The sequence below is a fragment of the Perca fluviatilis genome, chromosome 15 (assembly GCF_010015445.1).
Source record: "Perca fluviatilis chromosome 15, GENO_Pfluv_1.0, whole genome shotgun sequence".
NCBI classification, from domain to species: Eukaryota; Metazoa; Chordata; class Actinopteri; order Perciformes; family Percidae; genus Perca; species Perca fluviatilis.
In genome coordinates this window covers 1,389,790-1,445,547 of record NC_053126.1, presented here as the reverse complement: position 1 = coordinate 1,445,547, position 55,758 = coordinate 1,389,790, and the positions used below count along the sequence as shown (strand labels likewise).

The 55,758-nt window shown below is 40.2% G+C and overlaps 3 protein-coding genes across 3 annotated transcripts; 2 read left to right on the top strand and 1 right to left on the bottom strand.

Annotated features, from left to right (window-relative positions):
• Positions 1 to 224: 224 nt before the first annotated feature.
• LOC120575499 (tryptase-like) lies at positions 225 to 16,383 on the top strand. Its single transcript, XM_039826327.1, has 6 exons — positions 225 to 462; positions 9,322 to 9,348; positions 10,929 to 11,091; positions 11,964 to 12,235; positions 13,347 to 13,486; positions 15,550 to 16,383. The coding sequence occupies exons 1-6, from the start codon at positions 366 to 368 to the stop codon at positions 15,784 to 15,786; spliced, it is 936 nt and encodes a 311-aa protein (XP_039682261.1). The 5' UTR covers positions 225 to 365; the 3' UTR covers positions 15,787 to 16,383.
• A 9,266-nt stretch (positions 16,384 to 25,649) lies between these two features.
• Positions 25,650 to 42,566, bottom strand: LOC120573834 (trypsin-like). The gene is made up of 6 exons (XM_039823695.1): positions 42,461 to 42,566; positions 38,121 to 38,141; positions 37,369 to 37,531; positions 35,075 to 35,346; positions 34,277 to 34,416; positions 25,650 to 26,438 (listed from the first exon to the last, which is right to left on the bottom strand). Exons 1-6 carry the CDS (start codon positions 42,510 to 42,512, stop codon positions 26,181 to 26,183), a joined length of 906 nt encoding a protein of 301 aa, XP_039679629.1. The 5' UTR covers positions 42,513 to 42,566; the 3' UTR covers positions 25,650 to 26,180.
• Positions 42,567 to 49,079: 6,513 nt separating this feature from the next.
• On the top strand, positions 49,080 to 53,056 carry LOC120573831 (heat shock 70 kDa protein 1). The gene is made up of 2 exons (XM_039823690.1): positions 49,080 to 49,220; positions 50,948 to 53,056. The coding sequence occupies exon 2, from the start codon at positions 50,971 to 50,973 to the stop codon at positions 52,894 to 52,896; it is 1,926 nt and encodes a 641-aa protein (XP_039679624.1). The 5' UTR covers positions 49,080 to 49,220; positions 50,948 to 50,970; the 3' UTR covers positions 52,897 to 53,056.
• Positions 53,057 to 55,758: the final 2,702 nt, after the last annotated feature.

Here is a 55,758-nt window from a genome sequence, read left to right as displayed (position 1 = left end):
TGATTTATGAAAAAAAAGCAGAAACAAATATTGATATATGATGATTTAATAGCAGTTTTTGTGTGCGTGGACATTTTTGCCACGAAGGTGTCGAGTAAGTTTTTTTAAGGAGGGCATGAGGGTTAAACCTCCGTCCTGAAGGGCAGGTATTTCTAGTCCCACGAGCTAACGTCAGCCCAGAGGCGCTTCAGGCTGTTACAGGTTAGGAGTTTACGTTTCAGTCCCTTCAGCAGCATTAAGCTGTGACGGTCTGCAGGCTATTATTGTAAAGACGGGCGTGTGTGATATGTGAGGTGTCGAAACCGGGCCTGACAGCAGCGCACCTGACAAGAGTCTCTGAGAGTCACCCCCCCCCTCCAGCCTGCATGATAAACTCCTGCAATGATTACAGACCACAGTCAGAACAGTCACATCACATCATGGAGGGGAAGCTGCTGCTCGTGCTCCTGGTTCTAACTGCAGGTCAGTGTCTCCGTCCGGTTATTAATCTGGAGTTATAATGAGAAGAAAACCTAAACAGAATGTTTTAATTCCGTGTTTCTCAGGCAAAAACACAATCTTTCAATTTAGATTTGTTTTTTAAATACTTTTGGTAGACTACTTTAAGTTGCCTACATTTTGATGCTGCTTGTGTATTTAGTATTTTTACACTCTAGTATTACTTTTCTTTACTTAAGGCGAGACTACAAAAATCAGATAATGCCTCATATGTAAACAAAATTTCAGAAATAGATCCTCTCTCTAATTGTGTGTGTGTGTATGTGTGTGTGTTAAATGAACTCTAATGAGACGGTCATCAACATGTATCGTTGACGAAAAAGAAAACGCTAATATAGTTAAACAAAAACTGTCTATGTTCATTGCCACCTTTTCTACACTCTCTCTCTGTCTCTCTCTCCCCCCCTCTCTCTCACTCTCTGTCTCTCTCTCTCTGTCTCACTGTGTCTCTCTCTCTCTCTCTCTCTCAATTCAATTAAATATGCTTTATTGGCATAAATGTCAGAAATAACAATATTGCCAAAGCATCAAGGATAATAATGTGAGAATAAATACATACATACAATTCACTGAGTAAACTAATATTTATATATATATATACATTTAAAAAATAAAAACAGGAAAGCAACAACAGTATATCAATATACAGTAAAATTGCTAGTGTCAAATGTAAGAAAGAAAACTGTCTTTCTCTCTCTCTCGCTCTCCCTCCCTCTCTCCCTCCCTCTCTCCCTCTATTTTTTTATTGTGATATTTTGTGAAAAATTCTTAATCTGACATGTTCTCTCTCAGGTTACTGACTAGATCAGGACCTGTACAATCTACCTGCTCCTATAACAGGCCCAGTTAGATCAGGACCTGTACAATCTACCTGCTCCTATAACAGGCCCAGTTAGATCAGGACCTGTACAATCTACCAGTAGATTTACATCGCATTGTCTTAATGTCAGTAATTACAGGGTTAGTGACAGACAGACAGACAGACAGACAGACAGACAGACAGACAGACAGACAGACAGAAGATGCTACAATTAAAAGTTTTCTGAAGCTTTTTCTGTTTTTAAAGATTTCATTCACAGCCTGATTTAAACATTTCATTCACAAAAACTTGGAGGAAATGAATATTTGTTTTTTTGTTGACAGAATTTTCTGATTTATGGAGTGATAAAGAGAGGCCTTTGACTCTAATATGTTACCAAAATGAAACAAGATTTTCTTTACTTGACTCAGTGTCACATCGTGTTATCAGAGTTATCAGATCAATGGGCCTCATTCACCAACCTTTCTTACGAAGAAATGTGTTCTTAAACCCTTCTTACGAACTTTTTACGAAGATTCTGGCATTCACTACTGTTTTCTTAAGTTGGATTTATTCTTAGCTAAGAACAAATCTACGAACACTGAAAAGCACTCTTACACACATTTGAGTGATGACAATTTGCTCCAAATGATTGCTTACTGCATTTTATTTAATTCTACAGTCATTTACAATGATAATATTGTACTGTAATGTATTTCTGATCATTTGTTGAAAAAAATATAGTATGCAAAAAAAACACTAACACTGCAATTTACATCAGCAATTAAACTGATTAAATCTTGCGTTATTTGGTGATTGATCGCTATTTATAGAGCCAAAATGCAGTGGTAGAATGTAACAAAATACTAATTCGTCCTAACTGTACTTAAGTAAATTTTTCACGTATCTGTACTTTACTTAAGTAGACTCAATAGTGCATAGCTTACTTTTGACTTTTACTTTGTTACATTTTGCAGCAATTATCTATACTTTCTACTCCACTACATTTCTACAATGTTCCGTTACATTTTCTGATCAGTTTCCCCCTGCCAAAACGTCTTCCTGACCGTCACACGTTTGTCTCACCAGTGTAGATACTGTATATATGGGGCACCGCCGATCCAAGCTGGCTCCGGTGCTCCAGAGCCCGGGCGCAGCGCCGCTGACCCTCGGTAATACAGCCCCCGGTAAAAGTGAAAATGAAAACGTTTGTTTTTATTATTCCTGTTTTTAAATCAAAGTTCCTATATCTATTTCTCTCCACAGCGTCGTTTACTCCTCCGCCAGGCTGCGTAAGACGCATTCATATCTTATTTATTTGGCTGGACCTCTTCACATCTCCCCTATTTGCTTACTTGCATGGTTAAAGAAAATAAAATACATCCATGAATAAAACCAACCGCATTCCAATTCTAACAACACATTTCCGTTTTATGCTGGTTAGGATAGGAACTTTTTTTAAAAGCCAGGCCTTGTTTGTGGTAGTGGACACCTTCTACTTTTACTAAAGTAAATATGTCTATGGTTATTTGTACTTTTATTTAAGTACTGAGATTCAGTACTTCCTCCACCGCGGCTCCAACAATCTCCGAAAACCTGTCTCCCAGGAGGTGCACAGGAAGTGTCATGTCCTTATATGGGAATTTGCGGGGAGTTTTCTTATGCTAATTAGGAACAACTGGCACGCGCTTTCAGTTACGAAGACGTGGGATTCATCAATCCTAAGAACACAGGTGCGAACAATTCTGCTGTTTAAGAACACGTCATGAATCCGGCGTAGACTTCTCTTAGGAACCTTCTTAAGAACATATTTAAGAGAAAACTTAGGAAGATATTGGTGAATGAGGCCCATTGTTTCCACAGCTGATCTGATAGATACTAAATGGAAGAACAGCTGATCTGATAGATACTAAATCATGGCTCCACATTAAGGCTTGTCCGGTACAGTGGATATTTTGTAGGACAAGTGGAAGAGAAATTGACTTGCCCCACTGGACAAGTTAAAACTCAAACAAAATAAAATGCCATGTTACTTCACGTTATGTGCCTCTCAATTACGTCTGTTACCGATTTGAAACAAATAAATTTTTCTCCACACAGCGTGCTGGGTCAATCTAACGTTAGACCCAGCCCGCTGTTCAGCTCATTCTCTGTAAGCTATGCAGCATGAAAGCATGGCGAGCCAGCCAGTGTAAGTTAGCTAACGTTAGCTTGCTAACTCCGCCTTAACGTTACCCCGTCGCCACATCGTTGACAGAAAACGAGACGAATAAACCGGTCACTCGTGGAGATAGCAGTGTGCTTTGTGTGGATGAAGCATGAAGTTAATCTGACTCATTTAGCGGCTGGCTCTCTGCCTCGAACGTTACTACTCCACTGCTCGTTTGTTCGTCAGTTATTGTAAAACCTCAGCTCTGCAACTCACCAGATTAAAAATCAGCTAATAATCAACTGTAAAGTAGCTACACCTTTTTAAAGGATCCCTTGGTGAATCGGCCTCTGCTGAAAAAACAAAGTTAACACCATTTGGTGACAAAATCCATTGTTATGTCTACAAAATGATTTTTAGATATAGTATAAGTTCAAGTCACCCCTACCTCTGGTCAGAATATTGACTTAGTAACTCAGAATATTGACTAGGAATCTGAAAGCAATGACGAACTTTAAAATATTGACTTAGAATCTCAATATATTAACTTCTGCACACCGACGTGCAACGTATTACTTTGTATTATGGAGTCTGGAGATACTTTTTTCTTCTTGAAGGGGAAATCTATTGTTGGGACACGTTTGTTTCTACTGTTTTAACTGAATTTTATTAATGTTGATAGAGTTTCGATGCTTTAAACGGTTTGTTCGAATTCTGCATTAGCAAAACCCGGACAAGTGACTTTTGTGCATGGACAAGTGAAACGTAAATGTACTTGTCCAAAGGACAACTGCCTCAAAAAGTTAATGTCGAGCCCTTTAAACAAATACTGTCTCAGTCAACGTGTGAAACCAGACGAGCCAGTTTGACTCTCGGTGTTGACAGTTCAGGCTGACTCACTGATCTGATTGGAGCGTTTCAAGCTGACTCACTGATCTGATTGGAGCGTTTCAGGGTCATTTGATTAATAAATGAATCCATTTTGTTTAGTTAATGCAGTTTTTGTACAACAAAACGACTTTACCAAGCAGTACCCTGCTACGCCATGAACTACTACAACTACTATTTCTAGTCACTGATCCATTATCTTTATTGTGACTATAGACCTTTTTCACAGCAGACATGTTGACTTGTCATAGCAGGAAAAGCACAGCTGAAATTGATAACCTTAACGATGGCTCAGTTCCATCAGGTGTCCCAGTAAGATATTTCAGTGAGTCAGCATGCCCAATACCAGGACCTCTCCTAAGTGGAATGCAGCCATCATTAATGGTTTAATACCAGGGTCTCTTCTAAGTGGAATGCAGCCATCAGTAATGGTTTAATACCAGGGTCTCTCCTAAGTGGAATGCAGCCATCAGTAATGGTTTAATACCAGGACCTCTCCTAAGTGGAATGCAGCCATCAGTAATGGTTTAATACCAGGACCTCTCCTAAGTGGAATGCAGCCATCATTAATGGTTTAATACCAGGGTCTCTCCTAAGTGGAATGCAGCCATCATTAATGGTTTAATAGCAGGGCCTCTCCTAAGTGGAATGCAGCCATCAGTAATGGTTATGAATACACCTGTGCTGTTCCTACTATGACATGTCAACATGTCTGCCGTGAAAAAGGTCTATTGTTGCCACTGTTCATCACCCCCCCAACTGGCACCGTCAGACACCACCTACCAAGAGCCTGGGTCTGTCCCAGTGGCGACATACAGCAATAGCCGCGTGTGTTTGTATTTGTCTAGTGTCCTTCGTATCTCGTTTTTCATGTTTGAACTAGCTACAGGAATTCAAGAGTAATAGTTAAGAGTAACCCAATATCTTGGAATTAATATGGATCTGTTCAACACGGTGCTTATGAGCATGTTTACTCTTGGGATTGTTGTGAACCAACAAACCAACTCGCCTCACAAACTGCAGTTCAGTCGGGACTTTCTTATCCAATGTAACAATTCCGCCCCGTGGACCCTTCGCGATGAAATTCCACCAGAAATTCGCAGGTGCGGGTCTGCTTGTCTCGATCGACAAACAATGCTGGTGGTGACAATCCGTGGCCCAGGCAGTGGAGCATGCGGAAGGCGGCGTGGGCCTGCCGTTGGATTGCGGGAGACAGCAGCGGGTCGGATGAGGAAGCGTGGCCGGAGGGGAGGAGTGAGACGGAGGCTACGCAGAGCTGGATTGCGCCGCCTGCCACTTCCCTCTGTCATCCTTGGAAATGTGCAATCATTACGGAATAAAGTGGATGAACTGCAGGCAAACGTTAAATTCATACCGGAGTATAAGAATGCCTGTGTTATAGCTTTGACTGAGACTCTAGGGTTGACTGAGGTTAAAAGAATACGACTCGGGCCAGGATCTTGAAATCGATGGCTTTGGTCAGCCCATGCGGTTAGATAGAGACACACAGCTGACTGGAAAAACACAAGGAGGGGGCGTGTGTCTATACGTCAACTCACGCTGGTGCAAGACTATTGTAGTGAGGGAATCTATCTGCAGCCCACATGTCGAACTTTTATCTGTCTCACTGCGTCCATTTTATTTGCCACGAGAAATTCCCCAACTTTTCATTACACTCAGCAGATGCTACAGCTGAAATTACCAAACTTGTTCAACGTTTACAAAGCATTTCCCCTGATGCTCCACATTTTATACTTGGTGATTTTAATACGTGTAGTCTTAAGAAATACTTTGGGCATTTTTATCAATATGTAAACTGTCCTTCCAGACATGGCAAGATTTTAGGTCTGTGCTACGGTACTATTAAAGATGCCTACAAATCTTATGCAATGTCACCCCTGGGGTCTTCTGACCATAGCTCCATCTTTCTGGCCCCGGTTTATCAATCAGCCCTTAAGAGAGGCAAAGTTGAGCGTAAAGAGGTCTCTGTATGGACAGATGGTGCCATCAAAGAATTGAATGGCTGCTTTCATAGTACCGACTGGGATGGTTTTAAGGACACATGCACCGATATAGACAAACTAACATTCACTGTGTCAAGCTATATCACATTTTGTGAGCAAATGATTATTCCCAAAAAGATGATCACATTATACCCCAATAATAAACCTTGGGTGAGTGGATCACTTAGTGATGGTTCGGAGTAATTTAGCGTAACCCTCGGGAAAAAAAAAAAAAAATAAAATAAAAGAAGAGGAGTTATTATTTTTTGTTTTTTTTTTTTTTTTTTTTTTTTTTTTTTTTTTTAAGGGAAGGGAAGGAAATTTTTTTTTTTTTTTTTTTTTTTTTTTTTTTAAAAATAAGTTAAATAAAAAATATTTTTGTTGCATCTCTTTTCGGTTGTTGTCATTTGTAGATGTCCCTAAGCACTCGTCTCACAGCAGCAACAACAACAGCAGAGAGCAGAAGCCAGCAGGCAAGTGTTATTTACATAAACTTCTGGTGTACTTACAAACTTTCCAATCCATTGTTTTATGAGTGCATAACCTATATATACTAGTGTAGACCTTTGGTATCATTTCGGGCATTATTAGTGGGGTCATTTAAGAAACGTGGGTCCATTAGCCCCGCGCTAAGCTATTCAGCGGCTAACGCTACTCTACGCTAACTCGCCCAATGTTAGACCCAGGTGAAAAAAGCTTCTGGGGGGGTGTTTGGCTCGAGGTCATGGTGCAAAGGACCCTAGGGTGAATTACTCCGAACCATCACTTTAAGCACATTCTTAATAAGAAAAAAATTGTTTTCCAACAGAATGACATGCACCAAAAAAAAGAGATTCAAACGATGGTGAAGAAGGAAATAAAATTGGCCAAAATCTAGTTTAAGGACAAGGTGGAAGATCAGCTGAAAAATGGAAATGCCTACTGTGCTTGGAGGGGGATTAAGGCTATGGTGGGAATGAGTGATAAGAAAAAAGGGGTGGTCACATCTGACAAACCTGACCCTGTCTTGGTGGATGAATTGAATCAGTTTTATTCAAGATTTGACTCCCATGATTTTAATGATGATTTGGCTGAATTTAGAACTGGGTCTGAGGGAAGTCAAATTTTGATTGATGAGACTGACGTCTGGAAGACTCTTGAGCAGACGAGCATAAGGAAGAGCCAGGGGCCTGACCACATCAGTGGCCGATTGCTTAAAAATTGTGCTCTTTTCTTGAGCAGTATTTTTACATTTATTTTCCAACTTTCGCTATCACAAAGGAAAGTCCCACGGTTATGGAAAGAATCAGTTGTGGTTCCGTTAAGCTGTGTTTATTTCTCAGGGTTTGTCATTTCGTTCCATCTTCTTTATTTATTGCTTCCTTTGTTATATTTACTTTTGTCTTTATACTGCTTTCATTCATTTCTTTTCTTTTCCATTCCTCCTCTCCACTTGGTTATCCACTTTTTATTGTATTTATGTTTCCACCATTCCATTCATTCCTCATTCCACTACTATCTTTCCCTCCTTTTTTCCTGTCTCTGTTGTCCCTCTGTTCATTCTTTTTGTCTCATCTCCATCCTCCTTTCTCCTTTCCTTCCTTCTTTCTTTCCTATTCCTGTCCCTTCTTTCTTACTTCCATTCCTTCCACTATTTTTTATTCTACTCCATCTCCTTCACTCTCCTTTATTTCCTCTCCACTCTTTCCTTATATACCTTCCTCTGTCATTCCTTCCTTCCTCCACTACCATTTTACTTTCCTGTTCTTTTCCTACATACTCCTTTCTTGTCCATTTTCTTTTCCTTCTACTGTCTGTCCTTCTTTCCTCCTCTCTTCTTTCCTTCTTCTTCCTTCTGTTCTCCACTTCCTTCTTTCTATTTTATTATTTCCTACTTTCTCTCTCTCATTTATCTCTGTTGTCTCTCCATCCCTTTGTCTTTTCATATTCTACTATTTTCTTCCTTTCCTTGTCTGTCTCCTTGTCTCTTACTGCTGTCTCATACTGTTGTCTCATGCACTGTCTTCATGCTGTCTCCTACTATCTTCTCTTTTCACTTCTCACTGTTGTCTTCCTGTGCTTCTCACTGCTGTCTCTACTGCTGTCTCTGTGCTCTCTACTGCTGTCTCATACCTGTCTCTGTTGTCTCTGCTGTCTCTCTCATACTGTCTCTCTGTTTCTCTCTGTTGTCTCTCTGCCTCTCTCTGCTGTCTCTGTTCTCTCCTTCTCTTCTTTTCTCTTCTGTTGTCTCTTTGTTGTCTTGTCTCTACTGTTGTCTGTTCTGCTGTCTGTTCTCTTTTTGCTCTCTACATCTACTGTGTCTCTGTCTCTTCTGTTCTGTCTCTACATGCCTCTCTTTTCTCTCTACTCTACTGTCTCTGCTGTCTCTCTACATGCTATGCTGTTCTCTACATGTTGTCTCTACTGCTTGTCTCTCTACATGCTGTGCTGTCTTCTCTACTGTGTTCTCTATTCTCCCTGATCTCTGCTGTGATCTCTATAGTTGTCTCTTATATACTCTCTACTGTTGTCTCTACATACTACTCTCTACTGCTGTCTCTCTACATACTACTCTCTACTGTTGTCTCTCTACATACTAATCTTTACATACTACTCTCTACAGACATTTCAACCGTAAATTGTTGCATAATAAATTCACCAGAAAGTATTTGACGCCCAACTTTTATTTATTTTATAAAAGTTGAAAGAAAACCTACGCCCTTGGTGGGTAGTATACGTAGTACTTCTTCATGACATTGTTGCTTTATTTGTCTTTTCTGTCTATTGTCTTCAGTTGGTAACCTTGTTTGACTTTGACCTCAAACCACAAATACCAGCTTCACCCAACAAAAGAGGACACTATGCACACTGTGGTTTATCACGAACAATCCCAACCAGTTGGTTAGGTTTCTTAAAAGAACTTCTTGGAAATGTTGGACTATTGCTTCTGAGTATGGTATGTGTACTCAATGAATCAAACATTCTGTTCTTTGTCTATCCTACAGGAAGCAACGCACAGAACACGTCAAATGGTGAGTCATGTTTTCATTTCTCTTTTGCAGAGATTACACACAACACACACAATGGTAAAGGTTTCAAATAGGTTTCAAAAGAGCAACTCTCAACATGAATCCAGTCCAGGTTTGAAGAGTCATAATATACAGTATAATAAAATAATAATCTGATAGTCTACAGCATCTTTCAGCCACACTCCTGCTAATTTTTACATTCTTATTGGTGTACGGATTAAATCAAACAATGTTTGGCAGTTACATTTTCAACAATGAACAGAGTTTCCCCCTGCCTCTAGTCTTTTATGCTAAGCTAATCCAAGCTAATCCCTTTCTGTCTCTTGGCGCATTTTTTGAAGGATGGATTTTGTGAAGTGTATGAATTGGTTGTATGAGGTACTTATCAGTCAGTAGATGCCAGATGGAGGCAGCAGTAGAGCAGCAACTCCCTATGTACGGTGAGGTAAAATCACTGTTTATGTCAAAGGAGTCTGGTGGCTTTGAAGAGAGCAGAGATAACAGCCTCAGTTCCCCGTCGTAAAGGCCGCTCCTACAACACTAAGGGGCCATCCACACGGAAACGTTTTTTTGTGCAAAAGCACATGTTTTGCATCGTTTGGGCCAACCATCCAAACAAATCCTGTAAACGCACTGCCTGAAAACGCACTTTTTTGAAACCAGGTCCCAGGGTGAAAAAATTCGAAAACGGCTCTCGTTGGCTTCGTTTGGACGGTGAAATCGCATCGATGATGTCATCACCACACCCCTCGACCTCATAGCCTCCGAACTCCCCCCTCCTCATAACAACAATGGCGGACTACATGCTTGTGTTTCTGCTGGAGAAGATATTGACGCTATCAGAGTTACTAGGGCAAAATATTCTAGTCTGTGACTACAAGTTTAAATTCATGGACATTGTGATAAAGTGGCCTGGCAGTGTACATGATGCGTGAGTTTTTGCTAATTCAAAGCTCAACTCCTACTTTAAGACTGGCAAGATCCCTACTCTGGAAAAGCTGATTGTGGACAATGAGGAGGCCATACTCATTTTCCTTCAGTTCGACTTCACTATCGGTCCACACAAAGGATTCTGGTTTCCTTGAACTAGCCATTTTCGTCGTCTTTGTCTTGTGTTATGGTCTCCTGTTCTACTTGTTTGTTTTGTATACAGCGCTCCACTTCCTCTTCCTCTCTGTATACAGCGCGCCACTTCCTTTCTTCTCCGTTTTTGGGTGAATTTCTGTAGCAGAAACAGTGGGCCTGGAGTATGAAGTAGCACATTGAGTCATTTTTTATATATGGATTCGTTTGGACGCAACGATTCTTGAAACAAATCCAGGGAAAACGGGTAAAAAAAAGATTGTTTTGGTACGTGTGGACGTGACCTAACTTTAAAACATCCAAACTATCCTTTTAACATTGATATCCATCTGAACAGCTCAGTCACAGCAAGAAAGTGTGGGAAAATTTTTCGCCAAATGTCTAACTTTTGACATGATTTGTTGCCACCTCATTCAAGCTATTCTCTAAAACCTCTGATTAAGACATCATTATGGGCCTCCTGCACACTGATAACAGAGTTTCTGACTTTTTCCCTGCAGTTTGTGGCATTGCACCGCTCAACACCAGGATCGTAGGAGGCGTAAATGCTCCACCAGGGTCATGGCCCTGGCAGGTCAGTCTACACAACCGCAATGGACATTTCTGCGGAGGCTCCCTGATCAACAGCCAGTGGGTCCTGTGTGCTGCTCACTGCTTCTCCAGGTGAGCTCTGATCCTGATACATGACCAGAATGGAACTAAGTACTTTTACTTAAGTACTAAGTGGAGGAACTTTATTGTAAACCCTGACAGGGAACATTTTACTGCATTATACACACAGGTTTTAAATGCAAGACTTTTACTTGTAGTGGATCACCTTATAGTGCGTTCCATTTACCTCGAACTCGGAAGCCGGCGCTGGGAATGATGTCACACCTTTTTAGATATAAACAAGTTGGAGGGGGTGTGAAATGTGCTTTGGACGCGTCTCTGCTGCAGCCGCCATTTTGGGACAGACATCTGACCTGTTCTGATCATACAGCTCAACATTGGCCGCACGCTTTTATAATGGTACTGTGAACAGAAACTATCGTAGACTTCAATTGTAGCAGCTCGCTGTAGCTGTTCGCATGTGCCGTTAACATTTCCATGGTAACAGTAAGACTGGAAGGATTGTGGGTAGTGTAGTACATCACCATGACATAGCAAATAAAACATGTTTTTCTTAAAACCAGGTTGATATCATAAGGACTTATAGCTTTTAAAGGAGCAGAAGACTTTCATTTCACAATCTCACAATCTCTCTCATAGTCAGTCTACCTCGGATGGTTTAGACATTATGGGATGGTTTAGACATTATGGGATGGTTTAGACATTATGGGATGGTTTAGACATTATGGCTGATAATCAAAATCCTTATGGAGAAAATGAACATGATTCTTACTCTACCGAACCACACTGAGCTCTATAAAGACTCATAAAAGGTGTTTTACAATATTTTACCATTAGGAATATCTATCGAGATCTATAGATATATTTATGTTTCCTCCACCTCTGTATTAATCACGTTGTCCTGTTTCTGTTCTGTTTCTCAGCACCAGCACATCAGATTTAACTGTTTATCTCGGACGTCAAACCCAACAATCCGTAAATCTTAATGAGGTGTCCCGTTCACTGTCTCAGATCATCATAAATCCAAACTATAACCCTGACACACACGACAATGACGTCTCCTTGCTGCTTCTGTCCTCTCCTGTTAACTTCACCAACTTCATCAGTCCAGTGTGTCTGGCGCCGGATGGCAGCACCTACCCGGACAGGACAGTCTGCTGGGTCACCGGATGGGGAACCATCTCAAGTAGCGGCAGTGAGTTTATTTTTTTATGTATTACTAATAGTGAATGCTCGTATGGATTCATTCAGTTTGTAGATTGTTTGTTGAAGAAAACATGCAGAGGTTGAAAAAGTACTCAGCTTCTCCCCAGCATTGGACTCTTGTTGTTCTCTGCACCCAGTGTTGCCAATTCTTTGCCAATTAAAGTAACTAGCACTAGCTTAAAAAGTCGCTTAAAGTAGCTAGATGACGTCATACGCCCTCTTGCATATTTGCGACATCATTGCCAATAATTTGCATAAAGCTTAGTGGTTGTGTCAGCAAGGTAGATAGAAAGAAATAGACATCTTTAGCTAAATAATCACAAGCTCACTACAGGAAAAATACAGCCGCCATGACTGCATCTGATTGGACAAACTCCTCAGTCGTGGGCTGTCTGCTTCCGGATTTTTAAAACAGAGCCAACATGGCCGCTCATTTAGAAACCTTATTTTACAAAAATAGTTTACTGAAATGAGTAAGTGCTAAATAATCGGTCTTCATTTTTCCTCAACAACAGTCAATTTAAAAGATTTTCAGGAGTTTTCCAGAGGTGGTGAGTCGAACTGGACACTGCTGATTCTCCAACGTCCCTGCGACGATCCCAGAATGCATTGCCTGGCTGCTAGCATAGACAATGAATGGGACACGGGGAAATGGCGCTTGTCAATGGACATCTACCTTAGTGCTCGCGGCTCTGCCGCATGGCTTGCTAGCTAGCTAGCTAGCTGAATGATTAGGATATGCAGGCAGCGCTGCCTGGAAGGCAACATTGGGGGCTTAAAACACCAAAAGTAAAAGATGCAGTGGTGGAATGTAACTACAGTTGTTCAAGTACTTTACATAAGTATTTCCATATTGTGCTTCTTTATAGTTCTACTCCACTACATTTTGGTGGCTACATTTAGCTGTAAAGACCGCTAAAGTTGTTATGCGCAAGTTTTCGTACTATAACAAAAACCCATTCATGAGAATGCATTGCTGTGTTCATGGTGATGAAGGAACATGTCAGCCGATGCAACACTGTGGCTCACTGGTTTGTTTTTTTATGATAAATCGGGCTGTGACACAACTCAACATTAATATCTCTTTTCTTCTATTTCAGCTCCTCTTCCATTCCCTCAGAATCTGCAGGAGGTCAGCGTTCCCCTTGTGTCCAACACGCAGTGTAACGCTGCTTATGGAATAATCACAAGCAACATGATCTGTGCTGGTCTGACGGCGGGAGGGAAGGACTCCTGCCAGGTGAGTCTGTCTGCAGAACTCTGCTCCAACACCTGATGACAAACACATTTTAAAATGGCACGGCTCAAAAGAGCTGTTCCTGGATGTCATGGTGCATCATGGTGTCATGACTTTTTACTGCAATACATTTATCTGACAGCTTAAAGCTTTAGTGTGTAACTTTTTGATATTAATAAATGTCCGTTACATTCAAGCCATTACCAAATGAGTTGCTACAAAGCTGATTAAGACTATCAGCTCCATACAACTCTCTCTGGATGTCTCAGTATGACTATGTTCAGAAGATTGTCACGTCCGGCAAGTTTTGTGCCCAGAAACTCAAGTGAATATAATGACCTCTTCTGAAGAGTCCATCATGTTTTTTTAATCCTCCGTGTCCTCCTTGGCTACTAGCATTCATGGAGGGTTTGTATTATGTGGACGCGCCGACAGTTTTGTTGTCATTACTTAGAATTCCTCTTTTTTTTTACCTTTTCATTCATTCTGGGAAGTTTACCAAGAGGAAGCCTCTCTTTTGCAAGAACCCCCTGATCACATTCACACAATTACACATTCATACCTGGCCAGTACAACCACAGTCTGATCTGATCACATGCATACCTGGCCAGTACAACCACAGACTGATCTGATCACATTCACACCTGGAAGCTGCCCAGTCTCACCACAGTCTGATCTGATCACATTCATACATGAAAGCTGCCCAGTACTACCACAGTCTGACTTGATCACATTCATACTGGAAGCTGCCCAGTACAACCATAGTCTGATCTGCTGGGCCACTGAGCAGCTCCACTGGAGCGGTTCGGGTTAAGGGCCTTGCTCAAGGGCACCTCAGTGGTGGTAATGAGGGAGGGACAAGCGCTGCTCTTTCACTTTCCCCACCCAGATTTTATCCTGTCGGTCTGGGGATTGAACCATTGAACCTCCCGGTCTCAAGCTCTCTTCTCTAACCTTTAGGCCACCACAGCCGCTGGGGGAGACAGAAACTAGCACTATAGCTTTAAGTGACTTCACAGATTCAGATTTTTTTTTTTTATAGTCAAGAAGCAGAACCATAAATCAGGACTTAGGTCAAGTGGGTCAAAAAACAGCGCTTTCAAGCATTTGAGTTCTCTTCCCAGGAAAACAGGTGTTTGTTCCCCCGGAGTGATTAAATCCAAACCCTGATCTTTTTTTCTAACCTTAATTAGTCATTTTGGTGCCTAAACTTAACTATCGTCACCGCATGACTCACTCTTTGTCGGCTAAACTCAACTCTGAAAGGATTGCCATCTAGTGGTGCTAAATGTAACTGTACGGGATATGTGGGGGTGGGAATAGATAAGGAAGGAGTGCAAATGCAAGACAAGGCTATTATGGTTTTTTAATTTATTTTAGCTTTTTTTTTTTTTTTTTACTTTTTTGGTTTCATTTTAGTCTACATCTACATTACTACGTTTTGGTTTGAAAACCAATATCTTTAGCTACGTTTACGCTTCACATCTGAACAAACTACTCTGGAGTTTCCAAGCTCCTAAAAGTTTAACATTTGGAAACTCTGCTGCCCCTGTTTTAGTTTGTTTGCTTTGTAGTCTGGACGGACACAAACGGAGACATTTGATGCACGCCAGTCAATCTTATTGGTGGTCGTTTTTGGTGTCTTAATTTAACTGCCGTTGCCGAATGATGCTCACTTTTTTTGTCAGCTACACTCGACTTTAACAGCCACTAAACTTAACGGAGCTCTGTACCCGGCTCAGTCACCTTTTGTCGGCTAAATCTAACTGTAAAGAACGGTGAACTTATCGGTCATGTGACCGGCCAGCGGTCACCGTATTTTCTTATAATATCATAGAAATTGTTGTGCATAGGTCTTCGTACAATATCATACAATAAATCATAATAATGTGTTTCGGTAAGTGCAGTAAAAAGTACAATATTTTATCTAAGATGTAGTGGAGTACAAGTAGAAAGTAGCAGAACATTGAAATGTTTGAGTAAAGTACCTCCAAAATGTACAATACTTAAGTAAATGTATAGTTGCAGTGTGCTGGTGTAATAAGCGTTCTGTCTGACCTATTCAGGGGGACTCTGGCGGCCCGTTGGTGACTAAAGTCGGCTCTACGTGGGTCCAGATCGGGATAGTGAGTTTTGGAGATGGCTGTGCTCAGCCTGGCTTCCCAGGAGTCTACGCCCGAGTGTCCCAGTACACCTCCTGGATCAATGGGATAACATCTGGAACCGCTCATCTGGTTTCCCTCTCAGCTCCTCTGCTGCTGTCCTTCTTCCCTATTCTCTTCTCTCTCTTTGTGCTTTCATAGCAACGTCTAACTGTCCGGATCAATGGATCTGGATCAATCATTGATGTAAAAACTTGCTGTCTGATGTTTATTTTCTCTCTTAATTGATAAATTGTTTTGTCTTTAAATAACGAAGTAGAGAAAAAGTCTAATCTTTCGCATCCTTTTCTTTCTTCTGCTACATCTTGTTTCGGTTTTAAATGTGTATATAATGTTATAACTTCTGTATTACGGGAAGATGTCTTGTTATGTTTTCCGTTGGGGCTGCAACTGACGATTATTTTCATCAACAATCAACCTGCACATTATTTTCTTGATTAATCAATACATCATTTGTTTCTATAAAATGTTCTTAAAATATTTTACAAATATATAATTTCCCATCGCCCAAAGACATGTATTCAAATAGTTTATTGAAAACTCAAAGATAATTACTTTATGGTCACATCAATCTAAGAAAAGCATAAAATCTTCCCATTAGAGAAGCTGAGTAAGAGAATATTTGGATGTTTTGGATGTTTTGCTGCTAAAATGTGAAATTGTTTAATCTGCTGTGGAAACTTGATGTAGTTTTTTAATGAAGTTAAATTAAAGACGTTATTGTGAAGGTGAAACATTTCTACGTTTCGTCGAAATCATTTAAACTGAAAATGATTAAATATAAAGATAATATTTTGACTTGAAGAAACTCATTACATTTTTAATTGTTTATGATCACAAATATTAATGTTTTGCACGGACTGTGAATTGCAGTTAAGATGATGAACGTACTTATGGACTTTATGCCGGGGTGGAGCCAAACCCTGCAGGGGTCCCCATTTACGGCAGCTATGTGCTCTAGTTTTCAACTCATTTGATAACGGAATGCCTAAGAATCTGGGCCCTATTTCAGAAAGAAGGTTTAGTGAAAACTCTGAGTTTGTTAACCCGGTGATGAGGGGAAACTGGGTTTTCCGTTTCAGAAAGAGAGGTAACTTCACCTCAGAGTCAGTTACTATGGTAACTTCACCTCAGAGTCAATTACTATGGTAACTGAGCCTGTGAACCTAACTTGGTCGGGAGCAGGTTTTCTTCAAGAAACCTTGAGTTTCTCTCAGTCTCCTCCCTTTGACACAACGCGCTTTCATTTCCTCATTCATTCATTCATTCAGTCTGGATCAGGCGCATTTTAGACCAGTTTGTTACCGGCATGAATTAAAAAAAATTATGTTGGTTTATTAACCATGTTAGGCAGACTAACAAGCTAACAAGGGTTTCGCCCAAATGGCGGTTATGATGCTTTTGGCTGGGGATATAGAGCTGAATCCGTGCCCACATCCTCGGCTGTCCACTGGCATGGATCCTGTTGTTAGCTACGTAGCACAACATCTTCAGCTGGCTTCACCTGCCAGTGGGACTACCAGTGGACTGGCAAACTTAGCCTCCCAGCTGGTTGATCCAAGGCGGAGTTGTGAGTTTGCGGCCTCGTTGTTTGTTCGATGATGCATCGGATGAGGGGTCATGCCGGAGACACGGCGACATCCCTGCCGTCAGAGGGGACATGATGACGGCTCCTGGCAGTCCAGTGGCTTGCGGTTCAGGGTCCCACAGCGTCACAGTTTTTCTGTCTCCTATCTCCGGTGCCCATCACCTCAATGAAAGTGGGAATATTCCCCGGAATCTTGACGACCATGTCTACATGCACATGACAGCAGCCTTTAACAGCGAGACATCGGTTGGTCAGATGACGGAGGATAAGGCCATGGACTTTAAATCAGACTTTAAATCAACTTTTAGTAAGAAAGGTTTACATTTCCTACATCTTAATGTTAGAAGTCTGCCACCAAAAATTGAGGAAATTAGACAACTGGTGAAAAAATCAGAGGTCGGGGTTATCTGTTTAACGGAAAGTTGGTTAGATTAAACTATCAGTGATGAGGAAATTGCCATTAATAATTACTGTATAGTTAGGAAGGACCGAAATAGAAAAGGGGGTGGGGTTTGTGTATATGTGCGCTCTGATGTGGCCTTTAACTGTAGAGATGACATTGCTAGTGATTTAGAGATTGTTTGGTTGGACATATGTTTACCAAAAACAAATCCTATTTTATTGGGGGCTTGCTACAGACCGCCAGGCCATCCCGCCTTCTATGATAAGTTAGAACAGGTTCTCTTGAACTTATCAGACAAAGACAGCTCAGAGCTGATATTAATGGGGGATATGAACACAAATGTGTCGGGCTGTGCTCATCCTTCCGGCAAAATGCTGGAGGACCTGTGTCACTCTTTTGGTCTTGAAAAGTTGGTAAAAAAAAGTCCACGAGGATAAGCAAGACTTGTGAGAGTATTATTGATTTGATTTTAGTTTCAGACAAATCTAAAATATCTCAAAGTGGTACTATTACTTATGGCATAAGTGATCATAATATAATTTTTTGCACAAGAACATCTGGTAAAAAGAACTTTTGCTCTCACAAGACTGTACTATCCAGATCATTTAAACATTACTCCCAGGAAACTTTCAAGATGCTGGTTGATGATGTGGATTGCTCCCCTGTGGTAAATTGTTCATGTGTTAACATAGCATGGTCACAGTTTAAAGACGATTTCTTTTTAAATCATCAATAAGGTGACCCCTCTCAGACAGATTAGAGTTAAACAGCGTTCTAGTGCATGGTTTGACAAAGTTATACATGATGCTATTAAAACCAGGGAAAAAGCACTTAAAACTTTTCATAGAACAAAAAAATCATGATGATTTTATTTTATATAACCAAGCAAAAAATAATACTCAGGATCTTATTAGAGATGCAAAATCAACTCACTATAAGAATGATATATTAAATAATAAGGATAACCCAAAAAACTTGTGGAAGACCTTAAAAGAATTGGGGGCCGCTAAGACAAATGCCAAGAATCCAGGAAACACAGGACTAAAAATGAAGGGCTCCCTTAATTTTAATAAGAAAGAGGTTGCTAATCATTTTAATATTTATTTTACTGCTATAGCAGAAAAGCTGGTTTCAAATCTTCATCCTTCCTCTGGGTTATTTAACATGGATAGGGTGAAATCTTTCTATAATAAACTTATTATACTAATTAATAACTATCCTTACGTAGGGGAGATGGAAAAAAAGCTCTTACAGCTAGACTGCTCTAAGGGCCCTGGGCTAGATGGAATATACCCTCAGTTTTTACAAGATGCTGCTGCCCAAATAGCCCCTTGCATCTCCCATATTTTTATCCTGTCTGTTGAATCGGGTGTTTTTCCAAATGACCTCAAGAGGGCCAAGGTAGTTCCCCTTTTTAAAAAGGGAAAAAGCCATGATCCTTGTAACTACAGAGCAGTGTCTATTTTGTGCACAGTCTTAAAAATGTTTGAAAAGTTGGTTAATGAGCAATTTAATGAATACATGAATAAAAACAACTTCATGTTCAAATTCCAATCCGGATTTAGGAAGTCACGTTCCACTGAATCATGCCTATTGTATTTAACCGACACCATACGCAGGGAAGTAGATAATGGAAATCTCTGCGGAATGGTGTTATTGGATCTTCAAAAAGCATTTGATATGGTCAATCATGACAGACTGATTGCCAAACTGGAGGCCTTGGGGGCAGACAGCTCCACCTGTAGGTAGTTTAGGTCTTACCTATCAGAGAGGGAACAATTGGTGGTTTTAGGGGGAGTACTGTCTGACCCTAGTGTAGTTGAATGTGACATTCCACAAGGAAGTATCCTCGGGCCGTCCTTATTTTTAACATACATTAATGATATGGCAGACTCCTGTTCATGTGAATTATTTTTGTACGCTGATGACTCGGCACTTTTAATGTCTCTTAAACAACAATCCACACTAGAGAGTACCCTGAGCTCAGAGCTATCTTCTGTAAACAACTTGCTGATTGACAATATGCTGTCACTACATTATCGTAAGACAGAGGCCATCTTGTTCGGTTCAAAATACAGATTGAACAGATGCTCGGAATTTAGGGTCATTTTGAATAATGTTGTGGTCAGTGCAATCCTAGAAAACAACTTGGATGGCAGGAATATGGCCATTAAGGTTTTGAGTAAAGTCACGGGGCTCACAAAGTTTTTAGCCAGAAATTCTAAATTTTTAGAACAGTCAACAATGATCATCTTAGCTAATGCCTTAATTTTAAATCACTTTGAATTTGGATGTACCTCCTGGTTTGAAGGCCTAACAAATAGACTCAAAGGGAGGCTGCAAACAGCACAGAATAAATGAATAAGAGTAATTCTGAATTTGGGACATAGGTCTCACATAGGTAGGTCACAATTTGTTGAGCTCAACTGGCTCCATGTGGAGTCTCGTGTTACTGACCATGATTCAGAAAATATTGTTTGGTAGTGTCCCAATTTTTTTGTCGTGTCTTATAACTAAGGTAACAGACACACACAATATTAATACTCGTGGCAGCATATGACCTGTGTCCTTATAAATGTAAGACAGTGTTAGGGAAAGGAACCTTTGCCTATATGGGGGCAGTTCAGTGGAACAAGTTAGATGGTCATATTAAAGTCATTTCCAGCCTGAACTCTTTTAAAAAGAGCATCAAGGTCTGGTTACTAGAGAGGGTTGCGGAATAGATTAAAGGGCAAATAACTATTTTTATTTATTTAAGAAAAATGTTTTTATGTTATGTCATTGGGTATCTTGTCTTGTCCTGATTTGTGTTGAGGACCACAATGGAAATAAGTCTTGGACTTTATTGTGTTCGTTATCCTCGATTGTATTTGATGTCCTTTTATCATGTGTAAGGCACTCTCTTACAATTAAATAAATCAAATCAAATCAAACTATAAAACATTTTATTTCTCAAAACATGGCATTTCCTTTTGTTGACAATCCCGTTGATGAAGAAGCTGCTTTACTTCGCAGGGTGTTATATGTTGGGAGATGATATTTAACCCAGACATTTTAATTTTTAGATAACTTCCTATTTGAGGGTATCGTTTTTCTTCCTAGTATCCTACAAGTTACGTAGCCTACATAACCTTATCCGTCCTCATATCACTAACGTCACCCATCTATGCTCTTACATCCCAGCAGATTATTTGTGTCGCATTACGTTTTTTTGCAAACGGCATTTGTCTTTACAACATTGGTGATGCTGATCATTTTAGTTAAGCCACTGTAGCGCCAACAGAAGAGTGTGACTCGCTCTGAAATGTGTTTTAAATATTTTTAAAAGGAGTTCCACAGTATTGCAGGTGAATTATGTATTGAAATAAAAGATTATTGATTATAATTTTGTTAATGATGGTGCTGGGTACAGGCGTAGTACTTTTTCGTCTGCAGTGTTGCACATAAATGAAATAGATTATAGGTTCAATAACATTTCACCAGTAATATTAGGCTATACTTATGATTAAATATGATATACACTCTATTGGAATATACGCATTTACTCTAGCAGCAATTTTCTCCCACGCAAATTCTCTCTGTTTTGCAGCAGCCGCTGTGGTGTTTCTTTTAACTTGCTGTTTGTGCACATGAATATTTCCGCTGACCCATTTGTTTGTGGTTGTTGCCTTGGTGAATCGTAGAATCATGGCTCCATTCATGCTGCCTTTTTATTGTGGTGGTGAACTTACTCTGAGTTGATTGAACCAACTCATATCAGCTGTTCTGAAACCGAAAACTCAGAGTTTCCCATCTCAGGGTAAATCAACTCAGAGATCATAGTTAGACTCAGAGTTTGTTAAACCTCCTTCCTGAAATAGGGCCCTGTACATCATTTGGTAAAAACATGAAACATGCCAAGGAAAAGAATCCTCCTGTAGAGAGGACATCCTGTTTTATCAACACAGTCTCACTCCCTACTCGTCAAATATATGACGCATGGTCAAGAACCCTGGCGTCAAGTTTCAACGAAAGAGGTGTACCCTTGACGTTATTTTTCGACGAGGGGGTCCGTCAGATAGACATTCATGTTATTCTTTCACCGTCAAATACCGACGAAAGAAAAAACGAAATCTGTGACAGTTATTATTGGTATTTTTAGCCCAATAACCGCTGTTTTAATCAACATTATTCACGAGATATCATCATGGTTTATATGTATTTCTTTTAATGTTATTATTTCGGTCTATTTCGGCCAGGGAAGCTGGGTTGCTTTTTTGTTTATTTATATTTTTTAAACTGTAACGCTACATCTATCAACATTTATTTAGATGTTATCATGGTATTAATTTCTTTATTTTAATAATATTATTTCGGTCTTATTACCGGTGAAATATTACAGTATATGCTGTAATACAGAACATAAAGATATGACCCAAGCTGGACGCATTCAAAGCCGATATCCCCCAATGCAATGCGGCCATTCATTTCAAAGAATCGGGCAGCGATCAGCTGGTCTTTAACGTCAGGATGGCTTCAATATACATATATACAGTCAGTGGTTGTGTCACCAGCAACAACACGTTGCTCAGTTTTTTTCCAGTAAGTTATGAACCATAATAACGTTTAAACGAATCCGCGGAAAACTCCGGAAGTGACGTAGTACGTCCCGCTCAGCGGATAAGAAGATCAAAATATATAATATTCGTAATATTGATGTTTTTTTCTAACGTTGCATTTGAGGAGTTACACAATAAAGACAGCAATAATAATAAAATACAGTTTCATGTGTTTGTCTCATGTAACGTGTGCTCGGCCGGCCGGCGGACAGCTGCAATCTGAAATGGAATCAAGCCATTTCACGGCGGGCTGTCAGTACCCGATCCGTTCCACCTGCACAATCCGTTCTGCGCATGTGCAAGATGACACGTATGCCATGACGTAGGCGCAGATGATAATGCTGCGTTCATGCCACCTCGAAATAACAGGCACCGCCCCACTGGTTACGTTGTTTCTGCAGCTAGATTCAGTCTAAAATAACGTTAAGTTAAACTTAATGGGAGAAGCAGCTACAGCTAAATTAAGACATTACAGTAATAACAATAAAGACAAGTATTGAGTGATTGTATTTTAAATGAGCACAAGTAAAGTAGAACTGACGTAACAGCTGTTATATATGTTAACGTTTATTTTCAAGTTTTATTTTGAGGGTCTTTTAAAGTTGACATGCTGTCTCAGCTAGCGGTTAGCCGAATTAGCTGTTAGCTAAACTAACGTTAGCTTAACTGTGGAGGCTAACGGCAGACCGCTGCAATCAGCTAGCGGTTACCCAAATTAACCGTTAGCTAAACTAACGTTAGCTTCCCGGTGGAGGCTAACGGCAGACCGCTATAATCACCTAGCGGTCCGCCGAATTAAACGTTAGCTAACTAACGTTAGCTGGAGGCTAGCGTGTGAACATCTTGCGCATGCGCAGAACGGATCGTGCAGGTGGAAGCGGTGCCGTTATTCCAAGGTGGTGGTGGAATGAACGCAGCATTATCATCTGCGTCTACGTCATGGCATACGTGTCATTTTGCACATGCGCAGAACGGATTGTGCAGGTGGAACGGATCGGGTACTGACACGGGCAGCAGAAACAGGAGCCGAACGAGTCCCCTCACCCACCCCGGAAGAACTACAAGTTCTCAAGCTTTGTAACAGCTTCTGTGGCGTTTCTTATGGGAGTTGTAGTTTTAAAGTATATTGTTATATTTCTCATAATTAGAAGTTGGCAGTGTATAATTTTGGATACACCCTGGGGTTTTTTTGGGATGGAGAACACACTGGTGTAATCAGATTTTAAAAATCGAATCGTTAAATAGGTGAAAATAGCTTATTACCATATTTGACAGTGCTTACAAAATCCCGTCCGCCTAATATATCTCATCCCATCTGTGTTCTCTGAGATTTGGAGGAGTCGTGATATTTTGAGAAAAGTAAAGTTATAATAGGGTATTACAAGAATAAAGTCACTATATTACAGAAAATATTCTACCTGCACCATATTCTGCTGTGCATTAAGTAATGTCTCTGTTGATACGTTAGATCTCAGACCTCCTGACAGACTCTGAGCCCCGTTTGGGACTCTGGTCTCTGAATGAGACAAAGTTTAGGGAAGTGGCTGAACGCTGCTCTACATCGGAGGTGGAAACCCGAAACTAGCTGGCTATGGCAGAAATACACAGAGCACAAACAGGACACATCTGTCGCAGCATCTCCACAGCAGAGCGCATCCATAAACCTGAAGCTGTACAGCTTTTTACAGCGAGAGTGGACAAGCGACGTCCGGTTTCATATTTATCAGTCAACTTTTCAAAATACATTCGGGGCTACACTCAAAACATTCGGGAAACCCACTCACAAAAGCAGGTGCAGGTGAAGGGGATTAGGACTTTTCATAGCCTTAGTGGAGATCTGGGGGAAATCGCTCGCTCTCCACAGAAAACCAGAAATGCGTGATCGGCATTCCTCCCAGTCTCTTTAACACTGCAGCAGAGGTGCAGCCTGGGACCCCGGCCAGGTGAAACCTAACTTTAACTCAGGATCGTATTTTTTGCTGTGTCCTGTCTCCTCCCTTAATTCTGATTTCTGTTGTCTTGTGACAAGGAAACAACGCATTTTAAAGCTAATACACGCACGCACAATTCTGGGTTACACCAGCGGTTGTTGACATACATGATGAGTCCCCCACCTTTGCTTTTTCCACTCGCTTTTGTGTCTCTGTCGGCTCTCACGGCAGTTCCACGTTAGCATCCGGTACAAGGTGGTTTAGCCATGTCTCCGTAAAGATGAACAAGCTGCTCTCACGGTAGAGCCACTGGTTGTTCAGCCCCGACAACTCGTCGATCTTGTTAGGCAGCGAGTTCACATTCCCCATGATTACGGATGGAATCGATGGCTTGTAGTGCCTCCGATTCTCCGCTAGGTTGTCCTTCAGCTTAGCCCCAGCCTTGCAGCCACTGGGTCTCCTCCTCAGCTCCGCCGGGATAGGGTGCCGTATCCCTGCTCGTCCCTTTGTGCGCAGATCCAGCAATTCCACTCTTGAGTAAGTGAGAAAGCTGGCTCTTGGTTGCATTTTAAAGTTTGAAATATCCATAGGATATTTATGAAACACACAATCTCTTCGCAAGAAGTGTAAAATAAAAAGTAGAAAGAAAGAGGATAAAATAGGTTAAAAGAGCTAAAATCTGGAGAGCTACCGGAGAGGCAGCAGTCTCCTACAGCACCCTGATGGTCATCATCAAAGGGTTAAAATCCTAAAAATGTTTGAATGTTTGGTGGTTTTGATTAGGTTAGAAGTTGTTTAAGTGATTTCTGAAAAAACAGCAGAAAAAAATATTGATAGATGATTTAATAACAGTTTTTGTGTGCGTGGACATTTTTGCCTCGAAGGTGTCCAGTGTTTTTTTTTTTTTTTTTAAAGGAGGGCATGAGGGTTAAAGCAGTATCATGCTGTGATTGGATCATGAATTTTGTGGCCATTTCTGGTTGGTTTACTGAAAAGTAAAACCTCTTAACAGCTGAATAGTTTTAGGAAGAGATAGTTGTGATTGAAGTTATTTAGAAGTCTTCCTGAAAGAATTTGCGCTGAGCTCCATTAGTGTCATTTCCCCTCAGTCTCTCTGTCTGGACTGGAAAGTTGTGTTACTGCAGGAAATGTTGCCTTCGTTTTAAGATTAGGAAACCTGTTCCTACCCAACCGGTGATGTAACTTGTAACATCTCTTCAGGTGTCAGGAGTCCTCAACAGGTGTTCTGCTTTCAGAGCTGGAGAACAGTTACATATAACATAGGATGTCCTCTCTACAGGAGGGATAACGTCCATAAATACATTCATCATCGGAACTGCATTCAGTCAGTGCAAAATATTTCATAAACAATTCAAATTTAAGAGTCTATTCAGGTCAAAACATTTGAAAAAGGAATCAATCTGTATTTTTAATGATTTTCAGTTTAAATTATTTAAACCAAACGCAGAAATGTTTCACCTTCACAATAACGTCTTTAATTTAACTTCATTAAAAAACTACTTAAAGTTTCCACAGTAGATTAAAACAATTTCACATTATAGCAGCAAAACATCCAAACGTTCCCTTACTTTATTCTCAATAAATTTGATGCTTTTCTTACATTTATGTGACCATAAAGTAATTGAGTTGAATAAACTATTTGAATACATCTCTTTGGGCGATGGGAAATTATATATATTTGTCCAATTTCTTCTGATCATTTTATAGAAAAAAAACAATGTATTTATTAAGAAAATAATGTGCAGGTTGATTGGTGATGAAAATAATAGTCAGCTGCAGCCCCAACCGAAAACATAAGACATCTTCCCGTGATACAGAAGTTATAACATTATACAGTATACATTTAAAAAGATGTAGCAAAAGAAAGAAAAAGATGTGACAATTCAAAAGATTAGACTCTGTCTCTACTTTCTGTCATTTTCTTGTTTATAAAGACAAATGACTATCAGAGGCTCATAAGGCAGCAATCCAGTGATCCCGACCATTAGACGTTGCTATGAAAGCACAAAGAGAGAGAAGAGAATAGGCAAGAAGGACAGCAGCAGAGGAGCTGAGAGGGAAACCAGATGAGTGGATGTTGCAGATGTAGCAAATGTCCCGTTGGTCTGGCTGTTGATCCAGGAGGTGTACTGGGACACTCGGGTGTAGACTCCTGGGTAGCCGGGCTGAGCACAGCCATCTCCAAAACTCACTATTCCGATCTGGACCCACACAGAGCCGACTTTAGTCACCAACGGGCCGCCAGAGTCCCCCTGAACAGGTCAGACAGAACGCTTATAACACCAGCATACTGCAACTATAAATTTACTAGAGTATTGTACATTTTGGAGGTACTTTACTCAATTATTTCAATGTTCTGCTACTTTCTACTTGCACTCCACTACATCTTTGTTAAAATATTGTACTTTTTACTGCACTTACCGCAACACATTATTATGATTTATTGTATGATATCGTACGAAAAGCTATGCACAACAATTTCTATGATATAATAAGAAAATACGGCGACCGCCGGCCGGTCACATGACTGCTAATTTCAGCGTTCTTTATGGTTACATTTAGCCGACAAAAGGTGACTGAGCCGGGTACAGAGCTCCGTTAAGTTTAGTGGCCGTTAGAGTTTAGTGTAGCAGACAAAAAAAGTGAGCGTCATGTGGCAACGGCAGTTAATTAAGACACCACCAATAAGATTGACTGGCGTGCGTCAAATGTCCCGGTTTGTGTCCGTCCAGACTACAAAGCAAGCCCGGAGTTTTCAAACTAAAACGGGGGAAGCAGAGTTTCCAAATGTTAAAGTTTTAGGGGCTTGGAAACACCAGAGTAGTGTATTCATATGTGAAGCGTAAACGTAGCTAAAGATATTAGTTTTCAAACCAAAACGTAGTTGTATAGATGTAAACTAAAATGAAACCCCCCCCCAAAAAAAAAAATAAAAGTTAAAAATAAAAGCTCAAATAAATAAAAAAAAAACTATATTGGGGGCGTGGTTATGGTGCTGAACTAAGCACACATTTTTGTGAGCTCCTGGTGATATTTTAGTAAAATCCTATAAACTTTCCTTTAACGGCATGAACAGTGGTAAATATTGCTTGTGGCGACTTATTACTGTATACCCGTGACAATATGCCGGCGAAGAAAGCACAAAACAAACCTAAAGCAAACTCTTCTCCGAGTGGGGAAGACGAGAGCTCAGATGCTAACAGCCTAGCTAACTCGACAGGTGATACTAGCCCTGTGCTGCACGTGGACGTAGATACTGGAACGGCCCACAACATGGATGTTATTCAGATACTCGACGGGATCAGGAATGACTTTTCCACAAAGATTGATGTGGTCTTGAAAGCGATTCAGGACATTAAAAAAGGGACGTGTGGGACTTCTCGGCACGCATGGATGAGGCAGAAGTGCGCATTAGCAGTGTAGAGGACACCGTTAACGCTGAGAAAGGCAAGTCTGAGGAGCTAGTTAAACAAGTGACTCTCCTCACGAACAAACTCGACGAGCTCGAAAACCGTTCCCGTCGATCCAACCTGCGACTAATTAACATGCCGGAGAAGATGGAAATAAATGATGCAGTGGCTTTCCTGGAGAAGTGGCTCCCCGAAGCGCTGGGACCAGCAACATTCCCGAGACAACCTCTCATCGAAAGAGCGCACAGGTTGCCCGGTCGGACGCATCCTAATCTATCAACTACACCGAGAGTCCTCATAGTGAAGTTTTTAAACTTCCAGGATAAAGTCCGGACCAAGGGCCAAAGGTAAAGTTACAGTATCTGCGGTGGTCAAGAGATCATGTTTTTCCCGGATCTTTCGACGGATCTCCACTGTCGAAGGAGGGGTTTTGACCGGGTAAAACAACAACTGAGATCGATGAACATACGTTACGGATTAATTTACCCAGCTAAACTACGAGTGTCGTCCGATGGACAAACACGTGAGTTTGAAACCCCAGCAGATGCTGAAAAATTCATCGAAGGTTTACAGAACACAGAGGACTCACAGGGTAACTAAGAGAAACTGCCACGTGCCCTTTTTAAGTGGGCTGAATTTGTTTATTGGAGAAGAGGTTATTCACCATAGTTGGCTTTCCTAGATGAGAGTTAAGCTGCAAGAACATTTATGAGGACCATTGCATACTTGTTTGTGTAGATTATATACTTTTGCCAGGGGACACAATCATCCTGTTAGTTTTGTTGTGTTCTGTTACAATGACTGCTCGGTTTGGTCTAGCCGCTCCCTTGTTTACATTGGATCAGTTTGTGCACTTAGCTGCACCCCAAGATCAGGGGGAGGAGGAGGGTGGTGTAGGACGAGGGGCTGTCCTGTTCAGGTTGACAGTTAAGGGGTTTCGTTTATGGCAGATTTTAAGTTTTTTGTTTTTGTATTTTTCACGTCATGTTGCTGGTGTACTCCCAAATACAACACAGAGATACTCTAAAGGTTTCCCAACAACTAAAAGCTGATCACAATCTGTTGGAGTATTGCTTTAGATGACTTTGAATAAGAATCTTAAACTTACTTCTTGGAATGTGAGAGGAATGGTAAAATTGGCTAAACTAAAACAGTTTCTTACCAGGCTTAAACGACTTAAGTCATTAATAGTGTTTATTGGCCAGACAAAGTGCTAGCATCCTGTTTCCCTTCTCATTCGAGAGGAGTTATGATGTTAATTCATAATTCAGTACCTTTCCAAGTAAACAAAACTATTTATGATAAAGCTGGTAGATTTTTGGTGGTTCAAGGAACTCTCTTGAAAGAAAATATCAATTTGGTTAATGTATATGGCCCCAATGATGATAACCCATCATTTTTTGAGAATTTATTTTTGTTGATGGCCACCCTTCCTGGTAAGATAATATTGGCAGGGGACTTAAATTGTGCTTTAGACCCGAAGCTTGATCGCTCGTCAGGGATGGACACAACCCATTCTCAAACAAGAAAGAAAATACAACAATATATGAAAGACCTGAACCTCTGTGATCCGTGGAGGACTCTAAACCCTAACAAAAAGGAATTCTCATGCTACTCAGCAGTGTTTAAGACCCACTCCCGAATAGATTATTTTTTAATTTCCTCATCTCGGCTACCCAGTATAACTAATTGTATATATGATAGTATTGTTTTGTCAGATCATGCCCCAACCTCACTATTTTACAACGTGGAACAATTGAATAGAAGCTCTGCTAATTGGCTGCTAATTTAAATAAAGATTCTGACTTTATAAAATTTGTAGGTGAAAACATTGATCTCTACTTCTTAATAAATACGAATCAAACAACTGCAACCATTAGGTGGGAAGCTTTCAAAGTATATATATTAGAGGACAAACGATAAGCTTCACCAGCTCTAAATTTAACAAATTCAAACAGACTATGAATGAATTAGACACTAAAATTAGAGAAGTAGAGAGAGAAGTTATCATAGATGATTCAACACAACAAAAACTATTGACTCTTAAGGCTAAATACGAGCTTTCTGTGCTTAAGGCTGAAGATGGTCTAATAAGACTGAAACTAACTTTTTATGATCAGGGGGAAAAGCCGGGTAAACTTCTAGCTTGGCAGATAAAGAAACTTGAATCCAACAGAGCCATTAATACGATTAGGAACGAACAAGGATAATTATCTGATCCCACAGAAATTAATAGCACCTTTGTCTCATATTATAAAACTCTTTACAATTCTGACAGCCCACTAGACCTGGTAAACCAAAACAGTTTCCTGGAGGGATTGGTCTTTCCCTGTATTTCTGAGGGTACAAAAACTGAATTGGAGAGGGAATTAAATTTGAATGACATCTATAACGCCATTGCAAACATTAGAGGAGGTAAAGCTTCGGGTCCAGATGGGCTTCCGATAGATATTAAACTATTTAAAGCAAAATGAATGGCCCTGTTATTGGATGTTTATGTGGAATCCTTTAAATCAGGTTGCCTCCCTGTTTCATTACGTAGTGCTCTGATCACTGTTATTCTAAAACCAGGCAAAGCGTCTACATAAAGCAGGTCTTACAGACCCATATCACCATTAAATTCTGATTCAAAAATTATAGCTAAGGTTCTAGCTATGAGACTGGAGAGTGTTCTACCAGCCATTATACATGGAGACCAGAATGGTTTTGTCCAAAATCGTCAGGGGTTCCACAATGTGAGGAGAGTTCTTAATATAATCTATGAATGTGAAGAGTCCCCTGATACTGCAATATTATCACTCGACGTGGAAAAGGCGTTCGACCGAGTCGAATGGCCCCATCTACTCGAGGTGCTTAACCCTCATGCCCTCCTTAAGCGCTTTGGATTTGGGGAGTACTTTCGTAGATGGGTTGAAATTTTACTTGTTGATTCTTCTGCAATGGTATCTACTAATAACCTCATCTCTCAGCCTTTTAAGTTATTTCGAGGCACAAAGCAAGGGTCACCAATTTCTCCTCCACTATTTGTAATAGCCATGGAACCTTTAGCAATAGCGATTAGATCACAACCCTCAATTCATGGTATTAGGACCGGTGATATTGTACACAACACAGCAATGTACGCTGATGATACTATTGTGTTTTTATCGCATCTTGCTGAATGAATACCATCTCTCTTGGAGTTGTTCAATTTGGTAGTATCTCTGGGTTCAAAGTGAAGAAAGAAAAGTCGTCTATTATGTTCTTAAACATAAACGAGAGGCAGAAACCAGTAGTATCCCACCCATTTATGAATGCCACAGAGGGATTTAAATACTTGGGCATCAGAATAACTCCAAAAATAAGTATGCTTAGCACAGCCAATTATGAGCCCATGGTGAGAGGTGTTGGAAGAGATCACTAGGTGGACAACACTGCGGCTCTTTTTAATGGGCAGAATAAACATAATAAAGATGACTATATTACCTAAATTTTTATATATTTTTCAGTCGATTCCGCTGGCCCCTCCACCTTCTTTTTTTCCTAGGATCAGAAAGCTTCTTTCTAATTTCATCTAGAACAATAGGAAGCCAAGACTCAGACTCTCCCTCTTAAATTAACCTTATGACAGAGGAGGGCTACAATTGCCAAATCTAGAATGGTATTACTGGGCTGCTCAGTTGAGGACCACAATGTTTTGGTTTTCGAAAGAGGTTTTCTTGCCGTGGTTAGAAATTGAAAAACTGTCCTCAAAAGGTTTGTCATTGAATACCTACTTATACTCCGCATCTTTTAAAACATTAAAGAAAAGTACTACTAATCCGTTTGTTAAAAACACTATTCTTGTTTGGCATGGAGTACAAGAAATGCTGGATCACTCTCCAAGGTTGTCTTGTTTCTCCCCAATCTGGGGTAATGAACACTTTGCCCCGGCTAAGAATGACATGGGTTTTAAAACATGGTGGAACAAGGGCATAGTGAAATTACAGGATGTATATGAGGATTATACTCTATTGTCATTCAGTGAGTTAAAGGTAAAGTTTGATATACCACAGAAACACTTCTTTAAGTATTTACAACTTAGAAGTTTTATTCTGACACACTTAAATAATTCAGTGATACAACCCCCATTCTCTGTCTTAGAAACACATGTTACAAAAAACTGTTTTGGTAAGAGACTGGTCTCCCAGTTTTATAACTTGTTGGTTGAAAACCATAAGGAAAACTGATAGTAAAAGACAGGAGTGGGTACGTGACTTACAAGAAGATATTTGACTTGCTGAATGGAGTAAAATATGTTTAAAGACACATACTCAAACCATCAATACTCAATTGAGAATGATACAATTTAATTGGACAATGCGGACATACATCTCCCCTGTACAATTAAATAAATTTGATCCTAATATACTTGATCTATGTTATAAATGTAATACTCAACAGGGTACGTTATATCACCGTTTATGGATGTGTGAAGAGATTAAAAAAATGTTGAGATCAGTGTTAAAGTATATATCTCAGATCACAACTTCCCCTGTACCTTTTTGCCCTAAGTTATGTATTTTAGGCATTTATTCAGATGATTGTACTTTATCTTGTAAGGAAAGAAAAATGTTTTTTTATAATATTTGGAAGATGTTTCTGGAACTGTTAAGGAGTGGAGATATGGGGGAGGCAGTGGGAGAATAAGATGATGGAAAATGTCTGAATTGTGTTTGGGAATGTACGCTGTAATCTATATCAAGATTTATTTATTTAATTTTAATTCTTTAATTTTTATTTTATTATTATTATTATTATTATCCTTTAATTTTATTTTTATTTATTTATTTTACTTTTTGTTTTATTTATTTATTTCTATTATTGTTTTTATTTATTTGTTGTTGCCATCTTTATTTGTTCACATATTTTGGTCCTTTCAGTATTATTAATGTTTTAATTATTGTTTTCACTTCTGCCATATGTTCATGATGTTGTAAGTGTTAGATGGTGATGTACTAAAACAAAAAAGCAATAACAATGTTTAAAAAAAAAAAAAAAAAAAACTATAATAGTCTCGTCTTGCATTTGCACTCCTTCCTTATCTATTCCCACCCCCACATATCCCGTACAGTTACATTTAAACTTAGTTAATGGTGACCGTGAGCCAGGTACAGAGCACTGCTAGATGGCGACCCTTTCAGAGTGGACTTTAGCCAACAAAAAGTGAGTCACGCGGTGAAGACGTTCACGTTACGTTTAGGCACCAAAATTACTAGTTAAGATTAGAAAAAAAAAGGGTGTGGATTAAATCAGTCCAGGGGAAACCAACCAGTTTCCTGGTAGGAGAACTCTGCGCCCCAGCTTGAGCGCTATGTTTTGACCCACTCACTCAACCTAAGTCCTGATTTATGGTTCTGCTTCTTGACTACAATGTAGATTCAACACAGAACTATAACTCAGGACTTAAGTGCTGCTTTGGGCTCTCATACAGCAGCAGTCAATGTGGTGCTGTTATTACAGGGCTTTACTTTTTACTTCAAATGGCTCATAATCTAAAATAAAACATCAGAATTCATTAGCTGATTATATTTTGTTTATTTGAATCTGAATCTATGAAGTAATTTAAAGCTATAGCACGTAGTTTCTGTCTCCCCCATGGGGCCGTGGTGGCCCAAAGGTTAGAGAAGAGAGCTTGTGACCAGGAGGTTCAATCCCCAGACCGACAGGATAAAATCTGGGTGGGGAAAGTGAAAGAGCAGCGCTTGTCCCTCCCTCATTACCACCAGTGAGGTGCCCTTGAGCAAGGCACTTAACCCGAACCGCTCCAGTGGAGCTGCTCAGTGGCCCAGCAGATCAGGCTGTGGTGGTACTGGGCAGCTTCCAGTATGAATGTGATCAGATCAGACTGTGGTGGTACTGGGCAGCTTCCAGGTATGAATGTGATCAGATCAGACTGTGGTGGTACTGGGCAGCTTCCAGGTATGAATGTGATCAGACCAGACTGTGGTGGTACTGGGCAGCTTCCAGGTATGAATGTGATCAGATCAGACTGTGGTTGTACTGGGTAGCTTCCAGGTATGAATGTGGTCAGATCAGACTGTGGTTGTACTGGGTAGCTTCCAGTATGAATGTGATCAGATCAGACTGTGGTTGTACTGGGCAGCTTCCAGGTATGAATGTGATCAGATCAGACTGTGGTTGTACTGGGTAGCTTCCAGTATGAATGTGATCAGATCAGACTGTGGTTGTACTGGGCAGCTTCTAGGTATGAATGTGTGACTGTGATCAGGGTGATCCAGCAAAAGAGAGGCTTCCTCTCGGTGAACTTTCAAATCCTCTGTGAATGCTAGTAGCCAAGGAGGACACGGAGGATAAAAAAATAAAAATAACAAAAACATGATACTCTTCAGAAGAGGTCATTATCTTCACTCAATAATGACCTCGCCGGACGGCCCAATCTTCTGAACATACTGTAGTCATACTGAGAGAGTTGTGTGGAGCTGATAGTCTTAATTAGCTTTGTAGCAACTCATTTGGCTTGAATGAAACATTGAATGTTCATTAATATCAAAAAGTTACGCACTAAAGCTTTAAGCTGTCCGATAAATGGAGTGCAGTAAAAAGTCATGACATCATTTCAGGAACTGCTCTTTTGAGCCGTGCCGTTTTAAACGTGTTTGTCATCAGGTGTTGGGGCAGAGCTCTGCAGACAGACTCACCTGGCAGGAGTCCTTCCCTCCCGCCGTCAGACCAGCACAGATCATGTTGCTTGTGATTATTCCATAAGCAGCGTTACACTGCGTGTTGGACACAAGGGGAACGCTGACCTCCTGCAGCATCTGAGGGAATGGAAGAGGAGCTGAAATAGAAGAAAAGGAGATATTAATGTTGAGTTGGGTCACAGCCCGATTTTTCATAAAAAACCAAACCACAGTGAGCCACAGTGTTGCACTGGCTGACATGTTCCTTCATCACCATGAACACACCAACGCATTCTCATGAATGGGTTTGTTTTCTAGTACGAAAACTTACGCATACCAACTTTAGCTTACTCATTTCAGGAAACTATTTTTGTAAAAAAGGGAGGTTTCTAAACGATGTTGGTCCGTTTTAAAATTCTGGACACAGACCGCCCATGACTGAAGCGTTCATCTAATCAGGTGCTGTCATGGCGGCTGTATTTTTCCTGTAGTGAGCTCGTGATTATTTAGCTAGATTTATATTTATTTCCATCTTGCTGACAGAACCACTAAGCTTTATGCAAATTATTGTGCAATGATGTCACGAATATGCAAGAGGGCGTATGACGTCATCTAGCTACTTTAAGCGACTTTTTTAAGCTAGTGCTAGCTACTTTAATTGACAAAGAATTGGCAACACCGGGTGGAGAGAACAACAAGAGTCCAATGCTGGGGAGAAGCTGAGTACTTCTTCAACCTCTGCATGTTTTCTTCAACAAACAAACTGAATAAATCCATACGAGCATTCACTATTAGTAATACATTAAATAAACTCACTGCCGCTACTTGAGATGGTTCCCCATCCGGTGACCCAGCAGACTGTCCCGGCAGCGTAGGTGCTGCCACCCGGCGCCAGACACACCGGACTGATGAAGTCGGTGAAGGTAACAGGAGAGGACAGAAGCAACAAGGAGACGTCATTGTCGTGTGTGTTAGGGTTATAGTTTGGATTTATGATGATCTCTGCCAGCGTCCGGGACTGCTCGTTAGGATTTACGGATTGTTGGGTTTCACGTCCGAGATAAACAGTTAAATCTGTCATGCTGTTGCTGAGAAACAGAACAGAAACAGGACATCGTGATTAATACATACAATATAGTAAAACACCTTCTTTCATCTGTGAAATGTTGTTCCAACACACACACACACACACACCTTTTTGATATGAAGTGCCCTTTTCAAATTTCTTGTTTATTAGTGTGCCATGTCAACATTAAGTTTAATTATGACATCACATCAAAATGTAATATCCAGGGAATCCGTAATTTTATTCCATAGCAACATTTGAAAACATTTATTTCTCATAATCAGGACCTTGTAGTTATTATTATTGTATATTATTATGATTATGGAAACATGTTTTTAGTATAAAGCGTCCTGATTGGTGGAAAATGGGCTGACAAAAATATCACCGTCAAAGAGCCTGAAGAAAAGTTGAGGCCAGCTTTAATGATGAATGGACTGATAAGCAGGTCCTGTATGCCTCATTTTCAATGAAACGATACTGTGGCAAAATAACACAACCAGCATCATTATGAAGAATGAAGAACACGAACATAACGATTGCGTTATTAGTCATTCATGTCCATAATAAGTTGCCACATATCTTTGTTTTGGTCTTATAATGCATCCATATTTACCATTCCAGCGGAGAGGATGGTTTCTTCTGCCAGCTTAAGTTTATAAGAATTTGTCAAAAGTTCAAGATTCCCTGCAAACTAAGATAAACAGACTACAAGCCGACAGCTTCTGCTTTAGCTGGTTTTGTAAAAATTTGCTATTTGCAGAGTAGAGCTGTGTTTGCGTAAAACAGTGCAGCGGACAAGAGTGTACTGAGCTGACAGAGCAGATGGAAATATCGCTTTCTACATGTCTATGCCGGTCTACACAGGTGAGTGCATTAATAAGTATTGAATTTTAACTCACGAAGGTTTTAATGTAGCCTACTTACAGTAACAAGACTAGCGTTAGTTCATCTGCCCCAGCGGCCGTTAGTAAGCCTCTCTGTATTGTTCCCAGTCAGAGATATGAGTCAAAATACCGTAAATAACAGGTTGCGCAACTGTGAACGTTGTAATTTGGCATGCGGATGAGAGAGTGCTTCAGCATTTCAACCATGATTTCAACACATCACTAACTCTCTTGCACACATATTGCCAGCGTGCCATTGGTTAAGATCCAGGGGTCGGCAACCTTAGGCACGCGTGCCACCATGGGCACGCGTGCTTAAGGTTGCCGACCCCTGGTCTAAACCATCCCATAATGTCTAAATCATCCAAGGTAGACTTACTACGAGCTGTGAGATTGTGAAATGAAAGTCTTCTGCTCCTATAAAAGCTAGAAGTCTGTATGATATCAACCTAGTTTTAAGAAAAATGTTTTATTTGCCATGTCATGGAGATGTACTACACTACCCACAATCCTTCTAGTCTTATTGTTACCATGGAAATGTTAACGGCACACGCGAACAGCTCCAGAGAGCTGCTGCCATTGAAGTCTAGGATAGTTTCTGTTCACAGTCTTGTACCTCTTGACTTGTTTTTGTCATTTTCAAAATGTTTTTTGTACCAAATTAAATGTTCTATGGTCAGGATTAATCTGGTAGCTGGTTGGATCGGTTCCAGCCTTAAAACTCTTTAGATCAGCCTTTATGAACGCCAACAGAGATATTAAAAGGGGAAAATCACTTCCGGAACCAGAGCCATTAAACAAGCAGGCGGTCAATGTTGAGCTGTATGATCAGAACGGGTCAGATGTCAGTCACAAAATGGCAGCTGCAGCAGAGACGTGTCCCAAGATCCTTTATTCTAAAAGATATCACATTTCACACCCCCTCCAACTTGTTTATATCTAACACGATGTGACGTCATTCCCAGCGCCGGCTTCCGAGTTCGAGGTAAATGGAACGCACTATAAGGTGATCCGCTACAAGTAAAAGTCTTGCATTTAAAACCTGTGTATATAATGCAGTAAAATGTTCCCTGTCAAGATTTACAATAACGTTCCTCCACTTAGTACTTAAGTAAAAGTACTTAGTTCCATTCTGGTCATGTATCAGGATCAGAGCTCACCTGGAGAAGCAGTGAGCAGCACTCAGGACCCACTGGCTGTTGATCAGGGAGCCTCCGCAGAAATGTCCGTTGCTGTTGTGTAGACTGACCTGCCAGGGCCATGACCCTGGTGGAGCATTTACGCCTCCTACGATCCTGGTGTTGAGCGGTGCAATGCCACAAACTGCAGGGAAAAAGTCAGAAACTCTGTTATCAGTGTGCAGGAGGCCCATAATGATGTCTTAATCAGAGGTTTTAGAGAATAGTTTGAACGAGGTAGGCTTATGCCGAAAAATCATGTCACAGGTCAGTTTGACAGTTTAGGTAGGTAGTTTAGTTTAAGTATCAACATATCAATGTTAGAAGGATAACTGAAGCCTTTATCTCTGCTCTCTTCAAAGCCACCAGACTCCTTTGACAAAAAAAGTGATTTTACCTCACAGAGCATCGGGAGTTGCTGCTCTACTGCTGCCTCCATCAGTTAGTTAGTTTGTTATTGTGAGACTTTGGTGAATCTTGACTAACCCTTCAAATCACCAACGTCACATCAAATTATTTGTGATTTGTGGGCAAAATGGGACCCGTGCAAAGGCATTAATAAAAACTATTTAAAACTCGGGTTCTATTCAATGTTAGTCTCGTTTGCTGTTACAGGTCATTTATGATCATCAGATGGAACATTACACCGTTTCAGAAACATTACAAAGTTACATATAGTTACTGTTGTGTGTGAACAGTGTGTAATCTCTGCCGAGTTTAAGAACATGACTCACCATCTGACTGTGCGTTGCTTTCTGTAGGAGAGACAAAGAACATACAATACATTTAGTTGTTGTACACTGTTGTGTCATTTACTCAGAAGCAAATCTAAGCTGCATTTACAAGAAGTTGTTTTAAGAAACTGGAAACCACAGTGTGTGCATTGTGTCCTGGTATTTGTGGTATGAGGTCAAAAAAAAGTCAACAAGACAGAAAAGATGAATAGAGCAATGGTGTCATAAAGAAGTACTACACTACCCACAATCCTAGGCGTAACAGCAACATCTCTGATTGGCGGAGCTCACTGTTACCATGGAAATGTTTACCGAGCCCGCGAACGGCTAGCTAACTGCTCCCACTGAAGTTTATGACGGTTTCTGTACACAGTCTTGTTCCTTTGCCCTTTTTTTTTTATTTGGCGTTTTCAAAATGTTTTTTGCACCAAATCAAATGTTTAATGGTCACGATTCATCTCGGAGCTGCTCGGTTCCAGACTTCAGTCTCTTTGATAACAGCATTTAATGAAACGTCTACGGAGATGTTGAACGGGGAAAATAGGCTTATTCGAGATGAGCCAGGCGGGCGCAGGAATCGATTACTGGCAACCGCCGCCATACTAAAGATGGTATGAAACGGTCCTCACCTCCTGTCTCCTAAAGGGGCGTTGCCTCGTTTGAACGTGTTGTGAACATCGTGTGGATGAGTGAAAAGTTATATTTAAATAATTTATTCATATGTTCTTTTTCTAACATTAGATATTTACACAGCTTGAGTTGTGTGGAGCTGGTAGTCTTAATTAGCTTTGTAGCAACCCATTGGGCTTGAATGTAATGGACGTTCATTAATATTAAAAAGTTACGAACTAAAGCTTTAAGTAACTGAAATAGAAACACACCTACAAGTACCTCACATTTGTAGAAAATTAGAGTACTTTAGTAAACATAAATGTCCCCTTTTACTTAATTACTCTTAATAAATGATTGTGACAAATGTTTGTTTTATACTTTCTCTTTTTTTGAACGTATTTCTTATAGGTATAGCCACCTTGTTCTGTTATAGTTATTTAGGAAAAAGTCTATAAAATATAGGCTAATTCACAGAAACAAAAGTGACAGCCATTCATTTGTTGTGAGAATGAGACTGAAACTCATTTCCCAGTGAGTCAGCAGGACTTCAGTTTATTAGTTTTGATGACGCATTCGGCGGTGTGACACTGGTGGCTGGTGTTGCCAGATTGGGTGTTTTTTCCGCTACATATGAAGGCCTGTTTACGGTGTGTTTTAGCCCGGTTTTGGCCTGGAAGGCTCTATAGAAATCTGGCGCCCTATTGGACAAAGTTAAACTGAGAGAGCGCGCCTTTCACAGACACCAGAATGAAGGAGTTCACAGTAATGTTCATCAGGCAGTAATACAGTATGTTCAGTTCACGTTCCCCCAAAATATGAACGCATTCATTGAACTATCGTTCAATGAATGCGTTCAGGCACAACACTGCCACTATCAGTATTATCACATGCCACTTTCATTATTATAACATGTCACAGTCATTTTTATAACATGACACTGTCATTATTATAACATGTCAGTCATTATTATAACATGACACTGTTATTATTATAACATGTCACTGTTATTATTATAACATGTCACAGTCATTATTATAACATGTATAACATGTCACAGTCATTATTATAACATGTCACTGTCATTATTATAACATGTCACAGTTATTATTATAACATGTCACTGTTATTATTATAACATGTCAGTCATTATTATAACATGTCACTGTTATTATTATAACATGTCACTGTTATTATTATGACATGACACTGTCATTATTATAACATGACACTGTCATTATTATAACATGTCACAGTTATTATTATAACATGTCACTGTTATTATTATAACATGTCACTGTCATTATTATAACATGTCACTGTTATTATTATAACATGTCACTGTTATTATTATGACATGTCACTGTTATTATTATGACATGTCAGTCATTATTATAACATGACTGTTATTATTATAACATGACACTGTCATTATTATAACATGTCACTGTTATTATTATAACATGTCACTGTTATTATTATAACATGTCACTGTTATTATTATAACATGTCACTGTTATTATTATAACATGTCACTGTTATTATTATGACATGTCAGTCATTATTATAACATGACTGTTATTATTATAACATGTCACTGTTATTATTATAACATGTCACTGTTATTATTATGACATGTCACTGTTATTATTATAACATGTCACTGTTATTATTATAACATGTCACTGTTATTATTATGACATGTCACTGTTATTATTATAACATGTCACTGTTATTATTATGACATGTCAGTCATTATTATAACATGACTGTTATTATTATAACATGTCACTGTTATTATTATAACATGTCACTGTTATTATTATAACATGTCACTGTTATTATTATAACATGTCAGTCATTATTATAACATGTCAGTCATTATTATAACATGACTGTTATTATTATAACATGTCACTGTTATTATTATAACATGACACTGTCATTATTATAACATGTCACTGTTATTATTATAACATGTCACTGTTATTATTATAACATGTCACTGTTATTATTATGACATGTCACTGTTATCATTATAACATGTCACTGTTATTATTATGACATGTCAGTCATTATTATAACATGACTGTTATTATTATAACATGACACTGTCATTATTATAACATGTCACTGTTATTATTATAACATGTCACTGTCATTATTATAACATGTCACTGTTATTATTATAACATGTCACTGTTATTATTATAACATGTCACAGTCATTATTATAACGTCAGTCATTATTATAACATGACACTGTTATTATTATAACATGTTATTATTATAACATGACACTGTTATTATTATAACATGTTATTATTATAACATGACACTGTCATTATAACATGTCACTGTCATTATAACATGACAGTGTTATTATTATAACATGTCACTGTCATGAACATGAAGGAGTCATTTTGAGTGTTCATGACTGTAAATTATGACACTTTTAATGCAAAGTTAGCATTGTCCGAGATGTCTTTGTCATGACAACTTGACATTAACCTAGACAACATGACAGGCCCATTTATCAAACTTTAGTAAACTATTTAGCTTCATGCGTTTACATTACATTAAACTGTCATTAAGAGGTCTTCAAGTTGGTCTGATAACTTTTAAGACATTTTAATAACAAGACCAAATGGTTTCCCTGTCACTTGAGGTCAAGGATATTATTCATGACACAATTATAATGCTCTCATGACAGCCGATGTAAAAAAAAAAAAACTCTTAATGACAGTTTAATGTAATGTTAACACATAAAGCTAACTAGTTTATTGAAGTTTGATAATTGGGCTTGTCATGACATGTATGACAGGTTATGTTGTCTTGTTTAATTTCAAGTTGTCATAACACAGATTGTTGTCTTCATTAATGTCAAGTTGTCATGACAGACATCTCAGACAATGCTTAAAGGAACACGCCAACTTATTGGGAATATATCTTATTCACCGTAACCCCCAGAGTTAGACTAGTCCATACATACCCTTCTCATCTCAGTGTGTGCTGTAAAGCTGTCTGACGGCTCCAGCATTAGCTTAGCCTAGCACAGATCCTGCAGGTAACTGGTTTCATCTACTGCTCCATTCAAGAAGATAAAATAACATCAACATTTCCTATTTACATGTTAGAATGTTACAGCGTTAAACAGAAACATGACACACAGCCATCTTCTAACCGTAAACAAACCGGGAACTATATTCTCAGACAGGCTTGCTGCGAGCATATCACTCCACCCAAGTACTATATTCTTCCGCCTGAGAATATAGTTCCCGGTTTGTTTAAGGTTAGAAGATGGCTGTGTGTCATGTGACCTTGTTTTTTGTACACGCTGTGACTCTACAAATCACAACATGTAAATAGGAACATGTTGGTGTTATTTTGTCACTTATTCGGAGCAGTAGGATTACTGGAACCAGTCAAATGCAGGATCTGTGCTGGCCTGATGCTGCTGGAGCCGTCAGACAGCTTTACAGCACGCACGGAGATGAGAAGGGTGTGTATGGACTAGTCTAACTCTGGGGGTTACGATGAATAAGCTAAATTCCCAATAAGTCGGCGTGTTCCTTTAAAAGTGTCATAATTTACCGAAAGACACTTAATGACAACAGTCATGAACACTCAAATAAAGTGTCTGAATTTGCTATTATTGCACAAAAATACAACATTCTATTTAGATTTCCTTTCATTATAAATCCAGATTAATAACCGGACTGAGACACTGACCTGCAGTTAAAACCAGGAGCACTGCAGCACAAACCAGCAGCTTCCCCTCCATGATGTCAATCTTTGAATGATTGCAGGACACAGTAAACCTGTAATCATTGCAGGAGTTGACCATGCAGGCAGGAAGAAGAAGGCGTGACTCTAACTCAGGTGCTCTGTGCTGTTGTTGTGTCCTGTATCGGGCAACACCTCACATACTGTATCACACATGCCCTGTGTGTTCTGTACAAACATACCCTGCTGCCATCAGGGCCTGACTCAGACTTTTATTGGGCCCCTGAGCATTGCTTTGCTCCTTAAAGGAACACGACTTATTGGGACATTATCTTATTCCCCGTATTCCCCAGAGTTAGATAAGTCAGACAGTACCTAGGTAAAGACTACTAGCCAGTCAGAAGCAGAGTATGAGGGCGTGCCATGCTAGCAGCTAGGCGAGCATTATAACGTGTGTTCCAAAGTGACCACGTTTGTCTCTGAAGTAAAGGCTGGACTACAATAGAGCTGTTTGGAGCAGTTTGTGAACAGTGTTTTCTGTTGGAGATGGTAAGTCCCTTTGGGGGGGACTTTGGACTATTTCACTTTGTAAACCTATAACATTAACGAAAAGATATATAATACAATAAAGGAAAGGGGGAAAGCCAAAAAGCATAATATGAGCACTTTAATGTTGCAGAATCTGCTCTCAGAATAAGAAAGGTTTCAAGTCTATATGAATCAACAGCAGAAAGGTGTGGCTCAAAGATTACATTGACTGTTTTAACAAACTGCTGTGTGACTTAGAGTTAAGGGTTAGGATCATAAATTTGACTAACAAAACCAACCCTCATATTTCCATGTGAGGTGAGATAAGCATGTTAATTTAGAAAGCACTATCGGAGATCACCACATGCTTTACAAGGAAACATGTAATTATAAAATGCACAAAGTCATCAGCTCACTACAAATGTTGATATTGTTACAGTACATATGTTTTCTACCAATGTTGATATTGTTACAGTACATATGTTTTCTACCAATGTTGATATTGTTACAGTACATATGTTTTCCAAGCCTGCGCACACACAAATACACCAACCAGTCCTCCAATCTATAAGGTGATTCTGTTGTTTATGTAAGGGTTAATGCCCGACAAGGTGTCCATTGTCAGGTATTAATGGAGTCCGAAGTCCGCAAAAAAAGTCCGCCGAAGTCCGCAACAGCTCACCTCACAGCGGCGCAGCCTGAAGCAGCGAGCTGAAAAGTGAACGGGATGTGAGATAACGTTATTCGCTGTGAAACCATGGTATAATCCTCTATTATACCATGGTCTGGGTGAATACTCGATTCTGATTGGCTGCAGGGTGTCCATTAAAAAGTGATATAGGACACCTACTAAAGGAGTTCGGTGAAACTGACTGTTTACTGTTCTAAATGAATGCGCTACATTAAATCAAAAAGGAAATGTGGATTTATTATTTCCAAATCGTCCTCTGAACACCACAGGATGGCGCTAAAACACACAGGCTGCAAAAAGTAAGTTCTACCATAGACATAATATATTATATTATGTCTATGGTAGAACTTACTATGAGTCATACTGGCCCTCTGGACTGACTCAGTTTCACAGCGAATAACGTTATCTCACATCCCGTTCACTGTTTAGCTCGCTGCTTCAGGCTGCGCCGCTGCAGCCGACAGTAACGTTACACATCGCGGATCAAATTCTTCGTAAAAGTCGTTATATTGTTTTGGGGACAATGACATGGCTGATAGCTAGCTTGTCTTGTTCTTCAACATACTGTCAAATTATTTTTACTGATTGCCAACTGTACACAATGTTATTGACTTTGGATCTTGCTAGCATAGCGTTAGCTTTCTGGCTCATAGCTAAACTGAAGGGTTCTATCAGCTGTGCGGACTATATAAATATCTCCGGTTGCTAAGGGACGCAAGTCGCATCTAAGGTCCTTCCTAATTCCTGGTGGAGAGAACAACATTTGCATTGCATAAGAACCTGATGGATGGGAATGATTGTTCCAGGTATTCGTCAAACTGTCAGGTGTAACCAGGGGAAACGGAGTTATTGTTTGGATAAACTTTAGATTTCGATTGTAAAACTAATTAAAATGTGAACTAATGTTTTAAAAATATGTTATTTGGCAAGTGACCATGGTATAAGCGGGTTAATGCCCTTCGAGGTGTCCATTGTCAGGTAGTAATGGACTTCACGCCTCGCCGTCGTCCATTAATACCTGACAATGGACACCTCGTCGGGCATTAACCCTTACATACGACCCAGAGGAGCATTTAATAAGTTAGCACCTCGTTCTCACTCTGAACTCATAAAATACTGACACTTGGTCAGCGTCTCTCAGTAGTAGCTCGCTAGTAGCTAGCTAGAAGCTAGTAGCACGACATAATGATTACATCTCCTTGGTCAACCCGGTCTCACGCCAGGTTGTGAAATAGTCACGTTATTTTGATCTATTGATTCGTGTACAGGTCACAATTTTTGAACCTGCTCTGGGGGACGCAACAACGGGGAAATGAGGTGCCACTCGCCGGCCACAACAACAGGACGGGCCGCCACTCGCGGGACGCAATACCCGGGCGCAGGGGCACACAACAACGGGGAAACGAAACGCCACAACAACGGGACAGTTGTGGTTAGGAAGAGAATATCGGGGAAAGGAACCGCCACACGCGGGACACCATCCCCGGTCTCCGGGGTGAAAGTCCCGTGTTATTTGACCCATCCTCCCCCCCGACCAACCTCCCTACGCAGACTTTCGCCTTATCAATACTTCTCTCTACTGTCACCGTGCTGTGATCACTGAATATGCTTCCATTGAAATACATTGCTTTAAAATTCATAATCACCACACGAAAAAACCTTCATTATCGTGTCCTGTCCACGACTCAATAGATTCAATAACGTGACCATATCACGAACTGCCATGAGACCGGGCTGCCTTGGTTGTCTAAATACATCCATCGTTTATTTAGATAAGCGTGTAAACGATCAGGAACAACGAAAGCACAATGTTTAACGTTAGTGAATATTTCAGACAATGAAACGGCGAGTTATGAGTTTGCTACGTTAACCGTGGATGTAAGAGACACGAGAGAGAAGCTCATGGACGAGCATGTTGCTACAAAAAGACAAACAAACTGTTGCTGGTGGGCTTGTCCATCGTGACGTCATGGGCCAGTCAACGCGGAAGAGCCAAGCTCCATGATTGGTTTATGCGCTTTTCAGCAACTCTCATTGGACTGAACGGAGCTTCCCGCCAAACGCTGTATCCAGTTCTCTTCATACATCCATGGCGGGAACTGAAAAAGAAAAATAGAGCGGGCTTTTGTGTCTAAACAGTGGAAATGTAACATGCAACATATATAATATACAACCTTCTACTATCCGGCGTCCCGCAACAATAGAAGCTCTGCGTATCAGCTCCGGAGCTGGGACGCAGCCGTTCTGCTATTATTTGGAACAGAGCTCTTCATCTGTTGGCTACCTTAAACTGATGTCATTTACTCCTGAAACGGGCTGCAGCTAACATTATTTTAAAATGGTGAAAAATGTGGATCAGTGTTTCCTAAAAAGCCCAAGATGACGTCCTCAAATGTCTTGTTTTGTCCCAAACTCAAAGATATTCAGTTTCCTGTCCCAGAGGAGAGAAGACACTAGAACATATTCACATTTAACAAGCTGACATCACATTAGTTTACCTGTTTTTGATTCAAACGGATTAATGGATTACCCAAATAGTTGAGATGAATCTAAGAGTTGAATGTTTGCAGCTTTCCTCCTAAAGTAGAAAGCCCGGATGTTGTCATTGAACTGATGCACTTCTCCACGTGCTCTGGACATGGCTGCAGCTGCGTGGTTTGGCCACATGAGGACGCTGTTGTCCAGAGTTAGCTTAGTTACAGCAGCAGAAGGTCCACGGTTCGATCCCCGGCTGCAGCAAAGATGGATGTCAGATAAAGGTTGTTAACTGGAGAACAGTGAGGTATAGTCAACCATGTAGAAAGATATATAGCTGTAATGTATCTAAGACAACTGAACACTGGTGCTGCCAGTTCACTTTTCATAGACTGTGGCTGCTTCTTTCTTCTCTCCTTCCTCCTTTCTTCCTTTCCTTCCTTCTCTTATTTTACTAATATGCTGGTTATATTGAGTCTTATTTAAATTCCCTCATGTTGTTGTTCGTTGGTTTGAAAATGTCTCCCTCTGGTGGTCATATTAAGAATGACACTGCTGTAGAATAAACCCTCAGGTTTAATAAAAGGTTTAATAAAGGGTTAGATATTTAATAAATAATAAAGGGTTAGGGTTAAACCCTCAGGTATATAGATATTTAATAAATAATAAAGGGTTAGGGTTAAACCCTGAGGTTAAGAGATATTAAATAAATAATAAAGGGTTAGGGTTAAACCCTCAGGTTTAGAGATATTTAATAAATAATAAAGGGTTAGGGTTAAACCCTCAGGTTTAGAGATATTTAATAAATAATAAAGAGTTAGGGTTAAACCCTCAGGTTTAGAGATATTTAATAAATAATAAAGGGTTAGGGTTAAACCCTCAGGTATATAGATATTTAATAAATAATAAAGGGTTAGGGTTAAACCCTCAGGTATATAGATATTTAATAAATAATAAAGGGTTAGGGTTAAACCCTGAGGTTAAGAGATATTAAATAAATAATAAAGGGTTAGGGTTAAACCCTCAGGTTTAGAGATATTTAATAAATAATAAAGGGTTAGGGTTAAACCCTCAGGTATATAGATATTTAATAAATAATAAAGGGTTAGGGTTAAACCCTCAGGTTTAGAGATATTTAATAAATAATAAAGGGTTAGGGTTAAACCCTCAGGTTTAGAGATATTTAATAAATAATAAAGGGTTAGGGTTAAACCCTCAGGTTTAGAGATATTTAATAAATAATAAAGGGTTAGGGTTAAACCCTCAGGTATATAGATATTTAATAAATAATAAAGGGTTAGGGTTAAACCCTCAGGTTTAGAGATATTTAATAAATAATAAAGGGTTAGGGTTAAACCCTCAGGTATATAGATATTTAATAAATAATAAAGGGTTAGGGTTAAACCCTGAGGTTTAGAGATATTTAATAAATAATAAAGGGTTAGGGTTAAACCCTCAGGTTTAGAGATATTTAATAAATAATAAAGGGTTAGGGTTAAACCCTCAGGTTTAGAGATATTTAATAAATAATAAAAGGTTAGGGTTAAACCCTCAGAGATATTTCCGTGGCTTTTGTGCACATAGCATAGCTGCCAACACTCCCATTTCTTGGGTTTCTCCCGTGTTTTAGCCCTATCTCCCAGACCCCTCCCAGTTTATTTCTCCTGGGAAACTCCCGTAATTTACAGCATGGCCCAAACTCCTTTATAAATAATCAGACCAATATGTTTGTCTAATGTTCACCATTTGCCAGATCTGGTATGAAACGCATCCTATTCACACAATCCACACAGCATATATACAATGTTCAACCGTTAGTCACCTCAACCTGGCAACTTATAATCCTCAACCTGGCAACCTAACCCTCTACCTGGCAACCTATAACCCTCAACCTGGCAACCTATAATTCAGTTGCACAGTCAATCTCTGCGCAAGCAACAGTGTTGGGCGCAACAATTGACATGCATCTTACCGAGTCACATCGACAACCTCCACGCTTTTTGTAAGGTGTGTCGCATTGATTTTAATGTAGCGCACGGCGGGGAAAATGACATCACCCAGCACATAAGGCTACACTAAACATATATGTGAATATTTCTGTAAATAACTATAGCCTACACACATATAGACCATTGTCTGTATCTGAAACAGCATTATACAAACTGACATTGTTGAAGCATAGATATACATACATTACAGGCAGCTATATTTACATATGTAATAGAGTTTGACTTTTAGATGAGATATATAGGCCTAACATTTGTCACGATTAAAACTGTAAACTGATTTTACTACTGTGACTAAAATTATATGTAAATTGTTAAAATGTTTAAATTCAAAACCTGAATTTAAGAGTAGCCTACCTTTTTACAGTTGAATTAAATGTTGGATAAAATAATGCTACGGGCTGTTTCTACGAAAACAAACTTTCACCAATATTCCACCTGAAAAACTCTAAATTTTAGGCTTTTTAGGTTGTCTGATTATTGTACAGTCTTGTGAAACATATTTTACGTATTAGACTTTATCATTAATGTCTTCTTCAAACTTCGGCATTGAAGTAATCGTGTTTATGAAGCACATAATGTACATAAAAGGTGGATATTAGGTGCATTAGTGTTAAAAAACGATGATATGTTTTGTTAATTTGTGTATTTATTTATCTGATTGTGTTCACATTTGTTAGACGTTTTTTTCTGACAAGTCTTTCTGTATTTGCTTCAGTTTCGCTGTTTTCAGGCTCGGATTTTGACCTCGGACTATATTTCATTGTTCTTTAAAAAGCACATTTTGCTCCACCAGTTTCTCCCTTCGACCAGAAGCTTGTAGAAACTTCTGGTGGCATCGCTTCTGGTGAAACGTCATCACGTCGTCCACCCACGCTGAGCTCTGATTGGATCACACAAACAGTCAGTGGAAAGCTCGAGAAGTGACCAGAGGCGAGTGAGGAAAGTATAAAATAACGGTGACGGCGAGGTTACCGGCATCGAGACTACGAGCACTGACCGGAGCAGCTACACGGCGAACACAAACCGGATTCTCTTCTCTTCATATTCTCATCTCTTAAAGAGGGTAAGTAGCCTAGTAGCTACGCTTCTTCCATGTCTTGTCTAGAGTGTAAACGTGAACTATTAGTGTTACATATCAACTGGCAGATTATTTGTTGATGTGCGAAATATAGAATTACTCTAAACTATAGAAATACACCAAACTCACTTAGAAAAAACTCCCATTTTAGAATTTAAAGTAAGTTATTTGTTCCTAAAAAGGTTTTGTAACGTTAATTAATTATGTGTTGACCTTCAAATGATGTGCGAATTAGTGATGGGGAAAATAGTTATTTTCAATTTACTGGATCACATAGCTAGCTTTAGTGAACTAGTTAATTAGTTCATTAACGTTAAAAAGTAAATCTATCGTTAACGTTACGGGGAGTTTGATCCTTAATCTCTTAGATAAACTGTCCGTTTTAGAGTTAAATGTAAGTTATTGTATTGTAGAACAGCTATGTAATAAATATTTTTTTCTTAGAACTGAAAGGTCCTTAAATGTAATTTACAGCGAATTATAGAAACAATCAATGGATTAAAGACAGCAAACTCTCTTAGAAAAACTCTCAATTTTAGGCTGCTATTAATGAACCGTGATGTAGAGTTTAAATGTAGCTACGTATTACATTATGTGTTGCTTTGTTAATATTAAAACTTCCTAAAAAAATGATTCTAGAAATAATCATCGATGAATTAAATAGAGCTAGTTCCACCAAACTCCCGAGAAAAACGATCAGTTTTAGGCTGTGATTAATAAACAGTGCTGTGGAGTTTACATTTAAGCAATGTGTTTTGAACAACAGCTGTAACTATAGTCCGATTATGTGATTAGACCTAATGTTACTGTTTCAACTAAATACCCGATATCTGAATAACTGTCACGTTAAGGCTGCGGTGGCCGGATTGGGTCAGTTGGTAGAGCAGGCGCACGTATACAGAGAGGTTTATGCCTCGACGCAGAGGTTCGAGTCCGACCTGTGATGCATGTCTTCCCCTCCCCTCTTTCTCCCCTTTCTCACCTAGCTGTCATGTCAATTAAAGGCAGAAAAGCCCAAAAGTATTCTTAAAAAAGAATTAAGGATGCGTTGGTCGTTGTTGTTTAATGCTGCAGTTTACTGTCACAGAGGAGTGAAGAAACTAGAAAAGATCCACATTTAAGAAGCTTAAATCAGAATTATAAAGTCATCAATTATTTATTTTTAAATTAAAATGACTCAAACTGATTAATCAACTATCAAAATAGTTGATTAATTTAATTGTTGACAACTGATAGATTCATTTATTCATCTTCGCAGCTGTACATTTAGTAAGTTATCATTTTCAGTGATCGACATCAGACATATTTAAAAGATTATTTTTTTAGGCCTTTATTCTTACAGGACAGCTGAAGACATGAGAGGGGGGGGGGGGATGACATGAAGCAAAGGGCCGCAGGTCGGAGTTGAATCGGCGGCCGCTACGTTGAGAAGTCAACCTCTAGATATGTGCGCCTGCTCTACCAACTGAGCTAATTAGATAAACTAAATAGATTAGATTTCCTTCCACCTTACCCCCCCTTTTTTTGCACTACTTATTTCATTCCATGTTGTTATATTATTTTACGTACATTTTGGAAAAGGAGTTGCTTTTTATCTCATTGTACATGTGTATAGTGACAATAAAAGGCCTTCTATTCTATTAATTCATGATGTGATGATAGTTGCTCTAGGTATTTACATTCCTTTCTAATGTTTGTCTCTGCATCTTTAGGAAACGTATTCTAAACAGCCGAGATGTCTGCAGCTAAAGGCGTATCGATCGGCATCGACCTGGGCACCACCTACTCCTGCGTGGGCGTTTTCCAGCACGGAAAAGTAGAAATCATCGCCAACGACCAGGGCAACAGGACCACCCCCAGCTACGTGGCGTTCACTGACACCGAGAGGCTCATCGGCGACGCAGCCAAGAACCAGGTGGCTCTGAACCCCAGCAACACCGTGTTCGACGCCAAGAGACTGATTGGAAGAAAGATCGATGACCCGGTGGTGCAGGCGGACATGAAGCACTGGCCCTTCAAGGTGGTCGGAGACGGAGGGAAGCCCAAAATACAAGTGGAATATAAAGGGGAGATGAAAGCCTTCAACCCGGAGGAGATCTCCTCCATGGTGCTGGTGAAGATGAAGGAGATTGCCGAGGCCTACCTCGGCCAGAAGGTGTCCAACGCGGTCGTCACGGTCCCCGCCTACTTCAACGACTCGCAGCGCCAGGCGACTAAAGACGCCGGCGTCATCGCGGGACTGAACGTCCTGAGGATCATCAACGAGCCCACCGCGGCCGCCATCGCCTACGGTCTGGACAAAAGCAAGTCGGGAGAACGCAACGTGCTGATCTTCGACCTGGGCGGAGGCACCTTCGACGTGTCCATCCTCACCATCGAAGACGGGATCTTTGAAGTCAAGTCCACGGCCGGAGACACTCACCTGGGCGGAGAAGACTTCGACAACCGCATGGTCAACCACTTCGTGGAGGAGTTCAAGAGGAAACACAAGAAGGACATCAGCCAGAACAAGAGAGCCCTGAGGAGGCTGCGCACGGCGTGCGAGAGGGCCAAGAGGACGCTGTCGTCCAGCTCGCAGGCCAGCATCGAGATCGACTCTCTGTGCGAGGGCATCGACTTCTACACCTCCATCACCAGGGCTCGCTTTGAGGAGCTGTGCTCCGACCTGTTCAGGGGAACGCTGGAGCCGGTGGAGAAATCCCTGAAGGATGCCAAAATGGACAAAGGGCAGGTCCACGACATCGTCCTGGTCGGAGGCTCCACCCGAATCCCCAAAATCCAGAAACTCCTGCAGGATTTCTTCAACGGCAGGGAGCTGAACAAGAGCATCAACCCAGACGAGGCGGTGGCTTACGGCGCGGCCGTCCAGGCTGCCATTCTGTGCGGCGATACCTCGGGCAACGTTCAGGACCTGCTGCTGCTGGACGTGGCGCCTCTGTCCCTGGGCATCGAGACCGCCGGAGGAGTCATGACCTCGCTGATTAAACGCAACACCACCATCCCCACCAAACAAACGCAGACCTTCACCACCTACGCCGACAACCAGCCCGGCGTCCTCATCCAGGTCTACGAGGGGGAGAGAGCCATGACCAAGGACAACAACCTGCTGGGCAAATTCGACCTGACGGGAATCCCACCGGCTCCACGCGGGGTCCCGCAGATCGAGGTCACCTTCGACGTGGACGCCAACGGCATTCTCAACGTGTCCGCGGTGGACAAGAGCACGGGCAAAGAGAACAAGATCACCATCACCAACGACAAGGGCCGACTGAGCAAAGAAGACATCGAGAGGATGGTGCAGGAGGCCGACCGATACAAAGCCGAGGACGACCTGCAGAGGGAGAAAATCTCTGCCAAGAACTCGCTGGAGTCGTACGCCTTCAACATGAAGAACACCGTGCAGGACGACAACCTGAAAGGCAAAATCAGCGAAGAGGACCAGAAGAAGCTGATCGAGAAGTGTGACGAGACCGTGGCCTGGCTGGAGAACAACCAGCTGGCAGATAAAGAGGAGTACCAGCACAAGCAGAAAGAGCTGGAGAAGGTGTGTAACCCCGTCATCAGTAAGTTGTACCAGGGAGGGATGCCTGCAGGCAGCAGCTGTGGAGAACAGGCACGCCAAGCCAGCTCCCAGGGGCCAACCATCGAGGAGGTGGACTAATGCAGCCCTTCATATAGACTCTGGTATCACTGGGACTTATATTTTTATCATTATTTCTTATTTGTGATGAAAGTTGTTGATGTTATAAACTTTGGGATAATATGACCCATGTTAAATGTACATTGCAGGACAATGCAATAAAGATGAAACATAAATATAATTTTGGGTTTCATTTTTTGAGTTTTTAGCAGCAGTTAAGTTTGAATTATCCAGACGATACGTAACGTACTGTTTCTGATAAGAGCGCTTTATTTACCCCATCATTGTGCAGCAGTTGTAATAAAATGATGTTTAAATAGATTCACTTAAAGCTGATGACAGTTACAGTCATACACTGGTACTAATAGAAGAAGAACTGTCTAGAAAGCCCCAGTTACTGCCTCCGAAAAGATGAGTAACACAAGAAGCTCCAGGTTTATATAACGTGTTGCATTCACTTCAACTTCAGCTGATTACCTCACTGCTTTAAGAGCCTGTCTGACACGTTGGGTGAAGGAATATCTTTGTTATTTAACCAGGCAGGCCGTTGAGAACAGGTTCTCATTAACAACGGTGACCTGACCGAGAAAAGCATCAGCGTGCAGAACAACATTCACTTACACATTCAATGTAATACAAGAATACAGAATATAATATGCTACATAAAGGCTACATGAAGTACCTATTAAGTAGGCATTACAAAGCCGGTGCAAAGTGAGGTATAAGTAAGACGATGGATATGAGAAAGTGATATGGTAATAACACAATAAATGAATAGACCGTCCATGTAAATGCTGATAGTAAAGAGTCAATATACACAAGGTGCAAATAGTGGACTAGGTAGTGATGTAGATCAGAAATAACATATATATGACTAGACAGTCTTTAAAATGCTGAAATATAGTAAAGAGTCAATGTACAGTAGGTGCAAAGTGTGGTCTAGATGATGATGTAGACCAGTAATATCACAGTATACATCACATGTCTCAAACTCAAGGCTCGCGGGCCAAATCTGGCCCGTATATCAATTTGGGTTCACAATACATTTTGGCCCTCCTAGTTGTGCGCCAAACCAAAAACACAGGAAAGGGTTTTTTTTAAACTGTAATATTCTGACATTCAAAGCAGAATTTGGCAGATTTGCCGACTCTGAGACTCAGAAATCCCCCCAGAAGAAGCAGAGAGAGAGTTTAATATTCAGGCTGAGATACAGGTTGTTGTTAAAAAAAATTTATCTTTGTTTTGCTTGATTTGCTAAATTCTACGATGGCTAAGGAACTCTTTTGATGACTTTTGTAGGGCAAAAATGTCGGAAAAAGCAACAAATTTACAAAAAGGCGACAAATGTCTGAGAAAGCCACGAAAAAGTCGAAACAAAAACAACAAAAATGAGGTAAAAAGTTACCAAAATGTTTAAAAAACAGTGACAAATGTTTAAAAACCAGTGACATGCAGTAACAAAAGCACGTCAATAAACTCTCCATGTCTGGCCCTCGGTGTGATCCTCTTTTTCCAGTGTGGCCCTCTGGGAAACTGAGTTTGAGCCCCCTGGTATACATGAATGGACAGAATATATATAAATGCTGAGATGTAGTAAAGAGTCATATACACAAAGGTTGGAGGAATGACTGGGTGGATGAATAGTATAAATATTAAAACATATTTTGTACTTTTGCTCATATAACATGACTTCTGTCAGACTAGTGGGAAAAAAATTAAATTATTTTACTATACTTTGTCTTTATGTCTGTAGATTTCTGCTAAATTCACCAAAAGTTACCATTAATGCCTAATTTTCTTCTTTGATCAGAAAAAAATCAGAAAACTTTTAATGCAATTTTTTTTATCTTAATGTAAGTATTCGAGTGGGGAAGTTTCATGGGGATATCCATAAGTTAAAATACTTTGTTACCCTATTCACCTGTAGTATCTGAATATTTGTCCCACCACTGATATTAAGATATTAAGTAGCCTGGGAAGCCAGACCCAAATCTCGCGAGAGCTCTACATTTCCAGCTGTGCCTCAACATTATAAAATGTGACCAACATTACATTCTTATTAAAGGAATAATTATTAAATCAAGCCTTGGAGCCTTTGTACTGGATTATTAATATCATCTAGGTCGATATATTTATACCCCTTTATTTGTGAAGCGGAAACCTCACCGGAAATAGAACAACACTTGAGTCCCGCCCATAGACTGTAGACCGGATGTTACATTAATATACAGTCTGTGACCCCGCCCCTCCGGTCTGTGCCATCTTGTATTTAGCAAAGAACAAAAACGGTTTAAGAAACAAGCCAACCGTCGGGACGGGGCGCAGGCGTTCAGTCGGATTTTAAGAATATATTTTAAGAACAGCCAGGTGTTAACGGGACAGTATGTTTGGAAGTGGGCCTCGCGGAGAAACATCAGCCACACCCTGGAGAACCGCTAATGTTACCGTTAGCTCAAGCTATCGAAGCTAACGTTACCATTAGCTCAAGCTATCGAAGCTAAGCTAGCCAATTAGTTCAGGCTAGCACCGCGAGCTAACGAGGGCAACCGCCGAGTTTCCGTTTGAACCAGCTGAACTAACCAGCAGTTTATTAACTTCAGTATCGGGACGTTTTGGTGGAAATGAGACCGGCGTCGTGTTGATAATCTGCAGAGAGAGGAGACCCAGGCTATGAGAGAGGAGACCCGGGCTATGAGGATAGAGGCTCGCTAGCTCGGCTGCTAACGGTTATTTTTCGGTCCGGAGCGGAACCACAATAAGCCGCGGTAAGTGATGCTACATTCTGTTAGCTTGTTAGCTTTTCCAGGGGGATTCAAACTAGGGCTGCACAATTCATCGTAATGTTATCAATCTGGCAATATGGACTAGTCTAGTGTAATATCC

Coding starts and splice junctions, on each gene's coding strand:
- LOC120575499 (XM_039826327.1), top strand. CDS start 366: ATGATAAACTCCTGCAATGATTACAGACCACAGTCAGAACAGTCACAT. Junction 11,092..11,963: donor GCTGCTCACTGCTTCTCCAG/GTGAGCTCTGAT, acceptor TCTGTTTCTCAG/CACCAGCACATCAGATTTAA. Junction 13,487..15,549: donor GAGGGAAGGACTCCTGCCAG/GTGAGTCTGTCT, acceptor TGACCTATTCAG/GGGGACTCTGGCGGCCCGTT.
- LOC120573831 (XM_039823690.1), top strand. CDS start 50,971: ATGTCTGCAGCTAAAGGCGTATCGATCGGCATCGACCTGGGCACCACC.
- LOC120573834 (XM_039823695.1), bottom strand. CDS start 42,512: ATGGAGGGGAAGCTGCTGGTTTGTGCTGCAGTGCTCCTGGTTTTAACT. Junction 37,532..38,120: donor AAGCAACGCACAGTCAGATG/GTGAGTCATGTT, acceptor TTTTCCCTGCAG/TTTGTGGCATTGCACCGCTC. Junction 34,417..35,074: donor AACCATCTCAAGTAGCGGCA/GTGAGTTTATTT, acceptor CTTCTATTTCAG/CTCCTCTTCCATTCCCTCAG.